The following is a 62,433-nucleotide window of genomic DNA, read 5'->3' as shown; positions in this document are numbered from 1 at the left end:
CCCCCCTATAAGATATAGATACGTTCCAATTTATTAGGAATCCGATTTCTTACAAGTCGTTCCAATCACAGCCCGACACATGTCAAGTTTATGGACTACGGCTGATTGTAAGGTTTTCTTCCATAAAATTAATCGATTCTACACTAATCCGACTCAACATTTCCAAAATACGTATATTTTTTCGTAGTTTTATAGGAATCGTAATTATAAGGGGGTCGACTGTATTCAAAACTCAAGAATACAAGCTGACACATGTTTTGATTAATTTTTTCCATTACATTAGTTTATTTACAAAATCAGTTACATAGATTATAATTTTCTTTGGTTGCAACACACAGTTCATATGACATCAAGAGTCATTTTTCCTGTTAGCAAAAAAACTGATCTCTGTTTCACTTGTTTGTCTTCTTTTCCATTTAAGATTTTTGTTAGCTTCATAATAGCTTTCCATCCTTTGCTTCTATTTAGAACAAACTTGATTTTTTTTGTAAATAAAGAGACAGTGTTTTTCAAAAATAATGTTTGGAATGACTATTTTATTATATGTTATAGAATAAAACTTTAGACAGCCAGACCTTCCTTTATAGGCTACTTGGCCATCTAATTCAAAACATTCCTTACAAATATAAATGTAAAAAATTGGAACCAGTGGATCTTATGTTGTCTTCAGGTTTTCCATCCTGTTCCATTTGGGAATTCCAGCCTTTATATCCACTGGAAGAAAGTGCTGTTAAATGTAGATTTTTTGGTATTCCCTCTGGTGACAAGTTGTTGCAAAAAAGTTTTTTTGTTGAAGTTTCTGTCAGATGGCAAAATTTTCTTTGTAAATAAAGACACAGTCCACAGTCGTTCAAAAATTATTTTTTGCAATGACTGTGTCTTTATTTACGAAGAAAATTTTGCCAACTGACAGAAACTTCAACAAACAAGCAAGCTTGATGTTTCATTAATCTTTTTAGATACTACTGCTTGAATTCCACTGAGTAATGTTTTGATGTAACTTTATCCTTATAAGTATGAAATTAAGCCAGAAAACCGAAATAGTTCTATGTGAAATCCTAGTTAACTTTGACCTATCGACCCAGAAGTTTTGCAAGAACTTCAGTGATAACAAGAAAGGCATAAGTTTAAAATTTGAGCTTTCTAGATCCAGTTGTTTTTTTTCTCTGCAAGTGTCTGCAATGCCAGATGAAAAAGAAACTGCAAAAGTTGCAAAAAAAGCTGTACTTTTCAATTACTTATATTTTGTCAAAAACCTTGAAATTTTGCATATTGAAGGGTAATTGTTTTCTTCAGTAGATGAGATATTCAGAATTAGTTTGGACGTTTGGAGCAGAGAAATCAAGCCCAAAAATTGGCAAGTCTGATTCCTGCATATAAATTATCAGTGACAATTTTTACTTGGCAGAAGACTGAAGGTCCCTGTTTTTTTTCTGTCAGCATTAAAAAGGTAGGCAAACATTTTAAGTGTAATGCAGCCAAATGAGAAGCTGTAGAGGTGTGCTGTGTAACTTGACTGTTTCTTGTTTGCATAGAACCATCTCATTTTGTGGGAAAAATATTTACTGCAAAGTCCACCACAGATTCCCTAAGTTTGCTAAATGTAGGGCATCTGTCTAAAACAGTGGTTCTCAATTAGTTTTTCCTGCGTACCACTTCAAGAAAGAGCTCAAACTTGCGTACCCCTTATAGCAGAAATTCATATTAATCCGATATTAATCGAAGGCAATTCTGTCTGTTACCTTTTCACGTCTAAACCGCTAAACAGGTTTTAATAAAATTTGGCACAGAGATAGCTTACATGTTGGAGATGGACATGGGCTACATTTTACTGCGAGAAAATATATTACTCCCACCAGAAAATTCGATATAATGCGGGCAAAGCTGTGGGTAGACAGCTAGTGATAAATGGAATAAGTCTTTTTTACATTTACCTTTAAATAACCTTATGTTATTTTCATTATTGTATTTTAATTTGACAAATGTGCATGATTTTCTTTGCACTTTTATAAAATCCGGTTGCTTTTTGGTCAGCTTCAGTCTCAAGTCATCTTTGAGTCAAAGTCGGTGATGTTTAGTTTTCATGTTTGTCATAGCCAAAAATCCGCTCTCACAGAGGTATGTTGTGCAAAATAGTAGTAAATATTTTATTGCCGCTTCGTTGACATAATAATAATAATGTTAATTGTACAATTTTTGTTTCTTGCGCAAGAATTTCACTTGGTTATTGTCACAAATGCATTTTTTTTAATGAAATTTCGAGAATATTTTTAGTTATAAATAAACAAATTTGTGCATTCGACATCATGTTGTAAATTACCAAATTTTTGATGGTCTGCCCATTATTTTTTTGATTGCTTCATCTCATGCATTTAAATTTTAAATCGACCGATTTTACATTGTCGCGCGTACCGCAGGGGTACATGTAACACTAATTATGAACCATTGGTCTAAAATGTAAAACAGAAAACATACCAATAATTTGGATTTAGTTAATGCTTAAATTTTACAATAATGCATTAAATGAGTTTAATGTTTTAATTTAAAGTTAAAAAAAGGCTTGTGCACTATTTTATTTCTTTGCTTGCTTTTATGATCCAGCTTATTTCATTCTACTATAGTCACCCAAAATAAGGAGTTTAAAATGTATAAAACTAGATTCTAAGTGGTATAAATAAGTGGCAAACTGAATCATTTTAATGCAGTAGAATCCATTTAAACTTAGCATGAATCAGCCATTGTATGGCACCTACAAAAGATGTACAGTACATGGGAAAATAGAAAATCATACAACAGTAATTAAAATACAAAAATTTATTACACAATTTACAGTGTTCATCTTTTTCTCTTTCTTGGCATTTTTACTGGTCTTAAGTAGGGATTATCCATAATATCAATATCACTGTTATCTGCTTTTTGATTTGTCTGATCTGCAGGTTGTTGCTGATCTGAAAGATTAGAAAATTGTCTTAGAAATTTAACATTTTGGAATTTATTGAATCTTACTTTAACTGCAGCTCTCTAATTACATAAAAAAAAAATCACAAATGTTTGATGATTACCTACTTGATTCCATACTAAATGATGATTGAAATAATAGTTAGAAATTTGATATATACTAGATCTAAAGAGGAGCAGTGTTATACTGTCAAGGTTTCCAGATTTGCAACACAAAGTGTAGTTTATTAAGGACGAGTTTCACCAAAACCAAAAATACAGGGACTAAGATCAAAGTAGATAATTTTGGCACTAATATTTTTTTACAGGAATGTCAAATTTAATCTATTCATTTATTTGCAGTAACACTGTAAATTCATGAATCAAACAACATACAAATAGTGATGCATCAATAACAAAGCTAAAATTCTGAGTGATCCTACTTAACAAATTGTCATTGCAAAAATTATGTATGAATTTAAAACATCCATATAACAATCCTGTGTTGCAAAGATACTATGTTTTCATTAAAAGGATTAAAGCAAGTATTTGTGTAATGGACATACTTTTGTTATAGCATGCAATTCATTTTTTTTTATCTTCAGAAATGATAGAAGTGGGAAAAAATGTCAATTTTGAATCACCGTTAGTGTTACAATAGTTAAATGAATTATTTGAAAACTAAAAAATTTCTATGAACTTTCTATATGATAGAAGTAGATATTGTTAAAAACTTTGCCTATTTACATACTTTAAACTGAAACTTTATTAAGTTAAAAATAATTGCACTATACTCTCACTAAGCTTGAATTAGTTATTTTTCACTAGAGAGATTTACAGTATAACTAATATGTAGTCCTTTTCCTATATAAATTAAATCTGCTAATCTGAACTTGCACAATAATTAATTACAAAATTAGATTGGATTAGTAAGAGTAACTTAAATAATATAAAATGTTTACCTTCCTTAGTTTTGGTCTCAGTTTTTTCTTCTTCTTCTTCAAAAATCTGATCTTTTGGCAGTAAAGCATTTAAATAACTGTTAGGTGCAGGCTTGCAGGCAATCACTGAAATTATTTAGTATAAATTTATTATAATCAGAAACATTTTATTTTAGTTCTTACATGGAAATAAAGTAGTGTCATCAGGAAATAGAGACTGAGTAGCTCCAGTCTTTGCTACAAATCTTGTAAGTGCTCTTTCTACGTCTCTTTTTTGACTGGCTGCCTTTTCTCGGATTGCCTCGTATTCTGTAACAGGTTGTTTGTGTGTCTAAATAAAGATAATTACAAAAGAATAACTAAAGTATAGTTAAAAAACAAAATTTATCATTATAAAATGTTTTTCCTTACTGGAGTTCTGATGTATGCATGTGGATCAGGAAACTGAGGATAATGTTCGGGAATGTAACTAGGATGTGCACGCTTCTCTCCGGCCTGAAGAATTTTTGTTGTCGTCATTTTCTGAGGATTGGGCGCTAAGTGATAAATAGTAATTAAGAAATATGATTATATTTAAATTAGAAGAATGCTTTAATTAGCATACAAAAACTTTAATAGAATAAATTAAGCAAACAAATGTAGAATTTTAAATTTCTCAAAATTGTTGCATTTTAATTGGAATAAGTATTAAACTTTTTTTAATTTACTTAAAATTACATTTAAATAAAACAATGTTGAATATTTCCTTTCAAAAAAATTTTTTTTACCACTTTTCACAGTCATGTTCATTAATATCTGCACTTTAAGCTTTTGAATAATGTTATACTTTTTTTTTTGTTTTAAACAGCCTAAACTAATGATGAAATCAAGCTTTTTCTCTAATGAGTGACCCAGAAACACATTTTAACTCATTTGAGAACATCTTCATCAATGTTTTTTGTAAGTACAGGCTTCAAAACATTTGCAATTATTGAATAAACCAGCTTCATTTTCATGATTTGTAGAATTATTGAAAGTGTATTTGGAGGAATCCAAAATTCTGTGGCAGTCTCCTATTTTTCCACCTTTATCAATTTCCCTTGACATCAGCAGTAACTCATAAGGTTTTGTTGTTCTCCTGAATGATTTAGTTACAGGTAATAGTTAGCATTAATCCTGTGCTAATAAAACAGTTTTTACACATTATTTTGGAATATACTAATTCATTTAAAGTATCAATTCAGTAACAGAATGTTTCTCCTCTTCCTAAAACATAACAGAAAAGTTTTTTAAAACAATGTTGAATGCAGGAAATTAGAATTTGCAGATTTTAATACCAGTTATCTCAATTTACAGAATAACTTGAGATATGGAAACAATTTTTATGATAAAATACAACTTTGACACAAATTTCAGTAAAAGTTTTTTACATATAGATTTTTAAATCCCTTCTCAAACACCAGTTATACACCATCTGTATGATAATCTAAGTTTAGTCTCCAGTAATTCCAAAAATCTTTATAAACAAAAAATAAAATATCACTAAAATTAAACAGAAATCTTCAACATATTTTGAATTTAGAACAGTATTACTACTAACAAGTAAGAAAAACTAATCTTCACATTTCCATCATTTACAATTACCAGGAACAAATAGAGAGAACTTTTTTAAACGCTGTTGCAATAAGTGGTGAAACTACAACATAATTCCACAGGTTGATGATGAGATTGTGGATAACAAATTAAATCCTACAGATTTGGCAGCAACAAAAACTGAATTGTAACAAAGTTGTTAAAATGTGACTTTGTATCATCAGCATATTTGATTTCAAATTTTAATGTAATATAATGTACTTACATAATGGTAAAGTTAATCTGTTTGATCTCTTTGCATATGGTGGTATTGCTTCAACATCAATTCCTGAAATTAGAAATTACACAAAAAATTTAATCTGATATTTCTTGTTATGAATATTTGTTTATTATTTATAACTAAGAATTACTGTGTTCTCATTAACCACTGATCATTTAATAGTAGCATGACTAAATATTTTGTAAAATTATCTTAATACGTTTAATTGGAAGTAAGTAAATTCTTGTATACATATTTTTTAAAACATTTTTGTCTCGTGGGACACAACAGATTCAAACACAGAATAAATAAATCAATACAGGTTTTGGGAATTTCTTCAATACAGTGGGTGATCAGTTAACGAACACCCCTCAGAACAAACACAAAAAGAAGCGACGTAAAATAATGAATACCAATTGGTCTTCAGACAACAATTTGAAACTTTTCGGAGTGTGGGAGACATCGATGCTCAAGCCAGTATTTACCAATCAGATAGAATTTCAAAGTTCGAAGAAATACTCCCTTATAATTCCAGCCTTTTATTTTTCTGACAAAACAATTCTTTTGTGTATTCGCGAGACTGTCGGGTAGGCACTCGTTAAGTTTTGCGTCTGTTTTTCTTTTCGAAAGGTGAGAATATAATAGCAAAGGTAGAGAGTGGGCAGAAGATGCCTAATGTTGCTGGGCAGTATGGCGTGAACAGGTCTACAGTAGGCCTCAGTTTAATCTTTAATATGTTTTCTTCTGAAAAAGACGATTAATGCCGATATCTGTTATTAAAGATCCTTTGAAGAAGTGGGAGGATGTCAGAACAACGGTCTTAAAATGGCATACAAACCAGGTTGAGGTTAATAGGCTTGGGATCTCTACAATTACAATGCTATTAATTACGAAAAATTGTGAAGAAGAGAGAAAAGCAATCAATATTAGACAGATCCTTTAACCCTTTCAAATGGAAAAAACATGACTAATAAAAATGCAAGACTGTGTGTGTGTGTGTGTGTGTGTGTAGTTTATTATTACATATAAATAAACATAGTAAGAAAGTATATATTTTTTATTTTTGGGGGTCTTCAGAACGAATTAAATTCCCATTAAAACCTACGGTAAATTGATAATCAGTTAACGAACAAAGTCTTGGAACGGATTATGTTCGTTAACCGATCACTCACTGTAGTTTTCTTAAAGAATATTTAAGTGAACAAAAACCTATGTAAATAATACGTTTTGTTTTGAAACACTATAAATAAGCACCAAATTCAAAAGCTTTAAGATAAGTGATAATTAGATTCTATTGTAAAGAATTCTGATGAATTTGTCTGTTATGATACAGAAACTAAATATTAAAATTTATTTAAAATGATCATAAATACCAATATAGTTAAGTTAATCAATTGCAATGGTAATAATAATAAGTATATATTTTCTCACAATGAAAGATTCAATATTAAACAACTGCACTTTTGCAAATCCAGCAAAAATTGATGCCGTTTGATTGGAATGTTCTCATTCACCTCTGCATGCTCAGAGCATTCCATTATTATTATGATCCCTCTTAGAAGTACTACATCAATGATGATACAAATAGTGAAGTTTTCATACTTTGTTACATGCTTTTATTATTTGAGATAATTCAGGTAATGCAGTGTTTCTCAATATGTAGTCTGCAAATATGTTAGTCCTATCCTTGAGTTCTCAGAAGGAAACAGCAACACATTATAGGTGAAATGATATTTTAATTATCCTTGAGCAAAGCTCCAAAACAGCTGGACTGGAGATTAGCCTTGTGAATGCCCAAGCAGACAGGATTTTTGGTTGTTTCCAAAAATAATATTGGTTCTTGTTAATGATTTTGTCATAATATGAGGATTTTTTTCCTTTTTAATGAAAAATAATTAGACTTTTTCAAATTTAAAAATTATATGTATTAATATACCAACTAAGATAAAATGNTCGAAACAAGTACTTTAATTTGTCTTTTAATGATAATACAGCACGTTTCTTTTCGATGACATATCGGTAATATTAAAAGTAAATACTGTATTTAAATTGTGATCAAATTTTCAAGAAACAAACGTTTATATTGAATTTGGACTACTATTGACCAACGCTAACAGACTACCTATTGTTTAAAAGGTCCTCTGGTGGTGCAAGAAGACGGATTTTATAAAATAAAAAGCAATTGAAACTGTATTTTTATGAATACAAATTTGACAAACTATTTATCGTTTTATGATGAGTAAAATTTTTTCGTCGCGTTCACGGCTTTTAAGTAATGCATAAACCTTCGAGGCGCAAGGCCCTTCGGACTGCGTGGCATAGGCAGTGGGCCACGTCGTCCATGCCTTACGCCGCCCTTGGTCATAGAAATGATGTAATTTGAATATAAATTATTTATAAATACGTATGTCAAGTTATATTTTTATTACTACGTAAAATATATTTAAGAGTTTACGACCACTGTGCTAAGTGAGACGTTGTTGAAACAAAAAAAGTTATTCATTACATCACGTACATAAACAGTATCGTAATTCACCAAGTGCAAATCAGCAAATTCGTAAAATTTTTGTTTATTTTGAACAATCCGGATAATGGAGGTTCTACTGTATAAATATACAAAATAAGCCATGTATTTTCTTACCCATGTACTCAGTAAAACCTGATAAGTTTTTGTTTGTGTTTTAAAAACATACATCACATTTTAGGTTTGTTGTTAACAAGTATGAATAAAAATGTACATTATAGCATTATTTTAATCAAAATTAAAAATATTCTTTTACAGGCATTGTTCTCCATTTTAAAGACTAGAATCTAAATACAGTGGCTTAAGATCACTGAAAACATTTGTTCAACACTTTAACCATTTCATTATGCTGGAATTTGGGTGTATTATGTAAGATTATTGTTTATGCCAGTTCTAGTAGTAGTATTTTTAAAGTTAAATCAAGGGTTTTCTGTATTAGGTTTTTATAAATTTTAAAATCTACAACTTCAAGATGGTGCTTTTAGATATTTGATAGTCTTTAAAGGCCACTAATTATGAACTTCTGATAGAAAAATTATCAAATAAACATGATGATTTCTCATTGAAATATGTATTTGTTTCCATTATAATCATAGTTTTTTACTTTATAGAGTTTATTTTTCTAATATGCTTTCAGAATTTTATGTATTTGTTTTTCTGAATTATTCAAATATTTGACCTGCAATCTGAAGTTACTAATAGTGATGTAACAAATATTCGGTTACTATTCGGTATTCGGCCGAATACCTAAAAACAGGAGTAAGAAATAACAAAAACACAGTAAATTAATCATTTTGGTATTTAGATTTAATGTTATCGGGTTAGTGTTGTTTGTTTATATTTATTTATAACTTATAACATGCACAAAATAAAAAAACATAATATTAGTCACTTGTATTCACAATTTATAATTACAAAGATCAGCACACGTACACACCTATTCGTTCGAGAATCATTGCACGTCTGAGGGTCTGACCCTGCCTATCCTTCTTTTTAAGTGCTCATCTTTGCTCTTTCCTTTATCGCTCTAGTCCATGTATGCCTATGCATACATCATAATATGCACTCACGATACTTTCGATTTGTCACTTTTCCGTTGTAGATTTCCCATTTTACAATTACGTGACTCAACCTGGTGATAACGGAGAAAAGAGACAGATAGAACATCTCTATAAGTCACAGATTTGAGACAACTTGGTAGCCCAAACGGCCCCAGGCTTTCGCCCGTGCACGCTAAGTGACTTTCATTACAAGCATTTAGCTTTTCGAAGTCTATGACAACAATTATTTGTCATTGACGGTCGCGAATTTCGTGCCAATAAGCTGCCTCAACTTGTTCAATTATGTTATGAACTCAATTTCATATTTATTTTCACATTTTTACTTCACAATCCTTCTCTGTTCTTTTTCCATTATTTACATGTGTAGGTCATTTCATCATCATCTACATTTGATATCATCATTTATCACATACTGCCATGATGCTCTTGTCTGTCCGCTACAACTAACAAGAATTAATGCCATTGGCGAAGTGTGGTGACAGCAGGCCAATAGAGAGTAGGGTCCTTGTGCCAATTTTCGTACATTTCGTACACGCGCACCAATTTTCGTACAATAGTTTGGCCGAATATAGTATTTGTTGCAACACTAGTTACTAAATTTCAAATTCAATTTTGCCATTGTGACCAAGACAATGCAGTGTTGGATAAAAAAATTTGAAAAACACATTTTTGAGAATATTGTACAGTCGACCCCCCTATAAGATATAGATACGTTCCAATTTATTAGGAATCCGATTTCTTACAAGTCGTTCCAATCACAGCCCAACACATGTCAAGTTTATGGACTACGGCTGATTGTAAGGTTTTCTTCCATAAAATTAATCGATTCTACACTAATCCGACTCAACATTTCCAAAATACGTATATTTTTTCGTAGTTTTATAGGAATCGTAATTATAAGGGGGTCGACTGTATTCAAAACTCAAGAATACAAGCTGACACATGTTTTGATTAATTTTTTCCATTACATTAGTTTATTTACAAAATCAGTTACATAGATTATAATTTTCTTTGGTTGCAACACACAGTTCATATGACATCAAGAGTCATTTTTCCTGTTAGCAAAAAAACTGATCTCTGTTTCACTTGTTTGTCTTCTTTTCCATTTAAGATTTTTGTTAGCTTCATAATAGCTTTCCATCCTTTGCTTCTATTTAGAACAAACTTGATTTTTTTTGTAAATAAAGAGACAGTGTTTTTCAAAAATAATGTTTGGAATGACTATTTTATTATATGTTATAGAATAAAACTTTAGACAGCCAGACCTTCCTTTATAGGCTACTTGGCCATCTAATTCAAAACATTCCTTACAAATATAAATGTAAAAAATTGGAACCAGTGGATCTTATGTTGTCTTCAGGTTTTCCATCCTGTTCCATTTGGGAATTCCAGCCTTTATATCCACTGGAAGAAAGTGCTGTTAAATGTAGATTTTTTGGTATTCCCTCTGGTGACAAGTTGTTGCAAAAAAGTTTTTTTGTTGAAGTTTCTGTCAGATGGCAAAATTTTCTTTGTAAATAAAGACACAGTCCACAGTCGTTCAAAAATTATTTTTTGCAATGACTGTGTCTTTATTTACGAAGAAAATTTTGCCAACTGACAGAAACTTCAACAAACAAGCAAGCTTGATGTTTCATTAATCTTTTTAGATACTACTGCTTGAATTCCACTGAGTAATGTTTTGATGTAACTTTATCCTTATAAGTATGAAATTAAGCCAGAAAACCGAAATAGTTCTATGTGAAATCCTAGTTAACTTTGACCTATCGACCCAGAAGTTTTGCAAGAACTTCAGTGATAACAAGAAAGGCATAAGTTTAAAATTTGAGCTTTCTAGATCCAGTTGTTTTTTTTCTCTGCAAGTGTCTGCAATGCCAGATGAAAAAGAAACTGCAAAAGTTGCAAAAAAAGCTGTACTTTTCAATTACTTATATTTTGTCAAAAACCTTGAAATTTTGCATATTGAAGGGTAATTGTTTTCTTCAGTAGATGAGATATTCAGAATTAGTTTGGACGTTTGGAGCAGAGAAATCAAGCCCAAAAATTGGCAAGTCTGATTCCTGCATATAAATTATCAGTGACAATTTTTACTTGGCAGAAGACTGAAGGTCCCTGTTTTTTTTCTGTCAGCATTAAAAAGGTAGGCAAACATTTTAAGTGTAATGCAGCCAAATGAGAAGCTGTAGAGGTGTGCTGTGTAACTTGACTGTTTCTTGTTTGCATAGAACCATCTCATTTTGTGGGAAAAATATTTACTGCAAAGTCCACCACAGATTCCCTAAGTTTGCTAAATGTAGGGCATCTGTCTAAAACAGTGGTTCTCAATTAGTTTTTCCTGCGTACCACTTCAAGAAAGAGCTCAAACTTGCGTACCCCTTATAGCAGAAATTCATATTAATCCGATATTAATCGAAGGCAATTCTGTCTGTTACCTTTTCACGTCTAAACCGCTAAACAGGTTTTAATAAAATTTGGCACAGAGATAGCTTACATGTTGGAGATGGACATGGGCTACATTTTACTGCGAGAAAATATATTACTCCCACCAGAAAATTCGATATAATGCGGGCAAAGCTGTGGGTAGACAGCTAGTGATAAATGGAATAAGTCTTTTTTACATTTACCTTTAAATAACCTTATGTTATTTTCATTATTGTATTTTAATTTGACAAATGTGCATGATTTTCTTTGCACTTTTATAAAATCCGGTTGCTTTTTGGTCAGCTTCAGTCTCAAGTCATCTTTGAGTCAAAGTCGGTGATGTTTAGTTTTCATGTTTGTCATAGCCAAAAATCCGCTCTCACAGAGGTATGTTGTGCAAAATAGTAGTAAATATTTTATTGCCGCTTCATTGACATAATAATAATAATGATAATTGTACAATTAACACAATTTGTGTTAATTGTACAATTTTTGTTTCTTGCGCAAGAATTTCACTTGGTTATTGTCACAAATGCATTTTTTTTAATGAAATTTCGAGAATATTTTTAGTTATAAATAAACAAATTTGTGCATTCGACATCATGTTGTAAATTACCAAATTTTTGATGGTCTGCCCATTATTTTTTTGATTGCTTCATCTCATGCATTTAAATTTTAAATCGACCGATTTTACATTGTCGCGCGTACCGCAGGGGTACATGTAACACTAATTATGAACCATTGGTCTAAAATGTAAAACAGAAAACATACCAATAATTTGGATTTAGTTAATGCTTAAATTTTACAATAATGCATTAAATGAGTTTAATGTTTTAATTTAAAGTTAAAAAAAGGCTTGTGCACTATTTTATTTCTTTGCTTGCTTTTATGATCCAGCTTATTTCATTCTACTATAGTCACCCAAAATAAGGAGTTTAAAATGTATAAAACTAGATTCTAAGTGGTATAAATAAGTGGCAAACTGAATCATTTTAATGCAGTAGAATCCATTTAAACTTAGCATGAATCAGCCATTGTATGGCACCTACAAAAGATGTACAGTACATGGGAAAATAGAAAATCATACAACAGTAATTAAAATACAAAAATTTATTACACAATTTACAGTGTTCATCTTTTTCTCTTTCTTGGCATTTTTACTGGTCTTAAGTAGGGATTATCCATAATATCAATATCACTGTTATCTGCTTTTTGATTTGTCTGATCTGCAGGTTGTTGCTGATCTGAAAGATTAGAAAATTGTCTTAGAAATTTAACATTTTGGAATTTATTGAATCTTACTTTAACTGCAGCTCTCTAATTACATAAAAAAAAAATCACAAATGTTTGATGATTACCTACTTGATTCCATACTAAATGATGATTGAAATAATAGTTAGAAATTTGATATATACTAGATCTAAAGAGGAGCAGTGTTATACTGTCAAGGTTTCCAGATTTGCAACACAAAGTGTAGTTTATTAAGGACGAGTTTCACCAAAACCAAAAATACAGGGACTAAGATCAAAGTAGATAATTTTGGCACTAATATTTTTTTACAGGAATGTCAAATTTAATCTATTCATTTATTTGCAGTAACACTGTAAATTCATGAATCAAACAACATACAAATAGTGATGCATCAATAACAAAGCTAAAATTCTGAGTGATCCTACTTAACAAATTGTCATTGCAAAAATTATGTATGAATTTAAAACATCCATATAACAATCCTGTGTTGCAAAGATACTATGTTTTCATTAAAAGGATTAAAGCAAGTATTTGTGTAATGGACATACTTTTGTTATAGCATGCAATTCATTTTTTTTTATCTTCAGAAATGATAGAAGTGGGAAAAAATGTCAATTTTGAATCACCGTTAGTGTTACAATAGTTAAATGAATTATTTGAAAACTAAAAAATTTCTATGAACTTTCTATATGATAGAAGTAGATATTGTTAAAAACTTTGCCTATTTACATACTTTAAACTGAAACTTTATTAAGTTAAAAATAATTGCACTATACTCTCACTAAGCTTGAATTAGTTATTTTTCACTAGAGAGATTTACAGTATAACTAATATGTAGTCCTTTTCCTATATAAATTAAATCTGCTAATCTGAACTTGCACAATAATTAATTACAAAATTAGATTGGATTAGTAAGAGTAACTTAAATAATATAAAATGTTTACCTTCCTTAGTTTTGGTCTCAGTTTTTTCTTCTTCTTCTTCAAAAATCTGATCTTTTGGCAGTAAAGCATTTAAATAACTGTTAGGTGCAGGCTTGCAGGCAATCACTGAAATTATTTAGTATAAATTTATTATAATCAGAAACATTTTATTTTAGTTCTTACATGGAAATAAAGTAGTGTCATCAGGAAATAGAGACTGAGTAGCTCCAGTCTTTGCTACAAATCTTGTAAGTGCTCTTTCTACGTCTCTTTTTTGACTGGCTGCCTTTTCTCGGATTGCCTCGTATTCTGTAACAGGTTGTTTGTGTGTCTAAATAAAGATAATTACAAAAGAATAACTAAAGTATAGTTAAAAAACAAAATTTATCATTATAAAATGTTTTTCCTTACTGGAGTTCTGATGTATGCATGTGGATCAGGAAACTGAGGATAATGTTCGGGAATGTAACTAGGATGTGCACGCTTCTCTCCGGCCTGAAGAATTTTTGTTGTCGTCATTTTCTGAGGATTGGGCGCTAAGTGATAAATAGTAATTAAGAAATATGATTATATTTAAATTAGAAGAATGCTTTAATTAGCATACAAAAACTTTAATAGAATAAATTAAGCAAACAAATGTAGAATTTTTAATTTCTCAAAATTGTTGCATTTTAATTGGAATAAGTATTAAACTTTTTTTAATTTACTTAAAATTACATTTAAATAAAACAATGTTGAATATTTCCTTTCAAAAAAATTTTTTTTACCACTTTTCACAGTCATGTTCATTAATATCTGCACTTTAAGCTTTTGAATAATGTTATACTTTTTTTTTTGTTTTAAACAGCCTAAACTAATGATGAAATCAAGCTTTTTCTCTAATGAGTGACCCAGAAACACATTTTAACTCATTTGAGAACATCTTCATCAATGTTTTTTGTAAGTACAGGCTTTAAAACATTTGCAATTATTGAATAAACCAGCTTCATTTTCATGATTTGTAGAATTATTGAAAGTGTATTTGGAGGAATCCAAAATTCTGTGGCAGTCTCCTATTTTTCCACCTTTATCAATTTCCCTTGACATCAGCAGTAACTCATAAGGTTTTGTTGTTCTCCTGAATGATTTAGTTACAGGTAATAGTTAGCATTAATCCTGTGCTAATAAAACAGTTTTTACACATTATTTTGGAATATACTAATTCATTTAAAGTATCAATTCAGTAACAGAATGTTTCTCCTCTTCCTAAAACATAACAGAAAAGTTTTTTAAAACAATGTTGAATGCAGGAAATTAGAATTTGCAGATTTTAATACCAGTTATCTCAATTTACAGAATAACTTGAGATATGGAAACAATTTTTATGATAAAATACAACTTTGACACAAATTTCAGTAAAAGTTTTTTACATTTAGATTTTTAAATCCCTTCTCAAACACCAGTTATACACCATCTGTATGATAATCTAAGTTTAGTCTCCAGTAATTCCAAAAATCTTTATAAACAAAAAATAAAATATCACTAAAATTAAACAGAAATCTTCAACATATTTTGAATTTAGAACAGTATTACTACTAACAAGTAAGAAAAACTAATCTTCACATTTCCATCATTTACAATTACCAGGAACAAATAGAGAGAACTTTTTTAAACGCTGTTGCAATAAGTGGTGAAACTACAACATAATTCCACAGGTTGATGATGAGATTGTGGATAACAAATTAAATCCTACAGATTTGGCAGCAACAAAAACTGAATTGTAACAAAGTTGTTAAAATGTGACTTTGTATCATCAGCATATTTGATTTCAAATTTTAATGTAATATAATGTACTTACATAATGGTAAAGTTAATCTGTTTGATCTCTTTGCATATGGTGGTATTGCTTCAACATCAATTCCTGAAATTAGAAATTACACAAAAAATTTAATCTGATATTTCTTGTTATGAATATTTGTTTATTATTTATAACTAAGAATTACTGTGTTCTCATTAACCACTGATCATTTAATAGTAGCATGACTAAATATTTTGTAAAATTATCTTAATACGTTTAATTGGAAGTAAGTAAATTCTTGTATACATATTTTTCAAAACATTTTTGTCTCGTGGGACACAACAGATTCAAACACAGAATAAATAAATCAATACAGGTTTTGGGAATTTCTTCAATACAGTGGGTGATCAGTTAACGAACACCCCTCAGAACAAACACAAAAAGAAGCGACGTAAAATAATGAATACCAATTGGTCTTCAGACAACAATTTGAAACTTTTCGGAGTGTGGGAGACATCGATGCTCAAGCCAGTATTTACCAATCAGATAGAATTTCAAAGTTCGAAGAAATACTCCCTTATAATTCCAGCCTTTTATTTTTCTGACAAAACAATTCTTTTGTGTATTCGCGAGACTGTCGGGTAGGCACTCGTTAAGTTTTGCGTCTGTTTTTCTTTTCGAAAGGTGAGAATATAATAGCAAAGGTAGAGAGTGGGCAGAAGATGCCTAATGTTGCTGGGCAGTATGGCGTGAACAGGTCTACAGTAGGCCTCAGTTTAATCTTTAATATGTTTTCTTCTGAAAAAGACGATTAATGCCGATATCTGTTATTAAAGATCCTTTGAAGAAGTGGGAGGATGTCAGAACAACGGTCTTAAAATGGCATACAAACCAGGTTGAGGTTAATAGGCTTGGGATCTCTACAATTACAATGCTATTAATTACGAAAAATTGTGAAGAAGAGAGAAAAGCAATCAATATTAGACAGATCCTTTAACCCTTTCAAATGGAAAAAACATGACTAATAAAAATGCAAGACTGTGTGTGTGTGTGTGTGTGTGTGTAGTTTATTATTACATATAAATAAACATAGTAAGAAAGTATATATTTTTTATTTTTGGGGGTCTTCAGAACGAATTAAATTCCCATTAAAACCTACGGTAAATTGATAATCAGTTAACGAACAAAGTCTTGGAACGGATTATGTTCGTTAACCGATCACTCACTGTAGTTTTCTTAAAGAATATTTAAGTGAACAAAAACCTATGTAAATAATACGTTTTGTTTTGAAACACTATAAATAAGCACCAAATTCAAAAGCTTTAAGATAAGTGATAATTAGATTCTATTGTAAAGAATTCTGATGAATTTGTCTGTTATGATACAGAAACTAAATATTAAAATTTATTTAAAATGATCATAAATACCAATATAGTTAAGTTAATCAATTGCAATGGTAATAATAATAAGTATATATTTTCTCACAATGAAAGATTCAATATTAAACAACTGCACTTTTGCAAATCCAGCAAAAATTGATGCCGTTTGATTGGAATGTTCTCATTCACCTCTGCATGCTCAGAGCATTCCATTATTATTATGATCCCTCTTAGAAGTACTACATCAATGATGATACAAATAGTGAAGTTTTCATACTTTGTTACATGCTTTTATTATTTGAGATAATTCAGGTAATGCAGTGTTTCTCAATATGTAGTCTGCAAATATGTTAGTCCTATCCTTGAGTTCTCAGAAGGAAACAGCAACACATTATAGGTGAAATGATATTTTAATTATCCTTGAGCAAAGCTCCAAAACAGCTGGACTGGAGATTAGCCTTGTGAATGCCCAAGCAGACAGGATTTTTGGTTGTTTCCAAAAATAATATTGGTTCTTGTTAATGATTTTGTCATAATATGAGGATTTTTTTCCTTTTTAATGAAAAATAATTAGACTTTTTCAAATTTAAAAATTATATGTATTAATATACCAACTAAGATAAAATGTTTGAAGATTTTTTTTTATATTTGATACTTTTTTTGGTATCTTATAATATAATTGAGATGGACTGATAATAACGATAATATGTGCAGAGCTCAAATGGTTAGGAGTTGAAAGTTGAAATTTGGTACACTGTTAGGGTATGCCACGACAATTCAGACTAAAGGATTTTTGAAGAGGGAGAGGGTTAAGGATTACCCCAGGGGTGGCCAACAGTTTTTGCCCTGGGCCGAATTGGAAAAAGAACTTTTTCACAGGCCGAACCAGAAGCTGCCCTAGGAAGATTTTAAGATGGTGCGAGATCTCATTGTGGTGTCACTCCATAGACTAAATTGTGCATAGAGATTACAGATACATTTTTCACATCATCATGTTCTATCAAAATTCTATGCTGTACTTAACAGATCTGTAATGGAGGGTTAACTATAAACACACAGCAAGTTGTTGAAAAATTCTGACGCCTAAAAATATGTCATTGAGCTATTCGGACTCAGCCATAACTAGGATTTTGGACGCCTATGGCCAAGAATAAAAATGGCGCTTTTTAATTTTTATTATTAAAAAAATAAAAATTTTATTGTAAAAAAATTATATAATGACATTTAAATACTATATAAACAAAAAGTTTTTTGTGTTATTAATTTGTGTTATTAATTTTGAAACCTTCTCGTTGGCGCCTTTATTAAATCGGCGCCTATGGCTAGGGCCACATTGGCCATACCCTAGTTACAGTTCTGTTCGGACTTGAGTAGCTAATAATGAAAGATTAATCGCGGGCCACATAAATTCATTCAACAGGCCATGCCTGGATTACCCTGAAGAACTCAGCTTCTACTATACTATTTTAGACATGGTTTTTACGGTAAATCAAACATATTTTTAGACCCGTCTAAAAATTCTCTAATTAGCCTCAGAAGAAGGGGGACCTAATTTTTGCATCCAGTGAAAACAGTTAACCTTTATAGTTACATAGCCAATCTTATCTTACGCAAGGGTTTATCGCACCAAATGACCAATCTAACACATTTTAAAATCTTTAAAAATTCTTTAAAATATGTTAACCTTTGTAAATATAAATCAGTGTGTATCTTACATCAATGAAAAAAATATTGCAGTGCCACAGCACTAGCAAAATTTGTGTGTGTGTTTTAGCTGGCAGCATTGACAATTTTGTGTGTCATGCTGAATCTAATGTTTTTGATACTAGATCAACTTCTAAAGTATAATTTTTTTTTTGTTTTTATATTTTTCAATATACAGTAATACCTCGACTTATGCTACCCCGACTTACGTGATTTTCAAATCTCGTTGATTCGTCTTTTGTTTGAGCGCCAAGCAACTCTCGATTACTCAATCCCCCCACACTATTGTTCGGCTTACATATTCAGACGTGTTGTGCAGAATCGACACATAGCCACAATTTATTTTGTGTTATTTATTTCTGTGTTTGTTATATCTATGGAGACTTGAGAGACTCTATGTGGTGATTTCTTCTAATGTGAACGAATCAAAAGACGAGATAGGATTAACGAGAACATTTATTAGCTTACATACATCCGACTTGATTTTTACACAAATTGTAAAATTATACCCCGACTTACGTGGTTATCGCTCGGTCCCACTGTATATATTTTGTTTGTAAAAAATTAAGAAATAATTTTTAACGATACAATAGCCATGATTATTATTTTAAAAAGTTTATGTTAGGCTTAACATCGACGAAAATTCAACGCGAAGCGACATGCAACGAAGAAAAATTTCAACACGGGGTAGGTTAATATATTTTTTCGCACATAATTGGTTATCCGAAAAATAAGTTATCCGAACCCCAGTCCCCAATTGATTTGGATAAACAATGCTCTACTGTACTATAGTAGAAGGGTTAGAAGTATAAAATAATCTAATAATCTTTGCTGTTATTATTTTTCGCCCAAGTAATGCTGAGCTCATCCACTAGTCTATATATTTTTGATTTAGGATTATCATTTATGAAATCTAAAGTTTTATCAATTTATAATTTTCTTTGTAATTTATAATATTTGACAGCCATTTTACAAAACATCAAAATATTATACAATGTGCACCATTTAGCAGTTTGAAAATGATAAAAAGTACTGTACATTTAATGAAAAAAACCATGTTGACTATAAGTGTGTGTAAGCTATCCAGCTCCACAGAAAAATAGGTAAAACTGTGAATAAGAGAAACTTGTCATCCTACTTTTATGGAAAACCAATTTTGCAAGTGAAACTTGCCTGTAGACCAGAAAGTGTATTAAGAAAAAACTTTTTTGAACACAAGGCTGCTCAAAAAAATTTTCTTTAATAGCGATATCAAACATTGATATTAAAACAATTTTATAAATCTCAAACCATTTGTCTTAAAGGTTGAAAAATTTTCGTCAAGGCTAACAAAATTAAATAATTTAAACATGTGGTAGAAGAATTGATACTGCATCTCTCCACAAAAAACACTTTAAAAAAATTTTTGGTAGAGACTTAAAAGAATTTTAAAGAGTAAAATATCAATAATATTTATTATACAAGATTCTATATATTGGCATTAAGTTTATTTGCCTCCAAGATTCAATAATTCTACCAGTTAGTTGAACCTTATTATAAAACTGGCAAATTTCTCCAATATTCTGTTGTTACCAGGAACTTTTGAAGATCTGTCTGTTTACAACATACCTACTTACAGTAATTCATTCATTCATTTCAAATGATTTATCTTTCTTAACTCAGTTGACAAGCATAGCTATTGTTCCACTGTTAGAAAACATCACTTTCAGANAAATTATACTTCAGATGTTAATTTAGTATCAAAAACGTAAAATATTTGAGTAGCCCGAGAAATAGCCGAAGATTGCAGTGCCACAGCACTAGCGAAAATTTAAATTTGCTGACTGGAATGCTTTCGGATAACGGACGTTTCGGATAAACGACGCTCTACTGTATTTATGCAGTAGGAAAAACCAAGAGAATAAGGCTTGACCTGAAGATGGTGGCTTTGATTTGTTGCATTTTTTTGCATAAATTTTCAACATTAATTAAATTTTAAAATTTAAAAGTTCATAACATTGAAAAACAGTTTTGGAATGCACATCAACTGATGATTGGTTAATCTTTTCAGTACAGAACATCAATTTTTTTTCCAGATGATTGTAGAAGAATATAGGATGTAATGAAACTTTGTAGATTCTAGAGTCAAAAATAAGCTTAAAATTCTCTGTTACAAATTTGTTTTGAGATCTGGCCTGCCAAAAAAATCATATTGGAAAACAATTTTAAACCTTCCACTGAAAGAAGTATTGAGCTTCAATTGTTTTATTAGAAGTAAATGTCTATGTCCACAGAAAATATTTTGAATAATTTAAATTTTTATAAGAACATAGTTTTATTCTGTTTATTATAAGTAAATTTGCATTGAAATCACTTGCTTTCCAAGTTTTTTTGTTTTTATCATGAAGATAGTTTTGCAGATTTTAAATTGAATAAGGCTTTGCTTACATTTAGAGTAGGGCATATCTGACCAAGATTTACTTCTATCCATTGATAGAAGCATTAAAAAATATGAAATTGTTAAAAAGTTGACAACTTTAAGTGTTAGTACTTTGGCAGGAAATTGAAAATAACCTTTTTGAGCTTTATTTTGAAAAACATATAGAGGATTTTAATCTTACAAGTTAGTTTTATTAATAATACTAGAATCCCTAAAATAATGGCACAGAGTTTCATTACATCCTGTAAATAGAAGTTATAGATATCTGTATATATAATATTTTTGATAAATATAATAATTGTCTATATTACTAAGCTCAGCTCTCAAATAAAGTTGAATGTCATGTTTGGTACTACTGGATGATGTAAATGACACACACCCATATTGAACTATTGGAGAAATCTCTGCCAAAAGCAATTTGAGGTGAGAACTAGAGGGTTCAGTCTGACATGGAGACAATTTTACAGCAAAATTTGAATTATTATTTTTGAAAAGAATAAATTGTAATAGTGCATTAATTTATTTCATAATTACAAAATCCCAGAAAGTTGCTTAACTTTCCTGGCAACATTTGGTGGTGCCATCTGTTATATTTTATTTTAAAAAACTTTTCTATATTTTTAACTATTATAAAATGGCAAAATGCTTAATTTTGAGGATAGGGATGGGTTTTATAAAAAATTGTAAATACTAATGAGTAAAATTGTCATTAAGTTTAACCCTACTGGAGATATACACCGACCCCCTTTATCTCCCCACCCTCTTGACCTTTAATCACCAAAATTTAGTAGCATCAATTCCCTAATAAACAAAATCCCTCTGCAAAATTTCAGAAAATTTTTGACTAAAAACACAAGTTATTAAGCATCAAAGAGGATGAACAAAATCATGCCCCCCACTGACTTACATCCATACGGGAGAAAACCCTAAAGTTTTTTGCATTCCTTGATGTTTCAAGGTCCAGAGTCCAAAAATGTAAAATTCTGGGGGTCATTTTTTGAGTGAATGCTATATTTCCTTCTGTTATATATAACAGTAGGAAAGAAATAAATAAGTTTATAATACATAGCAATTTAACTTAAGGTGTACAGACTTTTTTTGAAGATCCAGAAAGTTCTCTAATTCAGAATTGTTTTATAAAACTTAACTTTAGGTACCCATTTCATTATTGATTAAATGTCTTGAGCCTTATTGACATATTTTCTTAAAATGTAATGGGCAGTGATTAACTACTAATCTATTTCAACTACTAGTTAACTACATGCAGTTTTAGAATACAATACTACCGTTGCCAGCACTACCTTTGATCCGTTTTCCTTGTTGGGAGGAATTTTAACATGGACCTACAATGGTAAACCTATGACCCAAACAAAAGTTTCAAGCATTGAATGGTTAGTAAGTACAGTAAACCTTCCATTTAGCAATCTAATTGGGGGAAAGGGGTGTTTGCTATTGCCCAGTCAACATTAATAGAAAAGCAAATACAGTAGAGCCTCGATTATCTGGACTAATTGGGGGTGAAGGTGGTCTGGATAAGGAAAAATCTGGATAATCAAAACAAATACAGTAGAAACTCCATTATCCGGATTGTTCAAAATAAACAAAAATGTTACAAATTTGCTGATTTGCACTTGGCGAATTACGACACTATGTACGTGAAGGAATGCATAACTTTTTTTGTTTCAATAACGTCTCACCCAGCACAGTGGTCGTAAACTCTTAAATATATTTTACGTCGTAATAAAAATATAACTTGACATACGTATTTATAAATACTTTATATTCAAATTACATCATTTCTATGGCCAAGGGCGGCGCAAGGCATGGACGACGTGGGCCACCGCCTATGCCTCGCGCCTCGAAGGTTTATGCATTACTTAAAAGCCGCGAATGCGACGAAAAAATTTTACTCGTCATAAAACGATAAATAGTTTATCAAACTTTTATTCATAAAAATGCAGTTTCAACTGCTTTTTATTTTATAAAATCCGTCTTCTTGCGCCACCAGAGGGCCTTTTAAACAATAGGTAGTTTGTTAGCGTTGGTCAGTAGTAGTCCAAATTCAATATAAATGTTTGTTTCTTGAAAATTTGATCACAATTTAAATACAGTATTTACTTTTAATATTGCTGATATGTCATCGAAAAGAAAACGTGTTGTATTATCATTAAAAGACAAATTAAAATATTTGTTTCGATTATCCGGATTTTTCCTTATCCGGACTACCTTCATCCCCAATTAGTCCAGATAATCAAGGTTCTACTGTACTTTAATTTGTCTTTTAATGATAATACAGCATGTTTCTTTTCGATGACATATCGGTAATATTAAAAGTAAATACTGTATTTAAATTGTGATCAAATTTTCAAGAAACAAACGTTTATATTGAATTTGGACTACTATTGACCAACGCTAACAGACTACCTATTGTTTAAAAGGTCCTCTGGTGGTGCAAGAAGACGGATTTTATAAAATAAAAAGCAATTGAAACTGTATTTTTATGAATACAAATTTGACAAACTATTTATCGTTTTATGATGAGTAAAATTTTTTCGTCGCGTTCACGGCTTTTAAGTAATGCATAAACCTTCGAGGCGCAAGGCCCTTCGGACTGCGTGGCATAGGCAGTGGGCCACGTCGTCCATGCCTTACGCCGCCCTTGGTCATAGAAATGATGTAATTTGAATATAAATTATTTATAAATACGTATGTCAAGTTATATTTTTATTACTACGTAAAATATATTTAAGAGTTTACGACCACTGTGCTAAGTGAGACGTTGTTGAAACAAAAAAAGTTATTCATTACATCACGTACATAAACAGTATCGTAATTCACCAAGTGCAAATCAGCAAATTCGTAAAATTTTTGTTTATTTTGAACAATCCGGATAATGGAGGTTCTACTGTATAAATATACAAAATAAGCCATGTATTTTCTTACCCATGTACTCAGTAAAACCTGATAAGTTTTTGTTTGTGTTTTAAAAACATACATCACATTTTAGGTTTGTTGTTAACAAGTATGAATAAAAATGTACATTATAGCATTATTTTAATCAAAATTAAAAATATTCTTTTACAGGCATTGTTCTCCATTTTAAAGACTAGAATCTAAATACAGTGGCTTAAGATCACTGAAAACATTTGTTCAACACTTTAACCATTTCATTATGCTGGAATTTGGGTGTATTATGTAAGATTATTGTTTATGCCAGTTCTAGTAGTAGTATTTTTAAAGTTAAATCAAGGGTTTTCTGTATTAGGTTTTTATAAATTTTAAAATCTACAACTTCAAGATGGTGCTTTTAGATATTTGATAGTCTTTAAAGGCCACTAATTATGAACTTCTGATAGAAAAATTATCAAATAAACATGATGATTTCTCATTGAAATATGTATTTGTTTCCATTATAATCATAGTTTTTTACTTTATAGAGTTTATTTTTCTAATATGCTTTCAGAATTTTATGTATTTGTTTTTCTGAATTATTCAAATATTTGACCTGCAATCTGAAGTTACTAATAGTGATGTAACAAATATTCGGTTACTATTCGGTATTCGGCCGAATACCTAAAAACAGGAGTAAGAAATAACAAAAACACAGTAAATTAATCATTTTGGTATTTAGATTTAATGTTATCGGGTTAGTGTTGTTTGTTTATATTTATTTATAACTTATAACATGCACAAAATAAAAAAACATAATNTCAACGCAAAGTAGATTAATAGCAATATACTAATTCATGGGATATACTACACTAATAATACATTTTTTTCATTCTTTTTGGTTATCCGATTTTTTCAGTTATCCGACCAACCCGAGTCCCCAATTGAGTTGGATAATCGATGCTCTACTGTAGTATAAAAAGTCTCCTTTATCTTGCAAAGCAATTGAATTTTCTTTCCAAATCCCTAAATTCATAGAGAAATTCAACATCCTTTATTCTCTTAAGCTAAAACAATTTAGACTGCAGAATTACTAAATTACAAAGAAATCTTTATCAAACCACAAATAAGATTTAAGTGAATGTTAAACGTTAAACTTTAAACATGCCAATTGACACATTATTTCCCTCAATATTCCATACTTCACAAAACAATTTACTATAGTGTATGGAATACTGCTCTCTTTATTGTATCTTAAGTAAACTGTTGTAAATTTGTACCACAGCTAAAATTTAGATATACAAATCACTGACATGTGATCAGAACCAAACAATCCATCTTCTGCATTATAAAATCACCTAAAATTACAATGAGTAAATTGTGATTGAACTATGTCCCCTTTTTATTTTAATATTTTGAAAATTACTACAGATACAGTAGAGCATCGTTTATCCGAAAGAATTCCAGTCGGCCTAAAGTATAATTTTTATTTGTTTTTATATTTTTCAATGTATATATTTCATTTGTAAAACATAAAGAAATCATTTTTAATGATACAATAGCCACGATTATTATTTAAAAAAGTTTACGTTAGGCTTAACATCGACAAAAATTCAACTCAAAGCGACACGCAACGAAGAAAAATTTCAACATGGGATAGGTTAATATATTTTTTCGTACATAATCGGTTATCCGAACAACCCCAGTCTCCAATTGATTCGGATAAATGACGCTCTACTGTATTTACTTCTTTTAATGACTGTTGCAGATAATTTTTAAAATTATATGCTAACCCAGTGTTTCTCAAAGTTCACCTGATACACCTCATTAAAAGAAAAACTTTTAATTCTAATTTAGGGAGTCCACCAAATTATTACTTACTATCCATATACATTTTTAAATTTTAAATGATTTTAATTTAAAATTTAGTCAGTGTTTTTAATAAATATGATTACTATGAAAAACATTTTTTTTTATTTCACTATATAATATGCTGTTTTTTTTTTCTAAGAACTCAAGGATCCCCAATAACACCAACACATTCAGAGAACATGGGATTTACAAATTATCTTGGATACCTGGATACAAAAATTTCCAGTGTTCTGCACTACTTTCCACTTAACTCAAAGTATTTCATAATGATAATTAATTAAATATTAATGAATAAAACTAATCATTTTTACCTAATTCAACTAAAGCCATAACAACATCTCCAACTAATGGCTGCACTCTTCCAGACAATTCACAAAATCCTCTACTGCTTCTTGCAATTTCTGTTAACACTTGAAAGAAAAAAATTTATCATCATATTCAAATAATGTAAATAAATATTAAATATTCTAATATATTAAACTTTAATGTGGTGTATTTTAATATCAGAAATCAATACAGTTTAGTAAAAAAAAAAAACATAAAATCTAAATTTTGTCAAAATTATCATCAATTTATCTAAAAATTTGTTATAAGAATATTTTAGAAGATACTCTCAAACATTTATATAATTTAGCTATTGCTTATAAATATTATAATTATGTTGTTAGGAAATTAGTAAATAATCTTGAAGCATAAATAATATATTTTTCAAATTTAAATATTAATAGCACTTATAGGTAAAAAGGAAGGTCTGCTGTATTACAACAATTAATAATTTGTGTAGGCAGCATGAATGATTTTTCAATTTTTTCAGTCAGTTGTAAAGAAAATTTTATATACTGTATATCATATTTTTATAATCTACTAGTTTTTATATTGTATAATCCACTAATATAACAAATTACTGTAATCTTGTGTAAATAACCTGTGATATATACAGTCGACCCCCTATAACACTGTTGATTATTCCGTTTTATATGAATTCCATGTTGTACGAGTCAGATTTTACAAATATGTGTGCCGGGCTGTGAATGGTTCACGTATTTGTAAAATCTTAGTGACTTGTACAACATGGAATTCATATAAAACAGAATAATCAACAGTGTTATAGGGGGGTCGACTGTATGCCACAGAAAACTGCTGGAACAAAAGTAGAATCTTTACATAACCAATCACCTACAGAGTAGCTGTTGAAGACTTACTGTTACTGATCTTAGAAAGTAATATCTCAAACTCTAGAATAACACTTTTATATTTCACTTCATCTATATATATATAAAAATGTGTGTGTGTGTCCTTCATGCATTACCACACCGTTTATCCAANAAGTTTGGTGAATGTAAAATAATTAGCTTGTAATATAAATTTTTTTTATAAAAAAAAATTTAAACCCCATGAAAAATAATTTTGTAGTGCAAAAGTTGTTAAAATTGATATTATACAGGGTGTTGTGTAAGAAAGGGGGGCAATAGTTTTACCGTGTTCTAGAAGCCTAGAGGATTCAATTTCTTATAACATAGCCCTTCAAAAACAGTTTTAGTGCTAGGAGTTACTTCAAGACTAGCTACCCGTTAAGATGCTACTCTGCAACACTGTAAAATAAGCCTTAATCTTTCAGCTTCTATGCTGTACTGAAGTACAAAGGAATGCAAGCAAACTACATTTTTGCAAAAACAAAGTTTTGAAGATAAGAAATTGAAGGTCATTGAGATTGTAACTATTCAGTCGTGCTACCCCTGTAACTTTTCATTTGGCTTGATATAAATCAGCCTGCTATTTTAAGTTGATGGCAAGTCAAATTTAGATAAACACGATTATTTAGTAATCAGCAAATATGGCTGAGTTTGGTCACCTACAGATAAAATTTAATAATCCTTTAGTGATAAGTTAATATAAAAATGAAGTTGATTTTAAGGTTTGATGTAGTTTACTAGATAATTAAGTTTCCAATTATTCTAATGATGATAAACATAATCTTGATTTATAATGATTACTGTTTCCTTGGATGTCTGATTTACATTTAAATTTAATTGAGTTTAATTTTCTCTTTTCTTTTTTACAAAATGCAATATTTTATTTTCAGGAAAGAGTTGGAAGACGTTGTGGAGCTCTTAGAGTCTTGAATTCTTATTGGGTTGCCCAGGATTCAACTTATAAATTTTTTGAAGTTGTCCTGGTAGATCCTTTCCACAAGGGAATTCGACGAGATGCAAAGATCAACTGGATTTGTAAGGCTGTTCACAAGCATCGTGAACTGAGAGGCCTGACATCTGCAGGAAGAAAATCAAGAGGTCTGGGGAAAGGACACAAATACACCAAAACTATTGGTGGTTCCAGACGTGGCTGCTGGAAGAGAAGGAATACTCTTCAATTGCATAGAAAACGCTAAAATGGTTTTTGTAATTTTATTGAAAATAAAATTTGTGGAGAAATGGAAACAATAATTAATGAGTGTTAATCTGGTACTAGTTAATTTCATTACTTAACATAATTTTGTAGATTGGCATATAGATATGTAATCAAAACTATGAATATTAATGAATAACATGATTTATTCAATTATGACTGATCTATTAACTTTTTCTCACAATAATTCAGTAATTTTATATAAAAATATATAACATTGAGAATTTTAGGAAAACAAACACACACACAAACCAAACAAACACACATTTATATTTATTTATATAAGCTGGATTTTTTTTAATGTGAATTTTCTTTTATAATTTATAATACAGCAAACTTTATTGGGTGTTAGTTGTATCAGCTTTCACACCAATAAACAGTTTGCTATATTCTTATTTAAGTTTGGCATCTTTAATAAAGAGCACTTTTATAAGTTTTTTTACATTTCCCTATTCAATTTATTCTGTATCATTACAGGTTACAATTTATAACTAAGCAAAAAAATATTTTTCTAGAATTTTCAACAACAGGATTCACTGTATCACAGATTTGTTAAATATATAAAGCATTTAAGACATAAATATTGTTATAATAGTAGTTAATCCGTGCTCTCAAAAATTCATTCAGAGCATGGATTTTTGAGAAAAATAGTTAAATTTTAACTCATCTATAAAAATTATATATATTATACTTGCTATGTATTTAGTGTGATCTTTAGCAACTTAGTGTAATTATCTAAAATGAAAATTTTAGTTGCAAAGAATTATATGTGGAGTGATCAAAAAATAACTTTTCAAAGCCAATAATGCAGACAAATAAGAGAGCTGTTCAAGAAAGACTTGCATGGTTTTTCTCGGTTGAAATAACAATGGAATCAAATGAATAAAAACTCAGTAAACTTGCTCCTTCCATCAAAATTTGACAAGTCCAGTGTCATCCTGCTGATTGGTACTGTGCAAAAATGTGGGAAAGTGTTGTCTGTCTTCAGTCTCATACAACTAAATATTTTGATGGAGCAGTGCATGACTTTGAAATTTTGCATTTGCTTTGGGAAATTGTCAACGTTTTCAATACAATGAAACTAATTCCCATTAGAGCAGCACAGTGGTGGTTAGAACAGTTTTGTGAATTGTTTGAGAAAGAGGTTCTAGCATTTCAGTCACCAAGGTTACCAAGTAATGGTTGGAACAGCAAGTGGAATTGTCCATGAAGATTGTCATGTGATGTTTTTACACTATTTTGCTGAAATATCTGCATATGCCATGGGTCTGTTCTGGGTGCCTAGATAGCTGATGCCAGAAGAAAAGCAGGTTTGAATGGTTATGTGGGTTTTTGACAGTCCTTGCTGACAGACACAGAGACTGAAATTTATGATTATATACTGTGGATATATATAATTACAAATTTTACTACGGATGAGAAGTTTCTTTACTATCATGATCTGGAAAATAAGAGTTCTGTAGAAATTTCCATAATTGCAACACCAAAGAAAGAGAGTTATGATGTGTGCCAGAAAAGTTATGATCATTTTCTTTGACTGGCAAAGAATGTGTATAAGCAAGCAGTATCACAAGAAATGACTGTTAGAGTATACTGAGTCAGTATTGAAAAATCTAGTGGAGGATATCCAGAGGAAGTGCCCATATCCTACTGGAAATTGCACCATGAGAATGCTTGTCTACATGTGACAGTGACAACCCTCAGCCAGAAAGCAGATTGCAACTGTTTGTCTGTGGATTTGACTCTATAATTTTTTCCTATTTCCAACCTTGTAAAACCTCAAGGTTGTAAATGCCATTCAAAGAGGTCCTAAAAGCAGTGGAAGTGATTTTGAAGACCATGCAGAAAGATGGTTCCTAGCTTGTCTTTCACAAGTGATACTGATGCTGGTAAAGGTGCATTGCTTCCAATGGGGAGTAATTCAAGAGTAAACAACAATAATATTTAAGTCATATGAATGTGACTTAAATTATGAAAGTCTTTCTTGAGCACCTATGTACTCAAGAGTTTTGCTGTTTTTATTTCCACAGTAAATTTCTTGCAGATAAATTCTGTATTTATTAACAGAATCACTTAGTCTGTTCAATCATTTATTACATGCAAAATACTTGTTCATTCAATCATCAAAAAATTCCAGTTTGTTTCTGCAACCCACTTATAAGGTTGGATGTTTGAGTCTCTGATTTGAATGAAACTTGGTGAGCATGTAGCCCTAAACACAAATGAATTTTTTCTCATTTTGAGCTTTAAACATGAGGAATAATAATGCTAATGATATGAAAAAATAATTGTTACATATTTAAAAAGAAAACAAAAGTTGTAAATGTTTGAACCTATATCTTGTAGTTCCAGTGTCTAGCATTTTATCCATTCTGCTATTGCTGTTCTGAAAACTTCCAAAGACTTAAAAGCTAAACACTCAATTTTCACAGGCTTGTTTTTTTTTTGGAAATCTTGAGAAGTGGGTCCTATGTATTTGGACAAGGAGCTGTTTGTGTTTAGGGCTACATGCATATCAAGTTTCGCTTGAATTGGAGACCCGAACAACTGACACACTTTTTTTTTGTTAGTAATGGCAGCTTTCAGTTTGACAGCAAATATGTTATTTCAAGTGGGATAAATCCATGGATTCCAAAAGATTGTAGCCATGGCCAACAGATGGTGTTACCTTAAACTTCATGTTTTTGGTAGAGGTATATTTCCATTCCATAAAGGTGGTCTTTTTGTTCTGGTTGTATAAAATGGTGGACCCATGACTCATCGCCTGTAACAAGTTACTGGAGAAAGTTGTCCTCTTGCCTGTAACAGTTCCAAAAAATAGAGCCATCCTCTTTGTTGTCAGACATTAATACATGCAGAAACCTGTCTTTCACAGATCTTATAGTATTGTAAGTCATCACAAACTAGGTCAAGCTGAAAGACAGAAAATGGTATGTTTATTGCCTTGGATTAGTCAGTCAATTCTTTCAGCATTGACTTCAGTTGTCTGCAGCTTTCATCGATCATTTTCTCGATCACTTGTAAATCTTTGATGCTGTTCCTTGTCATCTTGTTAAGTTAGAATGGGACATTGTCTCCATACTTTTTTCAGGCTGATTATTAGATTTCAGCAGATGGATGATTGGCTACAAAAATTGATTAGTGTTCAGACTTCTTCACAACTTTTCCTAACGTTATTGGAAATGTTACATCACAACTGTTCTACATTCATGCATCATTTTACCATTGTGTTATCAATCTGGGTCATTAATAACTACATTGGAGTTACATTTTACAGAGCAGTTTAAAAACCAAAACATTGTAAAGTTTTATTATTATCCCCTGTATATAGAAACCAGAGTGATGTCAGATTACCAGACATTCTTATAAATTTTGAAAGTTAAATTTGTTTATACATGCTCTTTACTTAGTTAAGATGATAGTGTGTGTGATTATATTGTGTTAAGATGGACTGAAAAACTGCAAAAATGTTAATGAACATGTTTTTGTACAAAATCAACATTTACATGTGCATATAAAAATTTATTTTTCAGACATGTACTGTAAACAAACAATTCACAAAAGTTACACATGTTCAGAGTATGAGAGACCTGATTTAGGTGCATTGCCTCATTAGTCTGTGGGAAAGAAGAAAACTTGAGCATACAATGTGTACTAGCCTGGACAAAGTCATATTCATTTAGCATAATGCAATGTAGACTATAGTTTACTGAATTACACTGCCTGAGAATATTAGATTACCAGACATTCAGATTCCAGATTAACAAACTTCTGTATAGATCTGACTAATAAAAGATGACTTTTTCATCACAGTAATGAAGATAATTGCATCTATGATGATACAAAAATTTTAAATTGTTCTTTTGTACTCATTTGTGAATAAAAATTAACTTACAACATTATATTAACAAATTAATATTATAATTTTTACTAACCAGTGAATGTAAAGAACTATTTTAATAAAAGGTCAATTAATATATGTACCAAAATTGTCTTTCAGGTATTTGAGCTTTTGAACAAGAAAATTTTTCTTAAAATTTTTTTGCAAATACTTTTGATAACATTAAAATTAGCATCTTTGGGTGTTTACAATAGATAGATGGAAGAAAAACGTTTAACACATAATATTATCAATATCTTCTAATCTGATTACTGGTGTTAATAAACATTCCCACTCAATGAACCTTTATCTCTGGTAATGCTTAAATTTCAGGAACAAATGTTTTCAGCCTCACCCAAGGTCTGCTTCAGGTTAATTGAAAACAAGATTCCAAACTTAGAACGGCTTTCCTTGGAACAACTTCAAACGTTGAGTTTCAGAATAAAATTGGAACATATGCGTGTGCTATGGAGTGTTGGTGACTTCTTGCTCTTCGCATATGTAGTGTTAGGCATATGCTAGCACATTGCTGTCTTTAGAGTTTATACATTCCCCTTCAGGCTGGCCCTGTATATTTCAAGGGCCTCAAGGGTCCTAATGTGGTCAATGTGGAAGGCTCTTTTTATCAGTCTGGCATTGGATAGGTCTGCATGAATCCTTGGGTCAGTGGCATAGGTGAATAGGGTAGTGGTGTATTGAGCATGGTCTGTCATATTTGTGCTCACGAACTCTGGTGGATGGAACGTTTAGTGGAGCCTATGTACACCATATCACACCCAAACCTGTCATTCCTAACCAGGATACTGTATACTCCCAGAGCTCTGCAATCATCCTGCTTGTCTTTTGCATTGTGCAATAAAAAGTATCTTGTGGGGGACCTTCAGTAGGTTAATTTGATGCCTGCTTTAGTTGCAATTTCTTTATACAAGGCCTGAAGTCCTTGGTTGTACTCAACTGTAGTGCACCTGTTGGTGTGGTCCTGATTCTGAACTCCGTTATGAGCCCATTGAGTATTGGGTGTACCATGTGTATCATGTCTGGAATAGGCTCGCACCAATCCACGTATTAGTTCTTTTTTGTAACCATGGTTTATACCAGCAAACTCAGCCAACCCTTACACTTATAAAGTCGTGGCATTCCAGATGTTAGGAGAGCATATATGCACCCTTCCAATTGGAGGGACACTGTAATTGAACTACAGAATCTTGAGCACATTGCAGTGGGACACGTAAACACGTCCCACCGCAACATCACTACCCGAAGATGTTTACAAGACAGACTTGAGGAGCAGCTGGAAAAAATAATAGAAAGCATTGAAACAATACAAGAAAAAACCAATCACTATGCAGGAAAAAGAGCCTATTGCACAAAACATTGCTGAGATTTCATGTTTGAAGAACCAATATGGTGATGGAGACATGTTTACCAAAGAGGCTTCCATTTCTGCTACCTTTTGTGTGTGTGTTTATGATGACACTTTCTACATGCACATGCATGTAGAAAGTGTCATCATAACATTCATTGATTCTATGGCCATGCCAGTAAAGATGGAGATGAGGAAATGGATATTTTGTACATTCTTTGCTTCAAAACTGAGAATGCTGTTGAAGGTAAAATTGATTCTAAATTCAATCTGAAAATACAGGTAAAAAAAATGAAAATGAATTCTGACAAGAAATTTCCTTCTTTGGGAGCTACTGTACAAGTTCCTGATGTAGACAAGAAATGAGGTGATTTGCACAATCTGTTGCCAGTTGTTATGAGTACAACAGATTGTTTTTACTGACTTCTGAAGGAATTTTAAAAGAACTGTGAGATTTTAAATCACTATGCCCAAAGAATTTACTCAGAATTGAAGACATTCCTGTCTGTGAAATACCTCTCCAGTTAGATGCTATTGCTCAGTCCACAAGAAGCGGCCAAGGATTTGTCAAGTGTATGTGTAAGACCATGTGCCAAAACATGAAATGCTTTAGTGTGAAAAAAAAAGCAATGAAGTGCAATTCAAAATGCCATTCAAGCCTTCCTTGTTGCAACAAGTAAGTTAATTTTTTTCCATAAGAAAGTTTTGTATTTTATTTGATACCTTCTTTTTTTCATGACTCTCTCTTTTCAAGTTTTACTCTTTTGTGAGAAAAACAAAGTGCAATTTAAAATAAAATTTTTTCCTTCCTTGTTGCAACAAGTAAGTTCATATTTTTATTTTCTCTTGTTTTCCTCAATAAGAAAGCCCTATATTTTGTATGTTTCTTTTTCATGTCTTTTCATTAAAAGCCTTTTCATGACACTCTTAATACTTTGCCTAAATAGCATTTGTCATTCTATATCAGTGTTTTTCAATCTGTGGGTCGCGACTCCCTTGGGGGTCGCGGGTAAAAGAAAAAGACAAGTGTTTGTAGGTCCTACACTACATTAAAAAAAACTACAATTTCAGCGAGAATTACGGCCCACCCCAGAAAATGATAGCGGAAAAAGTGTTGAGCTGATCTGCAAAAAGAAATAAAAAGTAGAAACGTAGAAGCTGAAAATTCTGATCCTAAACAAAAAAAAAAAAAAAGGTCAACATCTTCCTGTACTGAATGTTATAATTAAAGGAAGTTTCATACTTTGTGTGTGTTAAGTTATTGTCGATTCTTCTGAAATTTTCACTTTAATCAACAATAATTTGTCTTAACAGAGAGAAAATTAAATACATAGATTTTAAAATCACTGATATAGTTTTAATATGGCCCTANACGCACCAGACGGAAAAACAAAAAATATCATGTATCCACAAACACTCCAATAAATAAATAGAATTGAAACGACACTTTGAAATGTTTTCCCAATGAAAATGAATAATAATAATAAGTTTCAATAAAAATGATAAAATGTAAATTGAATTTTATCATGAGCTTGCTTGAATTTCCTTTCTTCTGAGATTGCAACAATGCGTGATGGGTAAGCTAGTTTATTATATAATTATGTGTATAATGAAGTGAAAAAATGGATTGTTGAGAAGGAACCTTCCAACTTCATGTGTTGTCATTTTGTAGTTGTTTGTATCTTCATTTTTTTTTAATCATATTGCTCTATTTCTGTTTTATCTGTTAAATATCAATAGAAGATAATAAATGTTAAAATAAACACATGAAGCAAGCATATAAAACAATTTATCATAACCTGCAGCTGTTATCTTGTTTTAATGATGTTTGCTGTTTTCTTCTCTCTCTCTCCCATATAATTATTCATTTTTCTTATTTTGTGAATGGCAGTGGGAGTGAATAATCATATGGGAGAGAGAGAAGAAAACAGCAAAAATCATTAAAACAAGATAGCAGCTGCAGGTTATGATAAATTGTTTTATATGCTTACTTCATCCATGTATAACTAAAAAAATTTTTAAATTAACTATAATTGAATAGTCTTCAGTAACAGAAAAGCTTAACATTAAAATTCAACACAATTCTCAAAACAGAGGAATTAAATCAGAAACTCAACATCACCTTAACACCAGGGGTGAAATCAACACTAAATCCTTTTTACCTGTTACCAGTGTAAATTGTGAGAAAATCTTTCTTCAGAGGAATTAATTGCCAGATGGAATTAATATTGCTTTAGCAATGATTTTTTCCCCCCTTCCATTTTTTTGTTTTTAAATCAGCAGTTCACTTTCTGCATGATCTATGCTTAAATTGAGATTTTAAAAATTTTAAGTAGAAAATTTTTATTTTTATTTTAACAATTATTATTATTACAGTAGAACCTCGAAAACTCTGCCTAATGTGGACTGAAGGGTGGCCGAGTTTGTGAAAATGCCGGGTTATTGGGAATGGGGTTAAAAAAATAAGTACAAGTATTTCCTCAGAAAATACTGTACTGTACTTGTATGTATTGTTTACTTGAGAATATAACAGAATAAACTGCCCAAATACCCTTAAACAAAGGAAAAGTACGTCCTTTATGAAGGCATAGAGCCTTTACTACATGAAAATGAAAATTAATGAATACACTGTGTACAGTAATTTACCTGATAAGACAGACCTCAGAAAAATACTTTATGAGAGCTTTTATACTTTTATAAAGCTGTCTATAATGAAAATTAATTAACTAAGGATTTTTTTGCCCTGCCAGGGTGTGGCCGAGTTATCCGGAGTGCCGGGTTATCGAGAGCCGAGTTTGAGGTTCTACTGTATTAGATCAACAAAGTAGAAATGAAATGATAAGATAAAATTACTTTTGAAATCCAACTCATCCTAAAAATATGCTTCCTTACAGTAAAGACTATGAATTGTAATGATCAGACGATCCAATAAGATGCAGAGATTCTTTTTCATTCATTACAATTTAGAAAACATTACACACAAATTTATTTTACTGTTATCTTCTAGCTCAAAAGTTATTTAATAATAATATAAATTATATATGAATGTTATTTTAAGTAATACAAAATGAATTTCTACATTGTATAGTTTAAAAAATGAAATAAATAAATCAAAATTGTAATATCAACCATCATCTTTAGTTTTAATTTTGCTAGCAAAATAAATTCTGGAAGTAAATCTACTGTGTAAACAAAACAAAACAAAACAAACAAAAAAAAACAATGCAGTTAAGCTAGGACTATTGTTTTAAATGTATATAAATGTATGTTTCTAATCATAAAGTTTATTTTATAAAATAATATGATGATAATTATTGTATTGTGTTTTAACTATCAAAGTTCTCTGAAATGACATCATTAGCTGGATAGGGGGCAACACCAGAAATTTATTAGCTTTCAAGATACATATTCAAGTAGAAGTATTAATTATAGCGTGAATTGAATATGCAGAAAATGAATAGGAGAAAACTAAAGGCAACATATGGGTATGTGTGTATTTAATGGTTTCAAGGAAATGATGAAAAGGAATGGTAGATATGTCCATGGTGCCCATTTTCTAAAGATATTCATAATGGCATTAGACAAATAAAAAGTTGTTTGATGAATTCATAACTGCAATTTAAAATATGCATATAATTTGGTCCATTGCAAAACCTGCATCCATCCCTTTCAAATTACCTTTAACACACACAATCCACAGGTTATCTGCACAAAATTACAGTATACACAGTAGATTTACAAAATTATAGTTGAAGCTATGGAAAAATTATAATTTAATTAATGATTTGAAAGCTATTACAGTGCTTCATTTTTAACTAATTATTGAATCAGAGGCTAATAAAATTTCTTTTTCTTTCATTATATTGCTCATTCAGATAAATGCTTTTTTTTTAGTCTTTCAAATATAAAAGCACTTTAGACAATAATTTTTAAAACTTTGTTGCCATTGAATTCTACTGGCAAAGAAATATTATCTTATTTCAATCATTGACACTGAAACTATTATTGTATGATATACAACCCAAACAAAAGCAAGTTGGCACGGAGATCAAAAACAGACAAAGCAAGTGGATAGATAGATAGATAGATAGATACATTAGTTATATAGTACCACCTAATATATTACTCATTTGGTTTGTCTCTAGAAAAGCATGAGCTACTGTATATTGATATTGATGGCATAAAAGTGCTCATCAGGATATAGATGACTTGCTGTTTTATGAGAGAATGCTAAATTGTAATTTGATGTTAATTAGATGACAAGAAAAAAATATTATGAAATTTTATAAATTTAATCTGTAAAAATTTAAATATTCCAAAATAAGAATATTTATGTTTGATTCATTACNGAAAAATGCGAACTAATGTAACGTCGTATGATGAGTTTTTGTTCGTATCGTGGAGCAAAAATATGTTCGAATTTCATGTCGTATCCTGAAAATTTCGTATGCTGGGGCGTTCGTAACCTGAGGTACCACTGTAATGCCTAGTTATTACATACAATGCCTAAGAAAGTATATATAATAATAAAATCATTTGGATATTTCATACTTTGCCCAAAAATGCCAGACATTCTAAACAACTCCTGCTTTTCATACATTTCCAGTAACATATACATTATTTAGTCCAGGAAAAAAAATCTATGGATGGAATGCTGGTAGGATTTACCATTTGTATCAAATATATACAGCACAATACAGTAATAACTTGACTTACGCTACCCCAACTTATGTGAACCCGGAGTTACGCGATTTTCAAATCTTGTCAGTTCATCTTTTGTTTGAGCGCCATGCAACTCTCAATTACTCACTTCCCCCACACTATTGTTCAGCTTACATGTTTGGACATGTCGCATGGAATCGTCACATAGCTACAATTTATTTCTGTGTTTGTTATATCTAAAGAGACTCGAGAGACTCTATGTGTTGATTTCTTGTAACTGTGAACGAATCAAAAGACGAGATAAGATTAACCAGAACATTTATTAGCTTACATATATCCTACTTGGATTTTACACAAATTGCAAAATTATACCCTGACTTCACGAATTCGACTTACGTGGTTATCGCTCGGTCCCATCTATCGCATAAGTTTGGGGTATTACTGTAGATATTTTTTTATGCAGTCACAACATCAATATTATCATTTAAAACTATATTCATAACCAGAGTGCACTTATTGTATAGTAAATTATATTACATGCAGATGAATAGTGTGCACTGCTGCACATGTCTAACGATTAAGAATGAATGATTATTGAAATCAATAAATAATTATACAGGTATAAGATTTCTGTTGTTCTTTTCCATTTGTCTTTTAGAACGGCTTATTAACAGTGTGATTTAACAGCTTAGTCAAAATAAAACTGATACAGTAGAGCGTCGTTTATCCGAATCAATTGGGGACTGGGGTGGTTTGGATAACTTATTTTTCAGATAACGAATCATGTACGAAAAAATATATTAATTTATCCCATGTTGAAATTTNAAATTATAATTTAATTAATGATTTGAAAGCTATTACAGTGCTTCATTTTTAACTAATTATTGAATCAGAGGCTAATAAAATTTCTTTTTCTTTCATTATATTGCTCATTCAGATAAATGCTTTTTTTTTAGTCTTTCAAATATAAAAGCACTTTAGACAATAATTTTTAAAACTTTGTTGCCATTGAATTCTACTGGCAAAGAAATATTATCTTATTTCAATCATTGACACTGAAACTATTATTGTATGATATACAACCCAAACAAAAGCAAGTTGGCACGGAGATCAAAAACAGACAAAGCAAGTGGATAGATAGATAGATAGATAGATACATTAGTTATATAGTACCACCTAATATATTACTCATTTGGTTTGTCTCTAGAAAAGCATGAGCTACTGTATATTGATATTGATGGCATAAAAGTGCTCATCAGGATATAGATGACTTGCTGTTTTATGAGAGAATGCTAAATTGTAATTTGATGTTAATTAGATGACAAGAAAAAAATATTATGAAATTTTATAAATTTAATCTGTAAAAATTTAAATATTCCAAAATAAGAATATTTATGTTTGATTCATTACCAAGAATTATAGAATTTTTTAAAATGTATTTATTTTTTTAATAATTTAAAATATAATAATTATTATTTGAATAAAGAAACAAATATTAGAAAACTATTCTTTACCAATAATAAAAATAATATCAAATAATATATTAGCTATGAAATCAAAGTGAAGTTTTAATTTTTCATTATATCAATGATATTTATATTTCTTTCAATGTGTGTAATGAAGAATATTAGATCAAAGATGTTTGAACTATTTACTGAACATACTGCCAATATTGTAATAGACTTAAATGGGTAATGAACAACTGGAAGTATAAATTTTGGGTATGTGATAAGTCAAGTGGGCAACAGTTAATTGGGTGACAGAAACTTAAAAATCGCAAGCTTAACAAGCATACAATTTTCTGGATATATTTCTTTTTCTGTAAATACTGATAAAATTATAAAAACAAATATGGACAATACCATCTGGTAATTGTCCTGTCCTGAATATGTACTATACTTATTAAGAAGTGAGATACAGAAAAGTGCAAATGATATATTGAAAGGAAAAGGTAAAAAGGTGATAAATGACCATTTATTAACAACTGATATCAAATCTAAAACAAAAAATAAAGCAAGTGGAAATGAAGTTATACAAAAAATTTGGAAAATACTATAAATGTTACAATATAAATGTGTACTGTACATTTATGAAGAAAAAATAATAATTAGTAGTAAAGTTATTAAACTGTTTATTGTTATGTTTTTCCTAAAACAGAACTATATTTTTAGTCACTATATATGGCAATAAGTATTTTTAGAAAAAGAGCACTGTCTATACCTCCCTCCAAACCTTGACTCACATCAAATATCAAGTAAGCAAATAATTAATGTCATTTTTTTGAAATGTGAATGGAAAAGGCTTGTATTTTTTTGTTTAAAATAATTTTACTCATCAAAATATTCATCTTCACATTCAATTACACTTTCCTAATGGAAGGACAGAACAGTTTAATTTAGAATTTAAAATATTTAATGGTAAACCTGAGCTTTCTATGAGGAAAATCATATTATAGATTGATATATAAGGATAATCCTATGTCTGTGTGAAAATCTATCACTGCCATTAAAAATGAAAATAAAGGGCAAATTGCATCCTTCATCATTTCAATAAATGTTATGGACAATTTAACTGAAATAAAGGATACCTAACAACCCTAATTACAGTATAAGTAAAAATTGTATATGCTAGATCCTTTCATATTAACAAATTTGAAGGATTGATAGCAAGAGAAGAAAATAGTTTAACAAAATCTTCACAGACTATACCTTAAAATATCAATTTAAATTTGCTTGTAAATTTTTGGCTAAATCTAAATAATTGCTTCACAAATGCAATCATTCAGATTTAGCCAGAATTATCAGATAATCAGGTTAATGAAAATTTTAATGCAATTCCCAACCACAATCCCTCATACAACACTGCTTCACTCTAACACAGTTCAAGAATTAGAGACATTTCCATACAAAATGTCACAATTGTTAGATTCAAACTCCATCATTTGATATTTATTTTATTCAAGCAAGCATGCATATTGTCCATGGATTTTAGAATATGAAAAATTTCAATCTTGTTTCATGCCTTTTGCCCAGTTTCCTTTAATTTGTTAATGAGAACCAATTGTCCAATTTCTTGACCTAGCTTACTATAAATTAGGTGTCACTAGTTGGTGATAGTGTTCTAAATTAACCCAAAAGACTGTCACAGTATCTTGTTTTTTATAGATTAACAGTGTTTATCAGCAAAGAAAAAATTAATATTAATGTGCAATACTTTTGATTGTAATTGTTAGTTAATTATTGACTACTTTAATAAACATATCTCATTAAAATATGAAAAAGTATAGTATACTTTTGCTAACTTTTGGAACATAACTATTTTGTACTAGTCCTTTGTTTTGTATAGCACAGATTTATACAACACAGCACTTTTTTGGAACCAAACTACCATATTATAAGGGGGATATCTGTACTTACATATAAAAGATTTCTCACATCTAGTTTGTAAAACTAAATGTAGAAACTGCTTGAAAAATGTTTAGGCACAGTGAAATTCCATTAACTCGGCATCCAGTATGCGGCACATTCAGCACGTCATTGGGGGTTAGCGGCACATCATTCTTTACCATCATCATCAACAACTTCCAAAATAAACCATATGGAAACAGAGGAAGATTGCGGCAATGCTAAGTAAAATCAGTTAGCTCATGCACAACTTTTCTAAAGACTTTTCCATTACAGCACTGGTTTTATACAAGAAGAGAAATATTCAGGATACTCGGAATCAATAATTATCATAGACACAGCTACAGTACAATACTGTTAACGTACTTTTATAATTTACAGTGCATTTGTATTTATATGCAAATAAAAGTGTACAAAGCATAAAGTAGGAATAATGTTCTTGTTTCAAACCAAACAAGGGTAGGAATAGCCTAGAAAAATTGAAATGGCATATAAAACAATCATAAAAGGTGGATTTGTACAGTTTTACATGCAACGATATGCAAAAATGTGTTCAAAAAAAAAAGAATAAACTGAAAAACATCGTCATCCGATAAAGCCACATCAGTCCCAACAATATAGAGTTAATGGAATATCTCATGATGGGTCGCATGTAGGGGTATGGTTCCTTGACTTATTTGTTCACACAAGATGGGTCTACAATTTGGGGGCTCGCAGACCCCTCATTCGGATATTGAATTGTACCTGGAATTTTACCATAATCGGAATCCAGAATTAATTTGCACGGTATTCAACCAAATACTTTGAAGATTGTCAGGGAGATGCAACACCAAGATGGAAAATTCATAACATAAACAGCACTTACAACTCTGCATCATTTCTGTTAACGTCTCCAACGCCGCTTTATCTATCGAACTGAATCCAGCTTCGAAACACATACAACAAACAGCCGAAGATAGAGCTTTACGGCGAGCATTAACAACTGTCGATTCCGTCGTCGACATTTTTATTAACTAAAATCTCGAACGTGATACAATTAACACATCGCAATCGGTTGTAGTCAGTTTGATATGAGTTCGAGGCTATTCGCGTTTTTCACCGGATGCTCGTCCTCTGGTGTTTAAAAACAGAACTACTCTATCAGGGTCGTTTGAATGTTCTTCGTATATTGTCAACAGTAGAGATGAATAGTAAAAGTAAAGCTTTCTGTTGTGTTACAAATTGTAATTCCAAAGCCATACGTGATCCCGATATAAGTTTTCATGTATTCCCACATGAAAAACAGATGATTTTTCGTAAATCAGAATTCGGAGAATCTCAGAAATGTAACTGACGGGATGAGTGGATTCGACTGCTAAGAATTGGAAAAAAAGTTACGAAGTATATGGTAGTATGTTCGAAACATTTTATTCCTGAAGATTATATTTTGTCATGTAAGTATGCTATCGTGTTTTTATAAATATGTTTAGATTATTGTAATTCGATAGTATTAAAAAATCAAACTGAAAAAGATTGCATAGAGTCTAAATATAAAGTAATTTAATATTTGTATTCGTTTTTAACCTATACTATAGGATTATCTTCAATAAAATGTAATTCTATTCAAATTGTGAAATAATTCTTATTTAAACTTTAGCATATGCATGTAAAAGAAGACATTTAAAGAAAACTGCCGTACCAAGTTTACTTTTACCGGAGAGCAGTATTTATACAAAAACGTGTTCTAAAAGAATTAAAAGAAATAAGTTTTCAGAAAAAACGTATCAGACAGAAGAAACTTCCCATGAAATTGAGTCAGAAATCAGTGATAGAGAACAAATAGAAGAAACTTCCCATGCAATTGAGTCTGAAATTAATGATAGAGAAGCTGCTGAAACACTTTTAATGTTATGCAATTCTAATTATGATAAAAATTTAAAATGTCACAGATCAGTTGGCATACAAATATCCACTGCAGAATTTTTGGTAAATATACGTAATTTCATTAAGACAGAATCCCAACTAAATTCCATTACTGGTATACAAACTTTTGAACTATTTAATGCTATTGTTAAACTTTTTAGTGATGTATGTAAAACAAAACAAATCAGTAATACTAATTTTTCTTTTGAAGATAAACTTTTTATGGTCCTAATCAAAATGAAATTAAATATTTCTTTTTCTGTTATATCTATATTTTTTCATTGTTCTGTACCAACTGCAAGTAGAATATTTTACCCAAGTGTGAAAATTCTTGCTTCCGTACTTAAGTGTGCAATTGTTTGGCCATCAAAAACAAATATTTTAGAAAATATGCCTAAATGTTTCGACAAGTTTCGTAATGTAAGAGTAATTTTGGACTGCTCAGAAATTACAGTGCAGAGACCAAAGTGTTTAAAGTGTCGAATACGTTGCTACTCACACTATAAAGGTGACACAACTATAAAATTTTTAATAGGTGTTTCACCAGGTGGAATTGCAACATTTTTAAGTAGTGCATATGGAGGTAGAACTTCTGATAAGGCAATCTTTGAACAGAGTGATATCTTAAATTTATTAACACCTTATAGTGACTCAGTGATGGTTGATAAAGGCTTTTTAATTGATAAACTTTGTTCAGAAAAAGGAATAGAAGTAATTCAACCACCATTTTTGAAAAAAAAATAAACAACTAAATAAATGAACTGGCACTGAGAACAAAGGATATTGCATGTGCCAGAGTGCACGTTGAAAGACTTATTCAGCGAATTACAGAGTTTAACTCTTTCCGTCCTGTGGACATTAAGAGGGCCTCTTTTAGCAAATCCATTATGGGTTCGGCCAGGCCCACAATCGGCGGTTGGGTGGTGAGGAATGGGGCCCGACATATCCGGACGGATCACCCCCGAAAAATTCCTGCGGATTTTTTGACCCGTCCGGATTCGATCCCGAGTCCCCCCATAACGGGGGCCTGCCACCTTGACAGCTCGGCCATCCGGCCGTAATTTCTCGATGCGCATTTACGCGATTTTGATAACGCGTATATCAAAATCGCGTTAATCAAATACAATGGTAATGATACTCGCCCAAACACGATCTACTAGAACAATTTTCGGCTAACAAGTTATTTGTTGCCTTAAAGCTAAATAGAGTACATTCAAAATCCACAATCGTGATTTAAGTATATATATAAATTCCCTCTGGCGTCCGTCTGTCTGTGTATCCTTCCTTAAAACATGAAAGTCGAAAGCAAATATGGAAAGTTTTGGGGAAAAGGCCTTCATTAACTATATATGAACTTTCCGGTTTGCCCAGAAATCATGCTATTTCAATTCAAATATTTCCCACTTAATGCCGGTAATCTATTTACATAGATAATTTAATTTAATTCTATTGTTAACTAACAGAAAAACCACAAGACACTACTGGAACTGAGAACATTGCGACGTTGTCGCAATAAATAATTGCTTGTTACTTTTGTTATTCCTATGTGTATTGGCTTCTTTTCATTCATTCTTATAATAATAAATTAAACATGAAATACGCAACTCTTCGCTCGCCTTTCGTAATTTCCAAATGAATGGCAACCCAGAACTCACCATGGGGAGTGGCTGCGTCAGTTCCACAGAGTTGGAAAGAATGCAACTTCACAAGTGATGCTAATCACTTGTGAAGTTTCATTTATCCTAACTCACACTTGAAGACATCTGTTTAACGTTAATTAAATAGTTTAATAATGATTAAAATTGAACATTTATTACATACAAACATTTGTACAGTACATTAAATTTACAGTATTATTCTTATAGAAACTAACGCATGCAATATTCTTACTACTAACAATAAAAGTCAGTAACGATACCTTACCATAATGAAACCTACGAACGAATATTGCAAATAAAATATAATGCAATTCTCGGACCATATTCGAAGTAGAAATTAAAAATAACAAACGATAATACTCAATAATCAGAACTAATCGCTGATTCAATATACCATTACCAAATAACACTGAAAAGTCAGAGTAGTCTCCGACTCTCCTCGGTGTCTTATCTCTTGGACTTGCGCAAAATTTAAAGCATGAGAGAACATATCGAATTTTAATATTATGGCATTTAAATTGAAATTGCCATCTAAATTTTATGTATAATTTGGTAAATTAATTGAATTTATTTAAAAAAATCCACGTGTTATAAATGAATTTAACAATACTTTACGTTTGAATTTAACATTATATCGTCCGTCGTTCCATTTTGATTTCTTATAAATCATAGTTTACTCGCTATCAAAATTTTTCTCACAAAATTAAAATACAGGTGAAGAAAGAAAGCGGAAGTTTACTTGTTTTTTCCTCCAACAATGCATTCAAACAATTGGTTACTTTCGAAAAATACGTGACACGCGTTACGTCACAACATTATTCTATTTCAATTACAGTAATTCATTTGAAAAATTAAAATGATTCCATTTTCTAATAAATAAAATTATTAAAATGAAATTTACAAATGTCAAGTGAATTCATTCATTCTAATGTTATCTTGTATTTTGGAAAGTTTAGATATTTTTATTATACACCCACACATGGATATTTTTTCTTTTTTGACCTTTTCCGTTTATGGAATTCCGAAAGTGCTTTTTTGTGTATTTTATTGTTATTTGATTCAAAAACGCAAAAATAAACACATTAAATTTAAGAAACTCGCTGTAAATTATCTAGCTCAGTGTTTCTCAACCTCTAACGAATCGTCGCCCCCTTCAACGTAGTATCGCTCCCTTCACTTCAAAATTCAGATGGCCAGGGCCAAGGCTAAAGCCAAATTCGTACTGCATTGAATAGACTAATGACTAGTATAATGTTATTTGTTTAATTATTGTATGATATAACGAATAAAATATCTAATTATTCTTAATCTATATATATAAAAATGAATGTATGTCTGTGTGTCTGTCCTTCATGTATTATCACACCGTTTTTCCGATTGCCATGAAACTTTGGGAAGTTGTTTAATATACTCCCGCGAAGGTTTCTGGTATAGTACGATTGCCATGAAGCTTTGGGAAGTTTTTAATACACTCCCGCGAAGGTTTCTGGCATAGTACATTTATCCTACGATAGATGGCGCGCGTGTATACGAGCATTTTACTGTGTGTTCGATCGATTTCAAATTGTGAAGACCATTCCCCCCCTCCAAAAATATCTCTATATATGCATTTGTTATTTACGATATTTGTAATAATTTTTGTTTAATCACTTTATTTCACTTTTTTTTTTGCTAATTATGTATTCGCTCGAACTTTGTTAAAACCTTAACTGTATCCCGAACAACAACCGAAGTTGTAGGAGGAAATTCGCCTATTTTACCGATCTAGGGATCCCCTTTTTCAAATTTTAATATTGACTCAAAATAATTTAAAAAGACAAATTACAATAAAATGGTTTATTATCCAACTATCAGAAATTTCACAACATGCCAAGGAAAGAGGAAGGAACAATTAAAAAATTAAAATTATAAAGAATATAAAGAATTAAAATATATATCTATGGGGAATATCGCACTTCTGACAATCGCTGCGTGTGGGCTAAATTTGGAGAATCCGTGCTTCTTGCATGGACCAGCTCACGCATCGGAAAACCTTCTGATTTTTCGTGTACGCACCAAAAAAATATCGTGTATCCACAAGCACTCCAATAAATAAATAGAATTGAAACGACACTTTGAAATGTTTTCTCGATGAAAATGAATAATAATAATAAGTTTCAATAAAAATGATAAAATGTAAATTGAATTTTATCATAACGAGTTTGCTTGAATTTTGTTTCTTCTGAGATCGCAGCAATGCGCGACGGGTAAGCTAGTTCTTAATATAATGTTTTACTATATCGCCCAGAAAATTGTTTTTCGCCCCCAAAATATAAATTGTTACTAATCGCCCCCTCAACATGGAAAAATGTCCACATGAGAGCGATACTGCCCCCGTTGAGAAACACGGATCTAGCTTATACTGATTAACATGGGCTTTGTGTGACATTTGAGAGGAATGTGTCATTTTTAAGATCAGGGTAGATGGATAGTGTAGCACACAATAACTACTACTATTAATAATATTATTGTCAGTAAGTCGTTAATTAATTGTTTTATTGTCTTGTAAACGAAAACTTTCTTGATTTTAAGTCAGTCAAATTACAATGTTATTTTATTGTACTCGGAAGAATGCTTTCTTTAACGTTTAATTAATAACAAGTTTATTTAGATTTGATTAATTTTATATTTTAGTCGCAGTTTAACCGGCATGCCGGTAACCTGGGGTTTCTAGCATGCTGGTTTCTCCCGTTATTATGCGGCATGCCGGGTCATTCCGCGAAAATATGGTAACAGCTCATAGTCTCTTTGAATACATTAGTTTTTGCGTGATTTCAGAGGACATTTTTTCTCATTCTTCAATGAGAAGTCTTTGAAATGATACAAGCTCAATATCTCTTGTTTTCTCACTTTATCGTCGTTTCCATAATGTTCGATAAGATTCAAATCTGGAGACTGTGGGTAATGTTTCAGATTGTGAAATATATGATAAAGTAACGGACAATTGACGGACAATATAAACTATAAGTTTACTAAGTCCTGCTAAAAGTAAAAGTAATCGAAATTTAGTTTATCTGCACTTTACTGAAGATGAGAATATTTAAGACATTATTTTAATCATTGTACCATCTAAGAATACAAGTTTTCTCACATCAGTAGCCGATATGCAATCCTATACTATTACATTTACAACCCCCACATTTTACTGTGGCTTGAACATTCTGTTCTTGCAGCTCTATGCTGGGTTTTCTCAAAGTAAATTTTTTCCATTGTTATAAATTAAAGTAAACCTACTTTCAACTGAAAACAACACTTCAGACCAAAATGAATTATTTGTATTTCAGTGGTGTGCCGTGACATTTGATGATAGGGAAGCTGTGTTTCTGTAAAAAGCCGACTTCTAGGGGCAATCAGTTAATTGCGCGTCAGTGATGGTCTATGGTCGATTCGTATTCGTTTGTTCGATAAGCCAGTAAAAACCGCAGACTTCTCTAAATGTATTTTTAATATCACAATTACATTCTGAATTGCTAGCCATGATATAAGAGCTAAAATTAAAAATAAAATTATAATACCTTATAAAAACTTACTTGATGAAATAAAATGTGTGGTGGATATACATACCCGGTACAAAATATTCTTCAATTGTATGAATATACTTTTAAAGAAAATTATAATTAAATATAGCTTTGTAAAGAAACGTACATAAAAATAACATAAAATCTTCTTTACTTTTTAAATCTTAAAACAATCAACTTAGTCAAATAGCTTCCTACGAGTGGCTAATGGATGGAATCAGAAATGGTCCTGTTAGGCGTGCAGTGCGTGCATGCACGCGGACTGCCAAATTCCGAGGGACCGGGACTGATCAATGTCAAATGCCTCTTTTGTCTCATCACTAGTATGAAAGAAAGCGGAAGTTTANACATTGTCCGTCATTTATTTTTTTAACTAATTCGTTTTAGGACCAGGTGTCCACGGAAATTTCCAAAATTTACTTTTCAGTCACTCTCTTTGAACTGGAAAATTTCTATCTTTATTACATGTAATATTACTAAGAAATCAGTCCCCACTGTACTCGGCTAAAGATTGGTTCGGTTAAACTTTTGTTTAAATAAAATTCCGGCTCTTTCAGCAGGGTTTTATTTATGTCCCTAATTCCCTAATCTCTTAATTATTTAACTACTTCTTAAGTAGAAATAAGTTGAAACCGGTTACTTTGCATTTGAATATTTGTAGTCTTGGGAAAGAAGTGGAAAGACAAATTTTTATGACAACGATACATAAATCGTAAATTTAAGGAATATAAATTCTAGAGCTTTTTTGTACCTTCTGCGTCTCATTCATTAAATTTAGTTGTAAATGATTCTGCCGAAGACTAAATCGTAATATCGCCAGTTTAACATTGAAATTTATAAGTAATACAAGATGGGAGAGCAGAATAAATATATCAAATATTTTAATAGATTTTTTTTTTAAAATTCCTATCAACTATACAGAACTATCATAAAAACATACCAGTAAACTCCTATCGGTTGGGTTAAGTTATAAATCTACTCGTGATTCACATAATGGGACGCAGGCAGCTAACAACCCAGAACCTGTCCTGGATAGAATCATTGAAAGCGTTATACGAGATTTTGGTGTGTAGCTTCCACCTGCTGTGTAAAGCGCATGCATAAATGCGTATAATCTGGCTGCTTTATACCAGATATTTTCGCTGTGAAAGCTGTCCCGTATTCGACAATACAGCGCTACTGATATTCGAATATACAATATCAATCTTATCGTTTTGTTCACATGTAGTATAGAAATTTGTAATAAGATACATAATGCGGTTATAATAAAACATTAATTTTAATTAATTCAAAGTACGTTAAAATATGAAAATAATCGCATAATATATATCTTTATATTTTAGAAAATACAAGGGAAGCGGCGCTTTCAAGGACGGCAGGCCACTGCTGTATTTATATGATCTTCAGAAAGAAAGCACTTCTTTCGATTCATTCTACTTATGTATGGCTTTCGTCTGGCAACTCCTCTTCTGTATAGAAATGATGAAGGATGATGATGATTACCAGCATGATGAAGGATTTGGCAGACAGTTTTCAGATGAACAACCTTGCTCAAATCTTCCTTTAGCTTCATTGCAACTTCAATTGAAGATATTTTTGGTTTCTTCTTGACAGAACAAACGACATTTCTCTCTTCTCTGGGAGCAAGCTTCCATGGATGACTGCATCTTGGTTTATTTTCCAAGCTGCGAGTCAATTTAAAATGCTTAATTACATTTTTTACAGTAAACCTACTCTTTTTAACTATTTCCCAATTTCTGAATATGATTTGTTAAGACTACTGTGAGGCTCCGGAAGTGGATCGAAATTCGTGCACGGAAAATATATTAATTTCGCATGAAAAAAATTTTATAATTATTAATCTTATTGTAAAAAGAAACCGTCAAACGCAAAATGAATATTTTATGTCCATATAAGGACATATCTGTAAAAACTTCTAAGAAAGTCGAACTACTCAGGTTAAAACAATGGATGAATTTGAGTACTTAGATCGAACGTCTTCGATAGGAATCAAATTGTCAATCGGAGTTGACTCAACCCGCGATCTGGGCTCCGATCCCGTTACAATTCGTAACGAGGGGGACCAATTGGAGAACGGGGGAAAGTCGACATCGACCTATTGGAATGTTCGATCTGGGACTCAGAAAAAACTTATAAAAATCGCGCAAAAAAAGGATGTGACGTTCTTGGTTCTAAGTTCGGTGTGCTCCGCTTCTGGATTTTTCCTGCGGTTCAACAACGGAAACTTGGTCGTCGTTCCGAAAGAAGTTTTCGCCATCCCGTCCCGGCAAGTTTCGCCAAGGGTAATCTGCTACGAGAATCACCCCTTCAAGTTATGCTGTGCGCCCCGGAGACTACGTTTTCCCCCATCATCTTCGCCAAAAGGAGAGATGATCGTAAAAAAGATTGAACTTTATTTACGAACTGATTCACTCTACGGATAGGCCTTACGCTGAAGTAAAACAGTAGTTGTAAGCGAAATTTTTATATTTAATAAATAGTTTGCGATGGAGAACCTGTCTCAGTAAGTTTTTTCACTCCCACACGACAGTGCTGACCGCTCGACTGTCGCGACACTTTCTCCCCAATCGGCAAATCTCACACTACAAAAATTGTGATTTTTCTTCTTTCTATTGTTGTTTCAGTACCTCTGCTATTCATTTTGGTAACAACAGTGTAACAACTAAATTGAAACAACAATAATTTTCATACCTGATAAGGTTAAAAATTGGATTTCGTATATCTACCATAATGGGCACAAAAATGACATGGATAAAACTAATCTGTTTAAATATCATCACTGTGTCAATACTTTTGTCCATTCAAATCGTGTATATAAATATTCTTTGTAAGTTTTCAAAGCCAAAAATACATAATATTTTTATTCAGTGTTATTATGTGATGAATAACATCTAACTATTATGTGAAAATTTCAGTGCTACAAGTTTTTTTTTATTATTAAATTTATTATAAGAAAATTTAAAAATTGATTGTGCACCAATACTTTTGTCCATCACTGTATATTCACCATTGTATTCTCCTAGACACAATACTTTTAAAAGTTGGCTTTATTAATGGTTATTCTTGTACATAAAAAAATACTGTGTATATGTTTGCCTTGCATGCATGCATGTATGAAGTATGTATGTATGTGTGAGGCCTGGAAATAGCGTTAACAAAGAGAAAAAAAAATGCAAAAATTTTTTTTGTTGAATTTTTCCATCCGATGACTGGATTATTATTAAATAAATCAAAGACAAGTCTGTCCAAGAGGGATCTTCATTTATTTTGCATTCCAGACTACACATACACATATGTGTAGTCTGGAATGCAAAATAAATGAAGATCTCTCTTGGACAGACTTATCTGATTTATTTAAAAATGTAAAATTTGTTAAGATCAACAGTAACAGACTGCCTTTCTGGAAAGAGAAAAGCAGTCTGGCCGAGTGCTCAAACTACTGTCCGAACAGACTTCTTTCGCAAACTATGAAGTTGTTTGAGCATGTCTTAGACCATCGGATCTGCGACCTCCTCAAGCTCACTGCAAACCAGGATGCGGCTAACATGCTACACCATGACCTGCAAACTGTGGACCTACACCCAGACCAAGCCCATGATTGGGTCAAATGGAGATTCAAAATAAAATCCAGGTGTGCTGGACCCTGCTGTTAAGTGGGACTAAAGCCAAAGAAGAAGTAAGCAAGTTAAGATTGACAGTAAAGAAAACAAGTTGTAAAAGTGTCAAATTAGCAACACAGGACTTTGACATCAATGCTCATAGAGAATAACAGGAAAAGCAAAATTTTGATTAAAGAAAATTTAAAATTTAAAACATTAAGACGCAGTTTAGAAAGCAAAACGAAACTAGAAAAATATCAGGATGAGCATGGGTGATATAATCATAGATTACACACGACCAGAGTCTAAGGGAAGGTGTCGAATAGATCAGCTATAGCCAACCTTTCCTGCGACTGACATGGAGCTCCATTTACACCTGGAGACAGATGGAAGACCAATTAGAAAGCGCGGAAGAAAAGTCCATCCAATTAGCGACGATTTGATCATGAAAAACTTATAAAAAAACTCCAACATCAAGTCTCATGGCCTCCTCTAGTCTACTTGTGGTGTTCGTTCACTCACTGCTCATCCTTTTTTTTTTTTTTTTTGGTGCTGTTTCTCCCGACTAAGAACATTAAAGTGTTGCTGCTCTGGAGCCCTGTCAGCATTGGAACGAAAGGAAAGGAACTTCTGAAGACAACTCACAGAACTCTGAACCCAGGATCTTGATAATTTTATGTAAGCATATTTGTCAAAAATAAACTGTTTCTTTGTGAAACACTTGTCTTTCCTGCCTCCTCAAAACTGCCACCCACATACGAATAGACCTTAAGCCATCCTGACGGTAGTGAATAAAAACTCTCCTCCCCCAATTGGCAAACTTACAGTGGTGTCCGAGAAGTGAGATTTTAAGTCCCCAAACTCCACCAGGTCGGCGAGCATACGTACGTACGTATGTGCATGCTTTTGTGAAAATGTTAACATTTCACAGCCACAACATTTCACAGCTGCATATTCACTTCCTATCAGTCCTCTGCAGATTTATAAAATCGTTTTTAACTAATCATAAAATAAAGAACATATATGTAAATTGGACTGGATTTATATACAAACTGGCATAAAAGTGTTTGGATTATAATCAAATCTTGTTATTGGAAGAATCTCTCTCTTACCATAGACCATCTAGTTGATTATTACTATTCTTATAATGTTAATTATTTTCATCCAGCACAAGAATGTGTATTTTAATAAAGAATTTTTTTTTGATTACATTAAAAATATATTTAATTTTACAAATCTTATAAGATTATCTGTCATATAACATACAATGTAAACAACAGATTTAATAATGAAGATTGGGACAAATGGCATCAGTTAGATTCCAATTATAAATTTGAATAAGAATTTGATTGTAATTCATATAATGAAACATTTTTAAAAATATCTTTTTTTTTTTCTTAACAGGAGATTACATCTTCATTCATATTTTTATATAAAGATCATTAAAACTGGTTACAATTTGCAAAAATTACAAAATAATTATATATATTATTATATCCTGAGTTGCAAAATAAAGAAAAATCAAAAAGTTTTTACAACAAATAGTTTCTTCATATTGATTTCAATAAAAATAAAAGAAAAGATCAAACTAATTACAAATTTGATTTTCATTACACTAATTTTCTTTTTATAAAATCGTTTTTAACTAATCAGTTTATATTAGTTTTATATTCATAAATTAATCAAATATGATTTTTGTCAATAAAATCTTCTAAAAATTTCATATCTTAGATGATGTATAATAAATTTAAAATTAATATTACTTGATATTTAACACGATAAATTATAGTAATCAGTCAAAATTCATAATATATGTTCTTGTTTTTTACAAATATATTTATATCAAATTTAGTTTATTACTAAGTATTTTAAGTTAGACCTGTAGTTTTAGCTGCATATTCACTTCCTATCAGTCCTCTGCAGATCAAGCTAAACTCACTAACAGTTTCCTTTAATTTCCTTTTATTGCTTCTTTCTCTGCAATAAAAAAATATCATCATTTAAAAAATTTATTTCATGATATTTAAAAAAATTTAATTTCGTTTTTCTTTTAATAAATTAATAATTTTAAAATATTTATACTTGAAATAATATTTGAAAGTTTCTTTGTTTTTATATTTTAACTGATATGCAAGTTTGTTGAGATCAATATGAAAATACAGTAGAGCGTCGATTTTCCGAAAGTCAATCATCCGAAACGTCAATCATCCGAAAGATTTCCAGTTGGCAAATTTAAATTTTCGCCAGTGCTGTGGAGATTCAATCTTTGGCTATGTCTTGGGCTACTCAAATATTTTATGTTTTTGATACTAAATTAACTTCTGAAGTATAATTTTGTATTGTTTTTATATTTTTCAATATATTTATTTTGTTTCTACAAAATAAAAAAATAGTTTTTAACGATACAATAGTCTTTGTTAGGCTTAACATCGGCAAAAATTCAACGCAAAGCGACACGCAACGGAGAAAAATTTCAACATCGGATACGTTAAATTATTTTTTCGTACATAAATCGGTTATCCGAAATATCAGTTATACGAACAACCCCAGTCCCCAATTGATTCGGAAAATTGACGCTCTACTGTATATGCATATATATAAAATAACTGTAAATGGACATGTATGCTATGCTGATGTAAGAATCAAAATGGAAATTATACAATTAATATAATTAATTATGGAGTTTAATACAACAAGCTAGAAACTGACCCTAATCTAAATTGGAGACCTTTCCTTAAAAAGGGGGACTAACCAATTTTTTTTTTTTTTGATGAAAAGAACGAGGGAGTAAAATTACTACTCCCTCCAAATTGTTATTTAATTACCCTGAGAAAATTAATGTCTCTTCTTCTACATGTAGTTTACACTAATGGAAACCACATTTGTCACTTTTGTATGAAAGGGGGAAATTGAACTTCCCTTTCTCCTGTTCCTATTGCTAATCTTGACAACCATTTGGATATTTACTGCTCTTCACATCCTGTTTACAAACAAAAATCCAGGATTCCTATTGGTTTAAAAGTTTGATAAAAAGAGCGATTTTCCCTGATTTGGGAGTTCTCCAAAATTTTCTCTAGTGCTCCAAACCCTGACTCTCTCGAAGGAAGATTAGGAAGATTTACTCTGTGTGCCCAACAGTTTCCACTTTGATCTTCATCCTCCTCCACAATCATCATTTGCTACCGAAAGCTGCCGTCCTTTCCTGAAGTAGAAGACTGCTATCCCAATCTACTATCGAGGTAGTATAAGTTTTATTTAATGTAAACTCTCTCTCACGCAGTTAAATAGGGATCTAATACCTCTTGTGTCGATTTTGTTCTCAGTTATATTTTATCTCTAATAAATTTTTGTTTTGTTGATTTGAATAATGGTCTTGTTAATAAGTTCAACTCCACACCAATATCTTATCACAGATCTACAATTCCTCCTTCTCAGAAAAGTGTATTAATTTATTCATTAGCATGCCTAATGCTCTAATTAGGCTGGTGTCAGGAAAAACAAACAGGTAGTTCCTATGAACTCTGTTTCCAAATTTTACAATACTAAAAACCCATCCTAGTGACACTGTGGGGGCAGATCTTTCCAGTCTGACACCAAACCAGTAAGAAAAGGTGTTTCTTACCCACCAGATTCTCACACTGTAATTCATTTTAAAAAAGTATACCATGTGAAAACAGTATCTTTTAGATAAAAAGGAACTGAATAAGAAATTTTAAATAAAATATTAAATTAATATAAAATTAAAAAATACCATCATAACTCAATTGATAACTTCCTACTAATCAAAAATGAAAATAGTTTTGGAACTAAACTTTTCTTCTCTCTCTTTGCTCTTCAACCCAAGGATTGGTGGGCACATCAAGTCCATCATTCATATCTATTTAGTGCCAGTTGCTTAATCTAGCTGTAATGTGTTCTATCTTTTACTATATCTTCTCTATCATTTTCTCAAATATCATCATCCATTCTAAATATCTTAATAGATGTCCTATCTTGTTGTTTCTTTGTTTATTTATAGTGTTAAGAATGCTTCTGGTTTCTCTTGTTCTCTCTTAAAGCTGCAGATTGGACAATTTTTCAGTCCTAGCTACCTTCTACCTTCACCTCCAGCACCACATTTCAAAGGCTGGTAGTTTTGCCTTTTTTCCCCCTCCATGTCCAAGTTTCAGAACTGTACAAGGTCATCCTCAAAACTTTTGAAGAGATTTTTCTTCATACCAACAGAGTTGTTCTGTGACTTTAGCATTCCTTTTATTCTGTAGAACACTTCTGTGACAAATATCTACAAATAGCTGCTTATAAATGTCTGGATTGGAGTTATTTAGATACATCTGCTTTAAGTTAGTATGAAGCAAAATGGAAGAAACTGACAAGGATAGAATAGTATAAATCTCAAACTGCAATATGGGCATACTTTGTATCCAAGTTAATTGGATACAAAGTTAAAGTGTGTCTACATTCATACCCTAACATTAGACATACAATATACAAGAAACAACTAATGTTTTCAGATTTGGTTTCAGCAAAACCATAAGATTTCTGACAGACTGAGAATTTCTCAGTTACAATTAGCTTTTTAAATTATACTAGGAGCATTCTGTATCATATTTAAATAAAATAAAAAATATTAAAAAGGTACTGTAATTTCACATGAATAACCTGCTTGTTAGTCATGTTTGAAAGCAAATTTCAAACTAGGTGGTTATAACCTATAACTAATTTCAGCTTACAATTATGTACACTTTAGCCTTACTATGAATGTCTTTAAAAAGATGGAAGTCCTTTATGCATGGAAATATTTATCAAAAACTGCAGTTTTCATCAAATCATCAAAGGCACATATGTGCACACCTCACTTCTAGTTCATTGTATGTGTCAATCCATGCTTAACTGATATAATTATATATTCCTACTTGAATTTTCTCTTCCTCTATGTAATAATTCTAAGAAAACTATTTAGAAAATTGTGTAAAAGCAACTGTGAACTTTTGTTTATTTTAGCTCTCAACAACAAATAGTAGCTGAGCAATCAACTCTTAAATTCTTGCATCAAATCAAGTTAGCTACAAATATTCTTTTGAAAATATGTAGATTAACACCAGGAATTACAAAGATCAAAATTGTAAATAATAAAAATTCTGATGATATAAGGTTATCAGAGCTCAATGCCATTTACATGCAATATCTAGGCTTTGAAGACTATCAACAATCAAATAAAAGCCTAGCCTTTACATCGTAAAAATGCCATTTGGTTTTAAATCAATTTTTAACTTTATAAAAAAAAAACAAACAGATATCTCTCTTTAGAATTTCTCTCTATTAGAGAGAGAAGTGTTTCATTGAGAATTATTTCCAGTAGATTAATGAGAAAAGATTAAATTCTTCAAAACTAATGTATTTTACTCCACCTATTTGTTTTCAAAGGACTGTTTTTGTGATTTAATATAGGAGACATTAGTTCAAAATCTTGAAATAATAAAAGTTGCGTGATGTTCACAGATAAATTGAAATACAATAACATTGATTCTCAATATATTTGTACCAAAAACAAAAACCAACCAATTTTCATCTTTATAATAACTTAGTTTCTTAAATTTAAGAAACTAAGTTATTATAAAGATGAAAATTTATATATACATACATACATTTCCATCTATAATAATCTTCAATATATGTCCCAAATAGTAATAATCCTCAATATTTATCTTAATTAGTAATAATTCTCAAAAAATGTAAAGATACATGTAAAGATAATTAACCCATATATATGAATTAATTATCAAATTAGATGGTTGCATGTATTTCCACATATTTTGAGACATATCCCAACTATTGAAATATAAAATAAATAAAGATATAAAAGTTTGTGAAAATAAGTGTACAGATTTAAATACGTCTTGGATTCAGATGCATGTACAGTATGAGAGTAGAATTTTACTGCTGTCACAACCTTTTCCTAGTCTAGCCAGGTTCTGAGTGACCAAAAATGCAATTGGACAACAAAGACACAATCTGAAGCTTATCCTCAATGCCAAAGATGGTCTCAGTTTCAACATAGGACATGGGATAACAGACAAAAGTATGAAGAGAATAGTGTTTGATATGGGATATGTCAGTGAGAAGACAAAAGTATGCACCAAAAATGAAATCTGTCAAAAATGGAGGCAACAGCAGCAATTGTCCACTCTTTTTGAAGGCACTATAGATGTAATCATGGACAACAAGAGTTATTACCCTTTCCTGTCAGCTCATCCTATACTAATGAAAAGAAAAGATTGCACTGCAAAGCAAAATCTGGACAAAAGTTGCTGGTCTGGCTTACAATTGGACCAAAAGGACCAACAAAGCCATATTGTATGAAGTCAAAAAGACCCAAAAGCCAAAATACATAACTGATTGCATTAAGACAAGACTGATTTCTTATATCCAAAAATACTACCCAAACAACAAAGGATATATTTTTGACTTTATCCAACTACTGCTCACTACACTTCAGACGCTAGTAAACATGAGTCAATCATCAATTTTATGCCCAAAGAAAACATTTCTCCAAACACATTCCAATTCTGACCAATTGAACAATTCTGGGCTTATCATTGGTCTATGCTAATAGATGGCATACAAAATCAAGCCAGAGATTGATTAATAAAAAGAAGAGTACAATTCAATTCTCTTGGCAAATTTATTAAGAAACACCAGATTCTAATCAATAAAAAATAAATATATTGAAAACCCTTTTGGATGTTTTTTTTCTTTTTTGTACATTGCTCTACTTTCATATATTTCAACTTTCATACACATTTCAGGAACCAATTAGGAACAAAAGTAGAGGATCATCTGTATTATACTTTTACAATTTTACATTAACTTCTGAATTATATTACATTAGAAGTGTGCATTTTTTTCCAAATATCTTATTTCAGAAACAAATTTTTATTGATTATATAATATCGGTTTGTAATGTATCATTAATTGAGATTTCTTTGAAACTGAAAATTTTATGTATGAATGGGTTGGTATAGCAAATCAACTTTTTACTTGATGAATATTTATTGCATGGTATGAAAAGCCGTAAGCATGATCACACTGACTAACGAGATTCTAAATTTCTGTTCAGGATACTTTTATCAATTTATATTCAATTTCCATAAATATTTAACAAACACTGTTATACAAGTTTTGCATTATTTATCAAATTTTTATCTTTCTTTCTACCAAATTTCACTAAAATCTATCAATTAGTTCATAGATATTTTAAATTCTATGGATTAATGTTTGTTTATCTGTGACAATGATTCATTGTATGTGTTGAAGAAATTATTTTCCATCTACAGTTGTATATGTTTAAACCAACATATAAATTTTTTACACTGATTCAAGCAAAATCTTACCTTAATACCATACGAGTAAAATGTTCTTTTTGGACAGGAGATACATGTTGAGAAGGAAAATCTTGTTGCTGTAAGAAAGTTGACATCCAGCGACACAAGTTATCAAAATACTTTTTATTTAAAGCCATTAATATATCAGGCATATGTTCTACCATTGATCTGGGTGCTTCCCCACCAATCACCTATTTATTTAATTTAAAAAAATTGTTTAAACAAATAAAATTGTTTAGAAAAATAATTATTAGTAAACATAGTATATACTTTTAACACTTGTCCAACTAGAAATTCACCATGATTATTTACAACATTCAGCATAGCTGATACTTCTCTGCTACGATTAATAAATTCAGCCTAATAGAAAAAAAATTATGAAGATTATAAAACACTTGAAAGACCTGACTACTTTAGAAATCAAAAGTATACATATCATAAAAGTATTAGTGTATACACACACACACACACAATATGAGGAATTATACAATCATTGCCATAAAACTAGCACATCAAGGAGTTGTTGTCATATCACTACAAAAGTTGGCATGCAATAACTCTCAAGCAGATATGGAAATGATTAGTTATAGTGTAATGGCTCATCACATAATGCCAGCAGAGGTTAAAGTGCATACCCCTTGACCTATAAGAAAAATGTATTAAAGGCATCCTGTCTGTAATTTACCTGTTGCAGAGGGATGCTGTGTCACTAGAGATGCCTTTCATTGCAATCAAAGACCATATGAAGAACTAACCAAGTTTGAGAGTGGAAGGATCATTGGGTTGAGAAAAGCTGGATGGTCATCATGCAAATAGCCCACCACCTAGACCATTCTGACAATACTGTGAGGTGGTGTTGGGACAGCGGACAAGAGAGAGCTTGCAAACACCATGCCAAGGCTTAAGATTCCCTCATTAGACCACCAGCTGAGAGGACCACCTGGACCTCTGACAAGCATGTACATAGCCAACCATATCATTGTCTACCATCTAAACACAGGTGGTGCCATCATTACAGGCCCATGTCTGTCTGTACCATTTTGAGGCACCTGGGTGAAGAACATTTTGTATTGCAGCAGCCATTACATGTGCTACCATTGACACCACCTACCATTGCCTCTGTTTGGAGTGGTATCGCTTCTGATGGAATTTGATTGCAACAGAATGAAACCAGGTTGTCTACAGTGACGAATCCACATTCAGTTTGATTTGTTTGTGGCCTTGTTTGTGTATGGAGGCCTTGTGATAAATGCCTCAATCCTGCCTATGCTATATAGCATCACACCACCCCATAGCTGTTGTGATGGTTAGGAATGCCATCACATATGACATGACAGCTGTGGTAGTTCTCTAGTAGTGATCCAAGGAACCATGATAGTAGAGTGGTATGTTAGTGACATCCTGCAGCCATGTGTTGCATCTAGTGGTAGGTCTCTCAAAAGCCAACAGGACAATGCTTGACCACACACAGCAAAGGTGTAGATTTGTCACTGATTGAACATGTCTTGGATCACCTGGATGCCAAGTTAGACAGTCTAAGAGTTCAGCCAAACTGGAAGATAGCTTTCAGCCACTGTAGACTGAGATGCCATAGGACACCATACTACACCAATATGCCTCCATGCCCATCCACATCACATTGTATATTCATGCTAAAAATGGCCAACAGGGTCTTTCATTTGTAGTTTTTCCTGCAATAAATAATTCTTTTGCTTTCATTTTATAATCATTTATATCACTGTTACATTCACACATGTACAATTTTGTTCGATTCCAACAACTCCTTGATGTGCTAATTTTTATGGCAATGAGTGTATTATACATTGTTAGTATGATTTGAACATACATCAATGAAGCAATTTAATTTGTGAAACTTCTAATGATGGATATTAACTATATCATTAACTAATATAAAAGATAATGTAATTTAATTATTATTTAATCATATACAGGTATTCTCATACAATATGGTATTTGCACAACATGGTTTTGCTCTAACATAGTTTGAGAATTGGAAAAATCCCCCATACAAAATGTCACAATTTTTAAGTGCAAACACCTCAAGTTGATACTTCTTCTTTCTCTTTCCATAATTTTAACAGTCCACAATGAGAAAAAGATTAAAAACATTGCTCTAAATGAATAAATGAAAGCTGTGTTTTATTTCTATCAATTAAATTAAAAGTTATTACATAAAAAGTTTAAATATTTTAAGATCTCTTAGGCAAACACAAGCAAATGAAAATATCAGATTTTATGAAAAAAGTAGTGAAAAATCAACATGTTGATATTCAGATTAAGGTCAACAGGAAAACTCAGAAGAGAACAATATTTTACCAAAAAGAATAACGTCTTCTATGAATATATGTCTCTTTAATCAGAAATTAAGTTTGGTAGACTATCATTACAGCTTTAAGGTTAGACACTTCTTTTACTGTTTTCACATATGCATTTTGGGCTTATATAAAAGCTAAGCCCCTCTTCAGTGCAATACTACAAATTATTAAAAAAAACAACAATTAGTAACATGACAAAATTTCTCGCGTGTAGGTCATATTTACTGACATAAAACTATCATACTTAAAAATTGTCGCACTTATATGATACGTACGGTTCTGTCTTCTAAAACCATGGTGTATAACGGGTAACATTGGAAAGATTTTTTAATAC

General features: G+C 31.1%; 4 protein-coding genes across 5 annotated transcripts in view; 1 reads left to right on the top strand and 3 right to left on the bottom strand.

The window, feature by feature from the left end:
- Positions 1 to 2,799: 2,799 nt before the first annotated feature.
- Positions 2,800 to 5,782, bottom strand: LOC111617799 (transcription initiation factor TFIID subunit 8-like; the record flags this gene model as incomplete). The annotated part of the gene is made up of 5 exons (XM_023359102.1): positions 2,800 to 2,948; positions 3,900 to 4,004; positions 4,062 to 4,209; positions 4,290 to 4,414; positions 5,716 to 5,782. Coding segments are annotated over 5 exons (558 nt in total), but the record flags the coding sequence as incomplete, so codon positions are not given.
- Positions 5,783 to 12,810: 7,028 nt separating this feature from the next.
- On the bottom strand, positions 12,811 to 45,937 carry LOC111617794 (transcription initiation factor TFIID subunit 8-like). Of its 2 annotated transcripts, none has more exons than XM_023359094.1 (7): positions 45,820 to 45,937; positions 26,241 to 26,339; positions 15,727 to 15,789; positions 14,301 to 14,425; positions 14,073 to 14,220; positions 13,911 to 14,015; positions 12,811 to 12,959 (listed from the first exon to the last, which is right to left on the bottom strand). In XM_023359094.1, the coding sequence occupies exons 1-7, from the start codon at positions 45,872 to 45,874 to the stop codon at positions 12,847 to 12,849; spliced, it is 708 nt and encodes a 235-aa protein (XP_023214862.1). In that variant the 5' UTR covers positions 45,875 to 45,937; the 3' UTR covers positions 12,811 to 12,846. The 2 variants fall into 2 exon arrangements, with proteins under 2 accessions (XP_023214862.1, XP_023214861.1); XM_023359093.1 differs by lacking the exon at positions 45,820 to 45,937 and adding an exon at positions 42,510 to 42,736.
- On the top strand, positions 43,014 to 44,305 carry LOC111617793. Its single transcript, XM_023359091.1, has 2 exons — positions 43,014 to 43,077; positions 43,281 to 44,305. The coding sequence occupies exons 1-2, from the start codon at positions 43,029 to 43,031 to the stop codon at positions 44,288 to 44,290; spliced, it is 1,059 nt and encodes a 352-aa protein (XP_023214859.1). The 5' UTR covers positions 43,014 to 43,028; the 3' UTR covers positions 44,291 to 44,305.
- Positions 45,938 to 54,129: 8,192 nt separating the features above from the next.
- LOC111617798 (importin-13-like) overlaps positions 54,130 to 62,433 on the bottom strand; it is a 58,660-nt gene continuing 50,356 nt past the window's right edge. Inside the window, exons 20-22 of the mRNA XM_023359101.1 lie at positions 60,034 to 60,123; positions 59,773 to 59,954; positions 54,130 to 54,358 (exon numbers count right to left, since the gene is read on the bottom strand). Coding sequence (XP_023214869.1) covers positions 54,250 to 54,358; positions 59,773 to 59,954; positions 60,034 to 60,123 — 381 coding nt within the window. The 3' untranslated portion in view covers positions 54,130 to 54,249. The remainder of the gene's footprint in view (positions 54,359 to 59,772; positions 59,955 to 60,033; positions 60,124 to 62,433) is intronic.

The sequence above is a fragment of the Centruroides sculpturatus genome, unplaced genomic scaffold (genome assembly GCF_000671375.1).
Source record: "Centruroides sculpturatus isolate CEXI.00-Female unplaced genomic scaffold, Cexi_2.0 scaffold277, whole genome shotgun sequence".
Lineage (NCBI taxonomy): Eukaryota > Metazoa > Arthropoda > Arachnida > Scorpiones > Buthidae > Centruroides > Centruroides sculpturatus.
Note: the sequence above shows the minus strand (reverse complement) of the source record. Positions and strands in the feature narration are given on the sequence as shown.

Coding starts and splice junctions, on each gene's coding strand:
- LOC111617793 (XM_023359091.1), top strand. CDS start 43,029: ATGGTAGTATGTTCGAAACATTTTATTCCTGAAGATTATATTTTGTCA. Junction 43,078..43,280: donor TGAAGATTATATTTTGTCAT/GTAAGTATGCTA, acceptor TTTAAACTTTAG/CATATGCATGTAAAAGAAGA.
- LOC111617794 (XM_023359093.1), bottom strand. CDS start 42,648: ATGTCGACGACGGAATCGACAGTTGTTAATGCTCGCCGTAAAGCTCTA. Junction 14,221..14,300: donor ATGCATACATCAGAACTCCA/GTAAGGAAAAAC, acceptor ATCTTTATTTAG/ACACACAAACAACCTGTTAC. Junction 14,016..14,072: donor TGACACTACTTTATTTCCAT/GTAAGAACTAAA, acceptor AAATAATTTCAG/TGATTGCCTGCAAGCCTGCA.